This window comes from Schistocerca nitens, chromosome 7, assembly GCF_023898315.1.
Source record: "Schistocerca nitens isolate TAMUIC-IGC-003100 chromosome 7, iqSchNite1.1, whole genome shotgun sequence".
Taxonomy (NCBI): domain Eukaryota; kingdom Metazoa; phylum Arthropoda; class Insecta; order Orthoptera; family Acrididae; genus Schistocerca; species Schistocerca nitens.
Window position 1 is genome coordinate 80,639,527 of NC_064620.1, and position 72,089 is coordinate 80,711,615.

The following is a 72,089-nucleotide window of genomic DNA, read 5'->3' on the forward strand; positions in this document are numbered from 1 at the left end:
GTGATGTAGGAAATTTAATGGCCAGTAGTGTATATTGAGCCGTGCTGTCTCTTCAGCCGTCCATAATTACAAAAGTGTTGCCGGTGCCTAATTTTACGCACGAACTAGCGTCTCGATTATGTCCCGCATATGTTCGTTGGGATTCATGTAGGGCAATCTCGGTGGTCAAAGGATTCACTTTAACTGTACAGAATGTTCTTCACACCAGTCGCGAACAAATGTGGCCCGACGCATCGTCATCCATAAAAATTCCATCGTCGTTAGGGAACCTCCCACACTCTGCACAGTGCCTTGTCCATGGCTTCGTTGAGTCTAAACCACACTCTAACCTACAATCAGGTCTTGCCAACTGACGTCACGACTAGTCTGACCAGGCCACGGTTTTCCAGTCGTCTAGGATCCAAACGTTATGATCACGAGCCAAGGAGCGGCGGTGCGGGCGACGTCGTCCTGTTTACAAAGGCACTCGCGTCGGTCGTCTGCAACCACAGCCCATTAGCGCCAAACACTGTCCTAACGGGTACGTTCGTCGAACTTTCGACATTGATTTCTGTGGTTATTTCACGCAGAGCTGTTTGTCTGATGGCAGTGACAACTCTACGCAAACGGCGCTGCTCCCAGTCGCTAAATGAAGACCGTCGGCTGTTACTTTGTCCCTGAGGTAATGCCTGAAATTTGTTATTCTCAGCACACTCTTGATATAGTGAGCGTCGGATTATTGAATTCCTTATCAGTTTCCGAAATTGAATGTTCCATGTGTCTAGGCTCCAACCACCCTGCTGCTTTCATAGTTTGTTAATTTCCGCCGTGTGTGCACGTTGACGTCGGAAATCTTTACACACTAGTGTACAAATGACAGCTTTGCCACGCCAGTGCACTGTCGTCTTATATCTTGTGTACGCGAACTATCGCCATCTGCATATGTATATGTTTCTACCCCATGATTTTTGTCGCTTCAGGGTGAAGCGAAATTCGCACATTCGGGATTCGCATCACGATTCCTCACATGCCAGCGATAAAAAAAATAAAAAATGTGTCTCAAAATTTCGTCTGGAAAGTACATAAGGCAGGAAAAACACATTAATGAGTGGCAATCTGGCAACACTGTAAACACATACGCAGTAAGTGTATCTGCCAGGGCAGGTTAGTCATGCTGTACAAATGGTGCTGTAGATACAGTTCTGGTTAGCACAGAGGAGATCGAAGTTTCGATGCTGTGTTGGGACGCATTTATTTACTTTGCTTGTTTCATTCTGACATTTCATACTGTAATATACACCGTTTCTTAGGTCATATGTATCCTAAATTTACAATGTTTTGTAACGCAGAACATAACGAATTCGTGGTTAGACAAATAATAAATAGACATCAAATATTACGACTCTAAGTCTGTGAAGACATTGGATTAGACCTGATGTGATAATGTGTGTCTCAAAATTTTGTTTGGAAAGTACATAAGGCAGGAAAAAGACATTAATGAGTGGCAATCTGGCAACACTGTAAACACATACGAAGTAAGTGTATCTGCCAGGGCAGGTAAGTCGTGCTGTACAAATGGTGCAGTAGATACAGTTATGGTTAGCATAGAGGAGGTCGAGGTTTCGATCCTGTGTTGGGACACATTTATTTACTTTGCTTGTTTCATTCTGACATTTCATACTGTAATATACACTGCTCCTTAGGTCATATGTATCCTAAATTTACAATATTTTGTAACGCTGAACATAACGAATTCGTGGTTAGACGAATAATAAATACACTCCTGGAAATGGAAAAAAGAACACATTGACACCGGTGTGTCAGACCCACCATACTTGCTCCGGACACTGCGAGAGGGCTGTACAAGCAATGATCACACGCACGGCACAGCGGACACACCAGGAACCGCGGTGTTGGCCGTCGAATGGCGCTAGCTGCGCAGCATTTGTGCACCGCCGCCGTCAGTGTCAGCCAGTTTGCCGTGGCATACGGAGCTCCATCGCAGTCTTTAACACTGGTAGCATGCCGCGACAGCGTGGACGTGAACCGTATGTGCAGTTGACGGACTTTGAGCGAGGGCGTATAGTGGGCATGCGGGAGGCCGGGTGGACGTACCGCCGAATTGCTCAACACGTGGGGCGTGAGGTCTCCACAGTACATCGATGTTGTTGCCAGTGGTCGGCGGAAGGTGCACGTGCCCGTCGACCTGGGACCGGACCGCAGCGACGCACGGATGCACGCCAAGACCGTAGGATCCTACGCAGTGCCGTAGGGGACCGCACCGCCACTTCCCAGCAAATTAGGGACACTGTTGCTCCTGGGGTATCGGCGAGGACCATTCGCAACCGTCTCCATGAAGCTGGGCTACGGTCCCGCACACCGTTAGGCCGTCTTCCGCTCACGCCCCAACATCGTGCAGCCCGCCTCCAGTGGTGTCGCGACAGGCGTGAATGGAGGGACGAATGGAGACGTGTCGTCTTCAGCGATGAGAGTCGCTTCTGCCTTGGTGCCAATGATGGTCGTATGCGTGTTCGGCGCCGTGCAGGTGAGCGCCACAATCAGGACAGCATAAGACCGAGGCACACAGGGCCAACACCCGGCATCATGGTGTGGGGAGCGATCTCCTACACTGGCCGTACACCACTGGTGATCGTCGAGGGGACACTGAATAGTGCACGGTACATCCAAACCGTCATCGAACCCGTCGTTCTACCATTCCTAGACCGGCAAGGGAACTTGCTGTTCCAACAGGACAATGCACGTCCGCATGTATCCCGTGCCACCCAACGTGCTCTAGAAGGTGTAAGTCAACTACCCTGGCCAGCAAGATCTCCGGATCTGTCCCCCATTGAGCATGTTTGCGACTGGATGAAGCGTCGTCTCACGCGGTCTGCACGTCCAGCACGAACGCTGGTCCAACTGAGGCGCCAGGTGGAAATGGCATGGCAAGCCGTTCCACAGGACTACATCCAGCATCTCTACGATCGTCTCCATGGGAGAATAGCAGCCTGCATTGCTGCGAAAGGTGGATATACACTGTACTAGTGCCGACATTGTGCATGCTCTGTTGCCTGTGTCTATGTGCCTGTGGTTCTGGCAGTGTGACCATGTGATGTATCTGACCCCAGGAATGTGTCAATAAAGTTTCCCCTTCCTGGGACAATGAATTCACGGTGTTCTTATTTCAATTTCCAGGAGTGTAGATATCAAATATTACGACTCTAAATCTGTGAAGACATTGGATTATACCTGATGTGATAAATGCAAGATGTGTATTTTACAGTATGAAATGTCAGAATGAAATTAGCAAATTAAAAAATGCGCCCCAACCGAGGATCTCGACCGCCTGGATACTTACCCAAACCTCTATCTTCTGCACCAACTGTACAGCGCGACTAACCTGTGCTGTCAGATATACTTACAGTGTTGCCAGATTGCCACTCTTTAATATCCTTTTTCTGCCCGATGTACTCGCCGGACAAAATTTTGAAACACACACTTTTTTTTATCGCTGGCGTGTGAGGAGTCGCGCTGTGAAGCCCGAGTGCGCGAATTTCGCTTCACCCTGAATATATTACTCTTACGGTAACACACACACACACACACACACACACACACACACACACACACACACGCACGCATGCACACATACACACACATAAATTCATACATGCGTGTGTATTCAAGTATAAGTGAAACTTTTTTTATATATACGGCACCTTAATACGTACGCAAATCAGTATGTTGTGTGTTTTTTACATGTGTCCCATAAACATGGAACAAACTTCACGACCTGATGTTTTCTGCATGGTCGTAATTGTATCACTAAGTGAACTACAACTGTACATATAGACTAACAGTTTCACACCCGTGCGTCCACACTTCAACACCTGACCTGCTACCCAGAGGAAAATAGACAGTAATGGCTTTCTGTTTCCACTTGTACTTGAAGATAAAATTGGTACAAATGGCTCTGAGCACTATGGGACTTAACTTCTGAGGTCATCAGTCCCCTAGAACACACACATCCACGCCCGAGGCAGGATTCGAACCTGCGACCGTAGCGGTCGTGCGGTTCCAGACTGTAGCGCCTAGAACCGCTCGGCCACTGTGGCCGGCGTGAGGTGAAGGTCACAGGACAAAACGTTAGTCATCCCCCTAAAGCAACACACTGTTTGGAGGGATGTGGATGGTATGGAACTGGCACTATGCGATCATGTGACGCACCCTCGCTGACACTAGTCTCTGCGGTTGGTTAGGGTGTTCGTGTCAGTCTGTTGTATAGAATCAGAGTAGTGAGACGGGTAGACGCTGAGACGTGCCAGAACGGCAGAAAGTTAATATCGTGTTTGGACGTGCCTGCGACCACAGTTTGTTTCCTTGTTTTTTCCTGGCAATTGTCCTGTCTAATGCGGGGCCCCGTTTTCTCAGAATTTGGCACTATTATTTAACTGCGTAGAAGCCCTTCCTAACGCCTTAATCATCAGGGTAACCTACAAGAGAAAAGTTCTCTCCGCCATGTGCCTGTGAATCATTTGGATCGTCTGTGACTCGTTTAAACCATCAAAAGTTAGCGAACCCGTCATCAGGGAGGGTTTGTGATCGTTGCTTCAACTGTGCAAATTCAGTCTCCATATCGTTTTTCTTTATTTCCATACGATCTGTTTCCTGCCACTTACCCATTTTTGAGGTCTATTACAAGAAATTTAAATTACACATGGTTCGAATCATAAGTGGTTCGATATTACCGTTTAGAAAGCTTCAAAATTCTTAAGAAATTAGTTACAATAGGCCTAAAGCATAGACTGACTGTTCCGTCTGTTCTTGGTAGAACATTTTATACATTATGAATGGAAACGCACCCAACGCTGGTTTAAAATTTTACAGCAATTATTATTTATTTTAAAAACTGGTTTTCGGCCGCTACGCCATCGTCAGGTAGGAAGATAAGGTACGATGATGGCGTAGCAGCCGAAAACCGGTTCGTGAAATAAATAATAAATATTGTAGAACAGTAGAGTAGTTGAGGAACATATCACTTGTTAGAGAACCCGTCGAATACGGAATTCGAGACGGGAGAGGACAATTCAGCACGGCGCAATGTTAGGCGTGTCGCAGAAGAAACTTCCTCTACGATCGTCAAAGAAGGCGAAGAGATGATATTTTTGGAATTTTCCAAAGTTCCTTTTAAAATTTTCGACAATACTAAACCCCTGATTTACGTTTTACTTGTTATAGATGGGAATACTCTCATGTAAGAATTACTGTAGTCCATAGAGCGCTACTGGCTCTACGATCGAAAAGTGGAAAGAAGAGAAGATATTTTACAATATTTTAAAGCTCTTTAAAAGTTTTTAATAATAGTATCCTCATCTATGTTTCATATGTTGAGCTTAGGAGCATCTTTTATGTATTCTGTCAATTCACCGAGGACACTTTTGACAGTTACAAACTTCACACCAGTTAGCAGACTTATAAAAAAAGATAAAAGTTTCTTGAAAAGGTTTGTAAAGTTTTTTTAAAATACCTTACTACTGTTAAATACTACCTCATAGTTTTATGCTATACTTAGGATCATTTTTTATGAATTACATCAGTGCACTCTGTAAAGATAGAGGACGTTTCCCAGCGCTGTTGGTGTTGCACCAATTAAGTATACCGAAAAATTTTTTAAAGCCCTAATGAATAGTTATGACGGTGAATTTTCAGTTCCATATTCGACAGGTACAATGTAGCTGTAACAAATGGTATGTTGCCTACCTGTTGTATTGTAACTAATTCCTTAAGGATTTCGAACTTTTCTCAACAAAAATCTTAAAGCGTATGTAATTTGAAACAATTTTAATTCCAGTTTTTTGTAATAGTTTTGAAGATGGCCATCTGGCCTGAAAATGGTCATGTGGAACTAAAGAAAAGCGACCTGCAGTCGGAATTTGGACAGTTTTGTAACCGTTTAAGCATTTATTCTGCGTCTTATTGTATTTTAACTGTCTGTTCGTCATATTTTATGAGGTTTCATTTGGGGACCAGCCCAGCATTTGAGTAAAAGAGCGTGGGAAACCACCTAAGAGCGCACCGTGATATCTAGAGTGTATATCACATATTATGCATACTTCACGTGACTGTGCAAGTAACGCTTTCTTCCTCATTGAAGAGTTGCGCCAGAATATCGTTGGATAAGATATTAGTGAATGAAATAAAAATAGAGAGTGAAATTTTTGACGTTTGCTGACCAGAATATGCTGTCAGCATAATCCAAAACTTGCAAAGCGTAACGTCTAAAAACAATCATCGATTTAAACAGGGAAAAAATTACAGAATTTTTATCATGTAGTATTTTCCCTATGTGTTGTTTATAGCGGTGTGGCCACATCTTGGACATTATGGAACTGCGAGCCCTCGCTTATTAATCCGCCACGCGAAATCGGTTCGTGTCTCTCCCAGCACCCTGACTCGAAAGCTAGCCCGCGGCGCTTTACGCTATACGTGCGGGTCTCGTGCCCAACACTACACTGTCAGCTGAAGTTGCCCGAGTATTTTGGTGTACCAACGCGGACATTCCAAAGTCTCTAAAAGGAATGGTATACTATTCGCAGTCACGTGAACTCCGCGTCATAACGATGAATGTCGAAAGATCCCAATCGACAGTCCCGCCTAGGCAATAACAATCGGTGTGAATCCCGGTAGCAGTTGCTTCTGTTACTGACTACAGGTTCATCTCAACCAGTTTCCGAGCAAACACTGCGAACGGACTGCCGTCAAATGGACAAAAAAAAAAATGGTTCAAATGGCTCTGAGGACTATGGGACTCAACTGCTGAGGTCATTAGTCCCCTAGAACTTAGAACTAGTTAAACCTAACTAACCTAAGGACATCACACACATCCATGCCCGAGGCAGGATTCGAACCTGCGACCGTAGCGGTCTCGCGGTTCCAGACTGCAGCGCCAGAACCGCGCGGCCACTTCGGCCGGCTCAAATGGACATTTCGAGTAGAGTATCTCGCCAGTAGCTGTAGCCTAAGGCAGCTCCAAAAGCCGCACGTCTTCAGTGAACCAAGCAATACCGAAACTTTACAGAAATTAACTAGAGGTATCTAGTGTGAGCCAACGAGTCACCATTTCGCCTCTTTTCAAATTATAAACGGCGTCGAATGCATTGACTGCCAACTTTGGCATCTGACCTGCATTCAGTGGCAGGTATAACTAACACTCTCAATAGCGGGCCAATAATTCTCCATTCCACAGAACCAAGGCAATTTTAGGAGTGTTCAAAATGTTGTATCTTGGAAAATATCTTACAAATATAGATTAACACTATTTTGAGCCGATTTTGCCTTCTTTAATATGCTACTGAAGAAACTCTTGTCTGCTATAACATGGGCAAATTTCATTATCATACAAAGTCATACATTCGTATAGGTAAATTATATAAGTACGTAAATGCATAACTAGCAGTGCTGAATACCGAATTTAAACATAACACTTTCTACATGGATTTATATTGGATTTTCGTATGAAATATTTCAAAACAGTGTTTCATAGACAACGCCACACAACACAATTCGCAGTGATAACGTCTGTTCTTGCGAGATGCTTTTCCACTTTCTTCCTTTGATTTCGAAGAACAAACCTTACATACACGGGACGCATATTTTTTTCTAAAGGTTGATAAATGTTGCAGGAAATGTCTCTGTGTCAGTCGGTCTACAGGTCCGTTTTGTTTATTTGCAGCTGTTGGCAAGATCGATGATGAAATCATTTATTGTCATTTCCTTGGTCTGAAGTGAACTGCGTAACCTAAATATATTCGATACTCCTAGTAAGAGAAAATGAAGAAACAATTTCCGCCACTATTTTACAGTTCTGTACCTCAACATATTTTACTGTTGTCGCCTTCGTCCATATAATCGTCACTATCTAGAGAACTGACAATGTCTGCGAAATTCAGTAACTCGTCAATTTCTTCATCAGATAAACCATGGCGCGCCATTTCTCTTATACAGAATATCAATAATGCGCTCTATCCGCAGGCGAAAACAAGGACTCGTAAGTGACCGCCTGGTTGGCCATGCGGTCTAACGCACGGCTTTGCGGGCGGGAAGGAGCGCCTAGTCCCCGGCACGAATCCGCCCGGCGGATTTGTGTCGAGGTCCGGTGAACCGGCAAGTCTGTGGATAGAATTTAGGCGGTTTTCCATCTGCCTCAGCGAATGCAGGCTGGTTCCCCTTATTCTGCCTCAGTTACACTATGTCAGCGATAGCTGCGCAAACAAGTTATCCGCGTACGCCATTACTCTACCACCCAAACATAGGGGTTACACTCGTCTGGTGTGAGACGTTCCCTTGGGGGAGGGGGGGGGGGGCACCGGGGGCCGAACAGCACAATAACCCTTGGTTCGTTGTGGGGCGGCGGAGGGGAGAAGTGGACTGCCGTAGACGTCGTGGGGTTGTGGACCACTGCGGCTGTGGTGGGGACGGTGCCTCTTCGTCGTTTCTAGGCCCCCGGTTAATATAGAATACAATACAATACAATATAATGACTCATAACGAACGAAATACCGCTAAAACAAGACACTCATTCATGCCATAAATCCGTGCATCTAATAAATAACGGTATAAGCACCGTATATCGATAGTCATAGGTGCGAAAACAACGAGCAGCGCTTTTTGATCAGCAAAATACGCTGACCCGTAGAACCTAAGGACTCGGAAATAAGCGCAACCTGTAGAATCTACGGGTTCGGCGTTGAGAGAGTTAAGGTTAGAGGTGGTTACGTGATGTTTTGGTGGTACTTTTCGTATCATGACATGTCCACTCATTAAGATTACCGTGAAGTAGAACGAGAAAGTTTAGTTCAATATTTGCGTGACCAAGTATTGCACTTTCTTCTATATCTTCAAGATAAGGATGCTGTATACACTTCCGTCTGCCAAGGTGACAACTCTCTTGTTTACAAATCTGCACGCATATGTTACAGGTCTGACTCATACACCATTTCGCACTCCGAATGGTCCGATAGATCACGCGATCTTAGATATATGCAAAATCAAATGAAAGTACATGCTACCAGAAGTCTTTTCAAGTCTTAAACATCTATGACACATATATGGAAACTGAAGTGACGAATGAAAATCTGCACCAACGTGAGGAGTCGAGCCCACGTCTCTTGTTCACTAGGTAGATGCATAACCACTACTCCACCCTGGCTTTACACAGCCACCTCCCTCATGAATCAGAAATCGTTCGATGCTGAGGTGCTGTTTCAGTGGGGTTGGAGAGCTCTACAGTAGTTTTCGATTTTAGTGGGCACACCAAATGGGCTGAGGCATGAATGGGAATTTAGACTGAGGGGGAAGGCTTGCTCTATGAAGTTGCACACACCACTGTGCCAGGGTGGTGAAGTGGTTAGTGTACCTTCTTAGTGAACAGGGGATCTGGTTTCGAATCCCGGCCGTCATGAAAATTTTTATTTCTCGCTTCAGTCTCCATATATACATCGTAGAAGTCAGAGACTTGAAAAGGTCTCCGAAACCAAATAGTTCAATTTGATTGAAGTACCTACGCCCGAGTTTCTGGCAGGATCCCCCTTTCGTTTGATACCTAGGCGTTATTCCAGTAGAGCTGGAGAGCGTCTGCAATGGTGTTCAAGTGTAGGAGAAATACCAAGTGGGCTGAGATGTAAACGGGAATTTTGATTGAGGAGGGAGACGTGTTGGGGTACACCATGCAGTTGTGCAAAGCCACTGTACCAGAGTGGCGTAGAGGTTAGCCCAAGTGCCGAGCATGCAAGAGCCCTGGTTTCAAAGCCCGGGTGTGTGTGTTTATCCTTAGGATAATTTAGTTCAAGTAGTGTGTAAGCTTAGGGATTGATGACCTTAGCAGTTAAGTCCCATAAAATTTCACACACATTTGAACATTCTTTTTTCAAAGCCCGGCCGTAGTTCATATTTCCATTCTTCACTTCAGTCTGCATAAATATATTCAATACGAAATGTTCTAAATAGTCTCAATCTGTGAGTGAAACGTAGAAATCTACTTAGCCGCAGTTCTGTCACTACCAGTAAGTCGCCGCCTCAGATGGATATTCTTATTATTAATATTAATCGGATTAATTATGAAGTCAGTGGAGGCGTGGACTTACGTTATATTGCTTTCTTTACGCCGTTCAGATTTACGGAATTTGGTTATATGCTTCTTCTTCCGCCATAAATACTTCTCATTTTTGACCGTGAATACAACACTGATTTTTATCAAATTTCCTCTTCAGATACAGGTAGCTACAGTGACATGACATTAGCATAATGCGCGGAAGAAAAGAAAACCTTCGTGGTTTCGCACCAAAAAGAACTCTCACACTTCATACTTTCATAAAAATTATTATTTAGGTAACACAATATCCACTACACACTTCTCACAAGAATACGTCTTCTCCCCACGAGAACTAGAGACAAAGACTTCTAAGAAATTGACAAAAATGGAATGGAGTTTCCATCTATTTGTTATTTGCCTTCCGGCGTAGCAAAATGCATCTTTTCCGATGCTTACAGCGGTCACGCTAGTGATTATTATCATTGGTTTTAAATTTTTGAAGTAGCTTGTTGGGGCTTTTTCTTATGTACCGATACATGTGCCCAAAGAAACTTCTGGTCTTACTTCCTCCCCGAACTGAGCCAGAAGCATTGGTACTTGGTATGACTCGTGCAGATAAATTATTGACAGGTGCGCTCACAGTCTTCGGTAAGAGAATCATTTTCTTTAAATCATGCATTATAACATATAGTACTTGTTTTATCGTTTTTAATGTCTTTTTAAACATGACGTTAACAAAACTGACATTATGGTAAACACAACCACTATTTCTACGTAATCGGTTTACGTCACGGATACTTTTCTTTGTAGCGTAGCTGCCTAAACAACACGTATCAACAAACCAAAGACAACAGATATAAACGTACGGAGGATATACATGTAGACCGTTGCATATTAGTGTTCATATACACCTGTCAGTTTCAGAGATGAAATGAATGCACCCTTGCTCTTATTCCAGAATTGCTTAATATATCGCAGGAGTGCATTTACTAAGTAACAGAAAAATCCTGGCTGTAAAACTTTTTCTTCTCATTCAGCAAGTTCTTTGATTGGTTAAATTCGTGGAAATACGGGGGCGTACCAAGAAATCAGCCCCCGAATGTTTTATGTGAAAACCTAACTTTTGAAATGAAACAAACTTCATTAACATTCTTCGTCATTATTCTTCATGTCTCCATATTTTATCCTCATCATAGTCCCCCGCGTGACGAACACATTTTTCCTAAAGAAGGGCCAGTTTGTCGACACCGTCACCGTATCGTGACTTTATTGACGGAGCCTGTGATGTTACAAAATAAAAGTGATGTTGTTATTCAATGGAAAGTTGGAAATTGAGATTTAGCTTACTGTTTTATCAATCACAATTGGCGTAAGAATCATGGATTGACCATTGTCATAAAATATTGCATTATGAGATGTGAATAGTTTTTACTTGCAGTTTCGCGTGGCTTGAGGCAGTCATAACTAGCGTGCTATTGATTAAGAAATCGCATTATCGTCTTTCTAATTACTTCATGATTGTAGATACGATCATACACGGTTGTGAAGTTATTGCTATGACAAAACAATTTCCTAAGGGACCAGAAAGTTCTTAAGGGCGCAAAAACAACTGTAACATCACACAGAAGGGAAATTCAATATTAAAGCTGATGCAAGAAGACGATAAAACAGTTTTCTTTTTATCAATGTAACACGCACATTCGACTGCTGATCTTGGTGTCTGTAATATTAGCAAAATGCATAATTAAAATGAAAATAATACTGAGAAGATAATAGGAATGAGCACTGCTAAATGATTCAGTATTCCCAGAACAAATATTTATTATAACTGAAACATATATCGTACCTTAAGCTTAGTACTACAATGACGGTAGATTTTTATGTTCGTATCATGTCCATTGAGCGCTCTTTTATATAGCCATTGTCTTCTTTGAGTCGCTCGTGCGTCGTCACGGTAAGTTATAACAGTTCTTTACACTTCACTCAAACTTAGACATAACACGTTTATATACATTTAGCAAAAAATTAGATCAGACTGCTACAAATCTGCGTCCGTCTTACTCAAGAAAAACAGTAGAAGTCTCTTTAGCGCTCTAGGCTTCATTTGTTCTCCAGCGAACAAAATAGTGAAGGATCGCATATCTATCCGTATTTTTCTGTTTATATTGCCGCCCAAAGACGACAAATTACATTATTTAGAAAATTCCACCGTCGCCTTGCGACGCCTCATTATACATTAATCATTATTTACAAACAAGTATTTGCCTTCTGGCTGAAAGTATTAACTACTCGTATTTGCTGTTTTAATTAAGTCAAAAATAGCGAATATCACAAGCCACAACCTCATATCCGCTTGTGCAGCTTCATCACTATCAAAGTGAAAACCTCGAAGGTGTTTTTCAAGTTCTGGAAACAAATGACAGTCGTATGGGACCAAGGTGCGACCCTATGGAGAATGATCGACGACTGTGAACCAAAGGCGTCACATCGTTGCAGATGTCGCAGCGCTCGTGTGTGGTCTGGCGTTGTCATGTTGAAGGAGGGGGTGCTCCACGTCTGGACGAAGTTTCCTGTTGTTAGATACTCGATCACGTTGCTTTTCACGCACCGCCGTACTTACGTTACACCATGTTAGACGCTGTAATTGTGTGCTCTCTACACGCAGAGGGTTGCAACTTGTGTGAGCGAAGCGATAAAGTCGACAAAGTAATATGCATGACATGTACTACCCCAACCGATATTCAGCACAGAATGAAAAGTTCGGAGCCATTAGTCTTCAGCACCTTTTCGTAATTTTCCATCACTTTAAACAAATCGAATTTTTTGCTCTTAGACATGGTATAGAGGGTCTCAGCGGTTTGTTTATGCTCTTGATAAGTCACTAACACTGAGAATATTGGTTCAAAAATGGTTCAAATGGCTCTGAGCTCTATGGGAATTAACTTCTTTGGTCATCAGTCCCCTAGAACTTAGAACTACTTAAACCTAACTAACCTAAGGATATCACACACATCCATGCCCGAGGCAGGATTCGAACCTGCGAATGTAGCGGTCGCGCGGCTTCAGACTGTAGCGCCTAGAACCGCTCGGCCACTTTGGCCGGCGAGAATATTGGTGACATTACGTTACACTAGATACCAGTCGACTACTTCAGGTTATTTATTTTACAAAACTGAATGGTACCAAGTAAATAGGCACAACATTAATAAGTGCTACCAAAATAGCTACATTACTGTGGACGTAGAATACCGTTTAACCGAACTTTAGAAAATATCGTAGAGGACAAGGTGTTATTTTTGGGAAATATGGTGCGAAATTGTGATTTAGTGTGTTTAAGTGTGGCGATGCGCCAGCCACACGGCAAATGGCGGACGAAGGCCGGCCAGCGCGTGATGGAGGTGACACAGTTTTGCGACGAGCGTTGGTATGTGTGTACGTGCACGGCAGCCATCAGAACGCAGCATTAGCAGAATTACGCAGGCGAGGGCCGCGTGTGGCGCGGTTGCGTTAGCCAACTCATCGAGAACCTTCTAATAAACACGCCGCCGTGTAACTGGCGGATTCAGCAGCGGCCTGCACTATTTAAGGGCATCAGAGGTGGGCGTCGGCATTCGGTTCCACCGATTGGACGTTCGGTCGCTGTCACGTCGTCGTCATCAGCGACGCTCTGTCTCCGAGGACCGGCCGGCGGGGGGTGTCGCCCGCTGCTGCACGGGCGACTCCCGGCGTCATCACGAGCCGCCGCATCTGCGAGCTGGGCGGGGCCTCGTGCCGCTAACCTCCTACCGCTTGCCTACCTGCTGACCGAGCGCGGCGTACATCAGCATGTCTCCACCACGACATGAGCTACCGGAAAATGTATTGGAAGAACCAAAATAAAGAGGAAGATTGCTAAAAGCAGCCACCTTCTTCTACCCAGCCACACCCTACAATCCCGACCAGGTCACCCGCTGTGGTATCTTATTACAGTATAAATAAAGAAACTTAGACCGATTCTTGACTGTCTTTTGATAATCAGTCTCTATAGTCCCATAGACATTGTGTCTAAAATTGATTACTTAGTTTTAGCACCAACAGGCTACACATTAGCGTTTCAGCTTTCATACTTCCTTCTGTAAGTCGTTCCAGGCTAATGCCAGAGTGTTTTTCTTTACACATCTGTAACGAATTCTTTTCACAGTTCTTTTACCATATCCTGCCGTAGACTGATTCTTAATCAAATATAGAAGTATTGTAATGAAGACTAACGAACAAACGTCTGCACTTAAAAATGTGAGGAAAAAGAAGAATGTAAAAGAAAGAAGAAATCTTGAAAATGTTTTACTGGATTTTAGAAGATGTCCAGTTGGTGAAATTAGAAAAACGCAATGCATGCCGCATGCCAAACCACTAGAAATAATTGAAAGAGGACAACGGATACTCTTAATCATTCAGTGATTAAATTAATACATGTTTTATATATCCAGGCTCTGAAACTTTAGGTTAAGAGCAGTCTTTCCAGACGAAATGTCGATAACTTGACTTACTTTTCTGATTTCACTCAGTGCTGCCTTCAGTGAAGAAGAAAGTGTTATTTTCACAATGGCGTGCAGCAGGGTTGGTATCTGATGTCCTTTCTAGATACTCTAGTTAACTGCTCTTTAATGAGTTGGACTAACTGACGAAGTCTCATAGTAAATTTGACCTTTAGTACAGTTTGGTGAAAAAAAAATCCATGTTTTATAACGACAGTAACTGATAATTATAATACTATAAGCGAAAATGACTTAATTTATCACGCAGAAGTATAAAGGATGTTTCAGAAGTGATGGTCAATAGTTCACATATGGAAATTAGAGACCTAAAGTAGCTAAAAGCTCCAATAAACATGGGCCCGCAAATCAACCGCTGCCGAGGTATCACATTAATTCTACTTGGAACCAACCCTAAATGCTCCTGGATACCGCTTTGTTTGCGCTGGCACCTCAAGGGTTGGAATCGACTGTCCGTTTGTTTGCGCGCGCACAACTGCTTTCCTTTCCCCAACCGTACTTTGTGCCGTACCGGCCTCACAATCAGTTACGAACGTGAAGACACTATGGGCAGAGGTTACACCAATGAGGAGTACGCTGACATGCCCTTCACGTATGGCAAACCGAATGGCAGTGCCCTTGAGGTTGCAACATTGTATGATGAAGTTCTTTCACTCCGCAGGCAGCCCGACAGGCTTACGTCAAGCCGGTTACATCAGCGCCTTAGAGAAATGAGGAGTTTTATACGCATGTACGGGAAGTTCGGCCCATATCCATAATACTCATTATTGAGGGAAAGGGCGTTACGCATTGTACACAAACATCCGAGTGATTCAACAAGGAGGATTGCTACGCAAGATCGTGTCCTGAACCACTGCAGTGTGTTAGGGATTTTACATCGGAAAGAACTCTATCCACATCATCTCCAGCGAGTGCAAGACCTCAATGTTTTGTTCAGAAACATGGTATAGAGGAGCTTCAGCAGTTTGTTTATGCTCTTGATAAGTTGACAACACTGAGAATATTGGTGACATTACGTTACACTGGACACCAGTCGACAACATCAGGTTATTTATTTTACAAAACTGAATGGTACCAAGTAAATAGGCACAACATATCAAGTGCTGCCGCAACAGTTACATTACTATGGACGTAGAATATCGTTTAACCGATCTTTAGAAAGCATAAATAAAGAAACTTGGGCGGATTCTTGACTAGAGATAATTCCTACTAGAGAGGGTTTCTGACAATGGGTACAACAACAATGTATCCTGAATCCCATGTTTATAAGCAGTATCCTTAACGGTATTTGTCACTGTTATAAATTTCACTACTAATGTAACACCTGTATCACGACATCAGCAGCGTAATTCGTTGAAAGTTTGAACACGACGGCTCGGAGACCGCATACTTGGACCACACTTCCTACCACAGATACTAACCGCACAGCAGTACCTGCGGCTTCTGCGGACAGTACTTAAAGCTGTTCATGATGATGTCCCACTGAACCAACGCCTTAACATATGGCTCACGCGTGACGATGCTTCAGCACATTCTCATTTACTAGTAGGCCGTCTTGTAACGCGGACGTATGGTCTACAGTGGTTAGGTAAAGGAGGGCCTACGCCATGGCGTCCAACGACTCGGGGTTTAAACCCACGGATTTCTGTGTGTGGGGCCATGTCAAACGCCTGGTCTAAGCTACCGAGGTCCGGCCAAGCTGATTGAAGCAGCCTTCCTGCACTTACAGAATCCCACAGGACTGCCTGACAGGATTCGCAACTCATTTCAGAGACAGGTTCAATGTTGCACTCGGATGTACACCTACTTTAACGTTAGAGATGCCATGTGCTTCTAGACAATGATGAACCGCAACACAAAATGTGTTGCACCTCGACAACGATTGATTTGTGGGTCCATGTTTATTGGAGCTTTTTATCTACTTTTGGCGTATACTTTCCATGAGTGAATTATTGATAACCAGTTCTAAAACACCATCTCACTGAGTTTGAACGAGATCGTCTTATAGGGCTGAGAGAAGCTGGATGTTCATTCTGAGATATTGCGGAATGTAACCACTGTACCTGATCACTGGCAACGGTAGCCACGTAAATATACGGTCACAAGAAGACCCTATGTGGACACGTTGAAAGATTCCGTTCATTACATAATGGTCCATTTATGATATCTCTCGAACTTATGGCCGAATTTGATCCTTTTCCCGCAGAGCACACTGAACGATGTGGAAATCCATGTGTGTGTGTGTGTGTGTGTGTGTGTGTGTGTGTGTGTGTGTGTGTGTGTGTGAAGCATGCAAGTAACTGACTATAGAAGTAACACACGTACATTCCTTCGTTCTTGATTTCATTGTAACCGACGACGTTTGCTCGTTTCGACAGAAATTTGATGTGACCAGCTCTGTACTGTCGAATATAAGGTAACAAATGTGTAAGAAAGGTGCGTGAGTAAAGCTCCCTCCGCTGCAGAGAATATAGTGCTGATAAAAATTGGGCTAGAACGAAATTAAAATTATGTACAGCGGCGCACGTTAAATACGTTACTCTTCGGATGGGAGTTGTGGAGGGTTACCTTAACGGGATTTCATAGATCATGAACCATAACGCCACATAAGAAACCACATATGTTATAAAGATGTAAGTATTTATGTTCCGCGTCTCCTCCTAAACCAAATTTGATACACATATAAAAATCGCTGTGGAGGAAAGAATCATCTACCAACAAAGGGACGGTGCTGGGGGTGAAAAAGAAGTGTAGCCCACGACGAGCGAATACCCACAGTTTATCCAACCAGTATCTGAGAATCACAGCACGTAATGACTTGCATCATACTTTACATAGAATTTCAAACCTTAACTAAACGATTTATCGCAGGCGACTCCCACAAAATGAGTATTTTTTTTTTTTTTGAGCACTATGGGACTTAACATCTGAGGTCATCAGTCCCCTAGAAATTAGAACTACTTAAACCTAACTAACCTAAGGACATCACACACATCCATGCCCGAGGCAGGATTCGAACCTGCGACCGTATCGGCCGCGCGGTTCCAGACTGCAGCGCCTAGAACCGCTCGGCCACTCCGGCCGGCAAAATGAGTAAAGGAAAAGAAAAAAAAAGTGTACCGCTTATTACATTTTCGCTGTTGACGCAATAAAACTACTTTATAAAGAACGACGTTTCAATTCCTTACGTCTTCACTACTATCTCTATTCGTGAAAAATTTTGTAGACAGTATTCACATACATCACTGAATGCACAAGCAAATTTACGTTATATTACGACATACAGTTCATGAGATGTGACGTCACGGACACTGAGACAAACGAAAAACTGTCACATACTCCGTGACGTTTAACTTTGCTACTTACTGTATTCACCACACATTTCGTAAGGAGCACCACATATGCCGCTTATTGTACCTACAAAAATATATCATATACGGCACATAGTTCAAGAGATTTGACGCCATAATTATTGATCCTTACAGACACAGGTGAAATACGTGTGAAAATACATGTGAAATATGTTACATATAAGTGGCATGTACCTATGAGGGCAAAGCTATAGGCAAAAATCTCCTAAACTTTTTGACTGATTTCAACCAAATTTGGTACACATTTTACTTTATGTCTGCAAATAATTTCTGTGGGGGTAAGAACCAGCAACATGCTTCTGGGGTGGAGATGATAACGTAGGGACTGAAGGAGGAGAGAAGGAGTAGGACAGACTGAAAGTTGGAAGTAGGATGGGGAAAGACGTAGAGGGAGAGGAGGAGGTGGACGGAGAGAAGGTAAGGGGGAAATAGACAGAAAAAAGGAAGAGCAGGACATGGACAGAGAGGAAGAGAGAGAGAGAGAGAGAGAGAGAGAGAGAGAGAGGAAGGGAAGGAGGGAACGGACAGACAGAGGGGGGTGGAGGAGATTGGAATAAACATATACTCGGTCAACGACGATTATTCCGCTAGAATGATAATAAAGTAAGGAAATGAAATCGAAAGCGATAAGGTTCTAGAAGAGAAGCTTTATGTAATATTTTCATCAGCCTGACAGATGTGTGTGACAGAAGAGCTTCATTTGTTATGGAATAATTGGAAAATACGGAATACCGTGAAACCTCATCCGTCGAGTGCTGCTCTAAATAGGAGTTTCATAAGCTACTGCAGTGTTCTCGTGATGCTCCGTGTAGCGATTACAGTTCGTGTTCAGACATGGTTTGAGTTACGGATCAGAAAAAATGTTCCCGTACTGTGTCAAAATTTTTGGGCCTAAGTTACCAAAAACATGCAAGAAGTATTGAAAATTTAAACTAACGATTAAAAGCGTGCAATTTATTAAGCAAAAGAGTGGTAGATCGTTATGTATTGCTCGATATTTGGCTGGGATGCAGTTGGTTGTGTTATTATGTTTTAAACCCAAGAATGACCCGCCAAGCCATAAGGTATTGGTACTCCGAAAAACACACGTTGATTGCGCATTGCTGAAAACGAATGTTGAGTTTGTGTCTTATGCAAATAGAGGAATGTATAACGAATCACCTCTGTTACAAAACAAATAATGGTTCCAGGAATCTGTTTTGAACTTAATAAAAATAACAGTTTTATTACTAAGTCAAGTTATTTTCCCTGTTTCTGATAGTTAATTCTTTGAGAGTTTAATTTAAGAGAAATCTCAGAATTGAATTTTGTATGCAGAGCATGTGTTTCTTCCCAGATTTATTTGGTTATTTGCATTTGTACAACCGTACTCCACATTTCCTGGCTGTTCCATATTAGCCTCCAAGTGCATTTTTTAAAATCCTTTTTTTATGATATACTTCTCTTTCTAATTGTATTAACAGAAATAGAAATACTTATTGCCACATAGTTGCAGTTTGTGATAAATTGTGTCTGAGACCGAAAAATGAGTTAAAGTTGATGATACAACTACAAAAGTAAATGGTATTCCGTGATGCTCTAACTTCATACCTCGGAGCTGGAGGAACTAAGTTTGAAAAGATAGAAAGTAGAAATTGTGTGGTGAGTGGAAGTTAAGATGTTCAAGATAATATATTTGTTGCAGTAAAGAAAGAAGTGCATGATGGTGGCGTAATAGTTGTAAGAACGTTGGGTTCAGAGGGAGACTAGGCCACAGATTTACTCGGGCTGTTCACCTTGTAGGAGCGTCTTTGATCTTGTATTGGAAAGAAAGCTGCGCTGTACCGGACAACCCACTAAAACATGCACTAATGACGGAACACGCAGAGGCGAAGACAGGCTCTTTGCCTGGCCGCGAGGGACTAGCGGGTGTATAGCAAGCGGCAGAGCGACACTGCCGTGTCTATGCAGAGAGGCTTTCAGTAACGAGCCGACTTGTGCGCCGCCGGTTTGGGTTCCCCAGAGCTCTGCGGCCGTAATCAGGCCGTTGAGACCCCGCGACACGTGTTCCCCGAAGCGGGGGCGGGCAGGAAGTCCTGGCTGACTCTGCCCCCGCGCCTCTTCAGGCACTGTTGAACACGCGCCACGCTATTCGTAGGGTGGCTCCAGGGGCTGGGGGGAGGCGGTGGTCGGCCTTATTATTTCCGACTCACGGATGAAATATGACGCTCCATTAGTTTCTAATGGGCCCCTGTACTACTTCACGTACAATTTAGACAGATCTGCATGACTAGTACATTCTTTCTCATTTACTTCAGTCTCTTGCAACGTGTTTGAAATTGTCCATTTCTGTCCTCTACGATTCACTACGACATGCATTTCTTCTCTTTCTGCATCTCCACCTATACATATATTCTGCAATGCGCTGTATACTGAATGGCGAAGGGTATTTAGTACCATTATAAATTATTTTTGTTCTAATTCTGTCACGCTTTGAGCGGGGGAAATATTACTGTTTACATGCATTTATGCTCTAATCTCTCTTATCATGATGTGACAATCCAAATGACAGATGGCGGTGTATGCCCTGGGGACAGTTTTTCTTTCGTGCTTTAAGCTTGTCGTATTTAAGTGACATACAGGGTGTAAATTTTAGGTTGACAAACCAGAATAATTCGAAAAATTAGCTTCACACCAAAAAATGCGTAGACTCCAAAGTTGATTATTTTCGAGGGGGACATCTGCTGGTGCTAAAATTGGCCAGCCACCCCAGCCCCCTTGGGGTAGGGCGGGAGGCAACTTGAAAATTTCAAATGGGGACCTCCAATTTTAATTGTGGAATCAGATTCTGCATAAAAGGCTACGTACATTTTGTCTTCAACATTTGTTTTGATTCTTGTTAGTTGACGCTGTAATTCAAGAAAATCCATGTTCTCATTTTTGCCTGGAAAATGGTTACGGATAAATAAAAAATGAGTTTACTCGTTAATATGTACGATGCTTGGTTAGTTATTTAGCTAGTCACATGATTTGTTTGATAATTAAAGGTTGTGTGGCCTCATGACAACGAACGAACAAAACTTATCTGAATCTGCGGAAAAAATTAATATTTCAGTCAACATTTGTAAAGCTCTAATTCCCCTCTCTCAAACCCCACCCTATAGGGAGAGAAGGAGAGTTTTAGTGTTAGCAAATCGAAATTTACGAAGTAAATAAGTATTTTTTATCTATCCGTAACCATTTTCCACGCAAAAATGAGAACAAGGATTTTCTTGAATTACAGCGCCAACTACCAACAATCAAAACAAATGATTAAGACAAAAAGTACGTAATTCCTGGCAGATTAAAACTGTGTGCCCGACCGAGACTCGAACTCGGGACCTTTGCCTTTCGCGGGCAAGTGCTCTACCAACTGAGCTACCGAAGCACGACTCACGCCCGGTACTCACAGCTTTACTTCTGCCAGTACCTCGTCTCCTACCTTCCAAACTTTCAGGAGTGCTAGTTCTGCAAGGTTCGCAGGAGAGCTTCTGTAAAGTTTGGAAGGTAGGAGACGAGGTACTGGCAGAAGTAAAGCTGTGAGTACCGGGCGTGAGTCGTGCTTCGGTAGCTCAGTTGGTAGAGCACTTGCCCGCGAAAGGCAAAGGTCCCGAGTTCAAGTCTCGGTCGGGCACACAGTTTTAATCTGCCAGGAAGTTTCATATCAGCGCACACTCCGCTGCAGAGTGAAAATCTCATTCTGAAAAGTACGTAGCTTTTTATGTGGAATCTGATTCTGCAATAAAAATGGGGGTTCCCATTTGGGTTGGGGTGGCTGGCTAATTTTAGCACCAGCAGATGTCTCCCCCCAAAATAATTAACTTTGGATTCTACATATAATTTTGTGTGAAGCTTATTTTTCGAGTGGTTCTGGTTTGTCAACTTAAAATTTGCACCCTGTATATTGCCTTTCGCTGGTTCCTTGAAACAACCTCACCTGATAACCTTCTGTTTCCTGAACAGAGGGTAAACCATCTACAGCGGAGGATTCTATGGCCTGGATAAACCACTTAATTAGTGATGATGACAGAAGTAAAACAACAAATCAGAAACAGACAATGAACTCAAATTAAATCAAAAAAATTCACGATAAAAACGCATAAATCAGAGGAAATCTTGACACAATAAACGGAATTTATAAACCCACAATTCTGAGCTATATGGTTCAAATGGCTCTGAGCACTATGGGACTCAACATCTTAGGTCATCAGCCCCTAGAACTTAGAACTACTTAAACCTAACTAACCTAAGGACATCACACACACCCATGCCCGAGGCAGGATTCGAACCTGCGACCGTAGCAGTCCCGCGGTTCCGGACTGCAGCGCCAGAACCGCTAGACCACCGCGGCCGGCTCTGAGCTATATGTCAAGCTGCAAACTTGCCGTAGAAAGAGAGATAAATATGCATGAAACTAATAAATAACGATAAAGAACATTCCCCAGAGAGAGTGATAATCGGAAATGTTGAGGTGAGTTTGAGGAAATCAGAACTACGATACAAAGTAGTTAGTCATGAGGAGACATTTAATACGAACACGCAACTGAATATGCCTCGCATTTACTGTGTTCATCCTCAGCTAGTAGCGTCACTTTAATGTGCTTTAGACGGGAGGGAGGTCAACATAACGCTGTCCCAGTCGTTGGATTTGAAGACATCGTGTCGCTACTTCTCATTCAAATAGCTCCTCAGTCGGCAACACGAGGCTGAGTGGACCCCAGTCCAGTCCTCACGTGAAGGAAAATTCCCTGGCAGTACCGCGGATCGAACACGGGTCGTATGCTTGGTACTCAGCAACACTATGCACTCAGCTCGTAGGTGGCCATATTTATGTACGGAAATATTTTTTTTTAATTTCTCTGCGAACAAAAGCCCTCGGGATGTTGATGTAGTCTTCAGTCCTGAGACTGGTTTGATGCCGCTCTCCATGCTACTCTATCCTGTGCAAGCTTCTTCATCTCCCTGTACCTACTGCAACCTACATCCTTCTGAATCTGCTTAGTGTATTCATCTCTTGGTCTCCCTCTACGATTTTTACCCTCCACGCTGCCTCCGAATACTAAATTGGTGATCCCTTGATGCCTCAGAACATGTCCTACCAACCGATCCCTTCTTCTGGTCAAGCTGTGCCACAAACTTCTCTTCTCCCCAATCCTATTCAATACTTCCTCATTAGTTATGTGAACTACCCATCTAATCTTGCCGGCCGAAATGGCCGAGCGGTTAAAGGCGCTACAGTCTGGAACCGCACGACCGCTACGGTCGCAGGTTCGAATCCTGCCTCGGGCATGGATGTGTGTGCTGTCCTTAGGTTAGTTAGGTTTAAGTTGTTCTAAGCTCTAGGGGACTTATGACCACAGCAGTTGAGTCCCATAGTGCTCAGAGCCATTTGAACCATCTAATCTTCAGCATTCGTCTGTAGCACCACATTTCGAAGGCTTCTATTCTCTTCTTGTCCAAACTATTTATCGTTCATGTTTCACTTCCATACATGGCTACACTCCATACAAATACTTTCAGAAACGACTTCCTGACACTTAAATCTATACTCGATGTTAACAAATTTCTCTTCTTCAGAAACGATTTCCTTGCCATTGCCAGTCTACATTTTATATCCTCTCTACTTCGACCATCATCAGTTATTTTGCTCCCCAAATAGCAAAACTCCTTTACTACTTTTAAGTGTCTCATTTCCTAATCTAATTCCTTCAGCATCACCTGACTTAATTCGACTACATTCCATTATCCTCGTTTTGCTTTTGTTGATGTTCATCTTAAATCCTCCTTTCAAGAGACTGTCTATTACGTTCAACTGCTCTTCCAAGTCATTTGCTGTCTCTGATAGAATTACAATGTCATCAGGAACCTCAAACTTTTTATTTCTTCTCCATGGATTTTAATGCCTATTCTGAATTTTTCTTTTGTTTCCTTTACTGCTTCCTCAATATACAGATTGAATAACATCGGGGAGAGGCTACAACCCTGTCTCACTCCCTTCCCAACCTCTGCTTCCCTTTCAAGCCCCTCGAATATTATAACTGCCATCTGGTTTCTGTACAAATTGTAAATAGCCTTTCGCTCCCTTTAGAATTTGAAAGAGAGTATTCCAGTCAACATTGTCAAAAGCTTTCTCTATGTCTACAAATGCTAGAAATGTAGGTTTGCCTTTCCTTAATCTTTCTTCTAAGATAAGTGGAAAGGTCAGTATTGCCTCACGTGTTCCAGTATTTCTATGGAATCCAAACTGATCTTCCCCGAGGTCGGCTTCTACCAGTTTTTCCATTCGTCTGTAAAGTATTCGCGTTAGTATTTTGCAGCTGTGGCTTATTAAAGTGATTGTTTGGTAATTTTCACATCTGTCAACGCCTGCTTTCTTTGGGATTGGAATTATTATATTCTTATTGAAGTCTGAGGGTATTTCGCCTATTTCATACATCTTGCTCAACAGATGGTAGAGTTTTGTCAGGATTGGCTCTCCCAAGGCCGTCAATAGTTCCAATGGAATGTTGTCCACTCCGGGGGCCTTGTTTCGACTCAGGTCTTTCAGTGCTCTGTCAAACTCTTCACGCAGTATCGTATCTCTCAATTCATCTTCATCCTCCTCCATTTCCATAATATATTCCTCAAGTACATCGCCGTTGTATAGACCCTCTATATACTCCTTCCACCTTTGTGCTTTCCCTTCTTTGCTTAGAACTGGGTTTTCATCTGAGCTCTTGATGTTCGTAAAAGTGGTTCTCTTATCTCCAAAGGTCTCTTTAATTTTCCTGTAGGAAGTATCTATCTTACCCCTAGTGAGATAAGTCTCTACATCTTTACATTTGTCCTCTAGCCATCCCTGCTTAGCCATTTTGCACTTCCTGGCGATCTCATTTTTGAGATACACAGTATAACCAAGCACCACATAATCTCGCTCCAGCAGAGTGGAGAAGTATTAATGAAAAACAACCTAGCACTCCCAAGAAGGACGAGTATACGCTTTCAGTGATCTAACCTCCTCACGTTCAACATTGCTAATGGTAGGCTTCAGCGAATAGATTACGGTTACTGTGGCTATTGGGATGATAACAAAACTGAGCACTTACTAGAGGATCTGCTGCAAGTTTTACTACATCTCTGCCTGCTTTTCCGCGACTTAAAACATCGTCTGGTTAGAAGTGACTGTCGTAACCGTAAAAACATTCAACGAACGGGTGATTAGTGTTTAACATCCTGTTGATGACGGAGGGCTCATAGAGTTGGGTACTTCCCCAGTTAGTGCCACGACCTACTTACTAGCCTGCTTAGACCGACTGTTGATGTTTGTGTTTGTTGCATTTTCATGTGACACATGCACCACCTGATTGAAAGTAAACGGACACATGTTAGTGCACAGTAGTGTAGGGTGTGCCCACGCTTCACCTTTACGACAGCTTGGGACACTTCCACCTGAGATTTCTGAATGTCTGTCAAGAGTGGTGTCCCACTCTTCCTCATGAGCTAAAACAGAGAGGGCATTGATGTTGGATGCTGCGATCTGGAGCGAAGTCGCCGTTCAGACTCATCCCAAACGTGTTTCGTTGAGTTGAGACCAGGGTTTCGCTCAGGCCAGTCCATTTCACGGATGTTATTGTCCACAAACCAGTGATTCATATTTGCTGCTTTTTGACCTGGTGCATTTTCACAGTGATACAAACAAGAATTGATACAAACAAGAATCTCCGAGCTGTTTCTGCATTGTACGAAGTACACAAGGGCGTAAAACATACTTCAGCAATTAGCGGTTTCTTAGCTGCAAAAAGGACAACCTCCCAACCAAGAAAATCACATCAACACCGTAATACCACCTCCTCCGTACTTCATTGCTGGCGGTACACATGATGGCAGGTAATTATCTCCAGGAATTCACCAAATTTAAACCATTCCAGCCATCTGGCGCGGTGATTCATTACTCTAAATTAGTTTCCAGTCATCCACTGTTCAGTGGCGTCACCCTTTACACCAACACAAACCCGGTTTAGCATTCATACACTACTGGCCATTGAAATTGCTACACCAAGAAGAAATGCAGATGATAAACGGGTATTCATTGGACAACTACATTATACTAGAACTGACATGTGATTACATTTTCACGCAATTTGGGTGCATAGATCCTGAGAAATCAGTATCCATAACAACCACCTCTGGCCGTTATAACGGCCTTGATACGCCTGGGCATTGCGTCAGACAGAGCTTGGACGGCGTGCACAGGTACAGCTGCCCATGCAGCTTCAGCACGATACCACAGTTCATCGAGAGTAGTGACTGACGTATTGTGACGAGCCAGTTGCTCGACCACCATTGACCAGACGTATTCAATTGGTGAGAGATCTGGAGAATGTGCTGGCCAAGGCAGCTGTCGAACATTTACTGTATCCAGAAACGCCTGTACAGGACCTGCAATATGCGGTCGTCCATTATCCTGCTGAAATGTACGGTTTCGTAGGGATCGAATGAATGGTAGAGCCACGGGTCGTAACACACCTGAAATGTAACGTCCACTGCTCAAAGTGCCGTCAATGCGAACAAGAGATGACCGAGACGTGTAACCAATGGCACCCCATACCATCACGCCGGGTGATACGCCAGTATGCCGATGACGAATACACGCTTCAAATGTGCGTTCACCGCGATGTCGCCAAACACGGAGGCGACCGTCATGATGCTGTAAACAGAACCTGGATTCATCCAAAAAAGTGACGTTTTGCCATTTGTGCACCTAGGTTCGTCGTTGAGTATACCATCGCAGGCGCTCCTGTCTGTGATGCAGCGTCAGGGTAACCGCAGCCGCGGTCTCCGAGCTGATAGTCCATGCTGCTGCAAACGTCGTCGAACTAAAATCCGACCTTTAGCAAAGTCGGAAACGTGATGGTACGCATTTCTCCGCCTTACACGAGTCATTACAACAACGTTTCTCCAGGCAACGCGGGTCAACTGCTGTTTGTGTATGAGAAATGGGGTTAGAAACTTCCCTCTTGTCAGCACGTTGTAGGTGTCGCCACCGGCGCCAACCTTTTGTGAATGCTCTGAAAAGCTAATCATTTGCATGTCACAGCAGCTTCTTCCCGTCGGGTAAATTTAGCGTCTGTGGCACGTCATCTTCGTGGTTTAGCAATTTTAATGGCCAGTAGTGAAGTAACGTGTGGCCTATGAGAAGCTGGACGTGCATTGTACCCCATTCTTTTTTACTTCTAGATCAGTATCATTCTGCTAGCTGGTAACATAATTTACGCGAGATTCCTTCTATTGACCTCATCCAATTTTTACAACCCCCTCTGCAATAGTCGGTGGTTCCTGTCCGTCAGTACATGATGTCTACCTGGTCTTGGTTTAGCTGTGATTACTCCTTCTCGTTTCCATTTCACAATCACATCAAACCACCCACAGTCAACTTAGGCTGCTTAAGCAGAGTTTAAATGTAAATGATGAATACGTTATTTGTGAGACATCCAACGACTAGTCTAAGTTTGAGGTCACTGAGTTCTCTTGTCTCACCAACTCTACAGTTACTGCTTCTCGGAGGACAACGCAGTAATTCCTGCCTACTCTTACACTAGCTGGTACACGTATCGCATCATCTGTTCGTCATATGAGTATCACATAGAACTCTCCCAAACTTTTTAATTGGATAATGTATCTCACTGCTCAGTTTAATTGAAGTGGCTCGCTCCTCCCTTTTTTCCTTGCGGTCAGCCAGCCACTTACATCTGCTATATTGTTTCGGCTCCCTCTACCACTTTCTTCCTGTGTTGTCCATGTTTTACTGCTGACGGCATGCTTCGTCCCACGCTTCGGTGTGGATAGGCACATATTTTTCCAAGCTTGTTACCTCTGTTTTACGTTCTGTTCTCAGTATTTTCTTGACACCCGTCTCAATCTGTTACTGAGAGGGCGCTGAAGACCATACCGTCACGCCGGCCGGAGTGGCTGTGCGGTTCTAGGCACTACAGTCTGGAACCGAGAGACCACTACGGTCGCAGGTTCGCATCCTGCCTCGGGCATCGATGTGTGTGATGTCCTTTGGTTAGTTAGGTTTAATTAGTTCTAAGTTATAGGTGGCTGATGACCTCAGAACTTCAGTCACGTAGTGCTCAGAACCATTTCTGAACCTTGCCGTCGTACGCCGTTCGTTGTACGTCCATCCACATCCGTCAGACACATCGGAATACAAGCAGTTACATTCGTCTTCCACTAAATTCTATTTCCTGGTATCTGCCGACAGTCAGCCTTCACTGACTAACAGTTATTCCTCATGGATTCCGTATCTGCTCCCTGTCTTTGGTTTACCTAGTAGTCTTCTTCCAAGAGCAGTAAAATTCTTTAATTTGGAAGGCCATCGATGTTTACCCATACGAGCAAACATGATCTGGCCATACAAGAATCTGGCGTCCATCAGATTTTCTGTATTTGGTCTGCTGTAGATTCCATCCAACAACGGCCTTGTCACAATGGTAATACAGGTTCACGTTAGATAACCGAAGTTAAGTGCTGTCGGACTTGGATGGGTGACCTTCCGGGTCTTCCGCTGTTGGCAAGCGGGATGCACTCAGCCTTTTTGAGGCCAGTTCAGGCGTTACTTGATGGAGTATTAGCGGCTTCGGTCACAAAAACTGGCAACGGACGAGAGAGCAGTGTACTGGCCATGTGCCCTTCCATATCCTCATCTGGTGACGTCTATCAGCCAAAAATGATACAGTGGTCGGTGGGTACAACTGGCCCTTCTGAGACCTGTTCAGATAGAATTTAGTTTAGATTCCATCCAGCTCACAATTATTTCGGATCCTCCATTCTACAGTAAACTCCTGTACTTGGCTTTAGAACTTCTTTAAAACTCTCTTCTCAAAATCAAGAAAAATATCTGTCTTCTTACGAAAACTCCAACATTCGTGGCCGTACAGGCCTACCGGTTGGATCAGTGTTTCAATTCCTGGGCGGATATCGCTATTTAGAAACCCGATTGAGGCTGAGGTACCACTGATTTGAGATCTGGATCCTTGCTCTGATTTCTCCCTCCCATGATGTATCCCTTGTAAAGATCATCTGGAGACAAAATTTTGAACACTTTCGTAGGATCGGGTTCCGACTGTCGGCGATTGGGTTGGGTCCCTTGAATAGGCCTGAGTTCCGCTCATCACCAGATATTCGGTCTTCGATTAATTCACAGGGAAATTAATCTCGCTCGCTGCCGCCTCCGTGTCGTCGCTCATCCACATCAGCCCTTCCTTTGATCCGGACAACATGGCCACGTCGTTGGCAAATGAGAGTCAGCGGAATTCTGTGTGTCACAGCAGTTACGGTTTTTGTATTAGTGACAAAGAATTTGTCTGAGATGGGCTCAAAATTCTTATACTAAAGAGGTTTAGGACTGACTGTGTTGTGTATGTTGACATTCGCAAGTTGTCAGTGTTAAAACAGTTTACTGTGCTGTATTTCACAGCACCATCTTGCATGTTATTCTTAACAGATTGGACCACTCGCAACGGTAGCCGAAATCTTGATCAGTGCCGCCACATGACGATGTTGTCACATGGCACAAGATTTTTATTGACAACGAGAATGTAATTTTAGACCCAATATCCTACAGAAATGTTAATTACAAATGCTGAGATTTTTAACCAGAAGCAGCTGGTTCACTGATTAGTACATGTTAACCATGTATACTTTCGTAGACGCTTACCTATTAGTTCGCAGATATTAATCATGGATCTCTGAGCACTACATACCTGGAAATCTGTTGCTGGTAATTGAGAGACCACATACTAAATTAAATTCCCTTTTATTTCTCGAAATATATCACTGTTAAATAATTCACTTTCAAACTTATCTTTATGACTGTTGGTGAAATGAAACTGGGTTTTACGAATCTATTTACCACAAAATACAGGGTATTCTTTCTTTCGTTGGAATCTATGGGCTATTTTCCACGGCTATTAATTTATTTCTGAAAATCCAGGTAGACACTACAGATGCGCAGTGGTTAGACACTGGACTCGCATTCGGGAGGACGACGGTTCAATCCCGCGTCCGGCCATCCTGATTTAGGTTTTCCGTGATTTCCCTAAATCGCTCCAGGCAAATGCCGGGATGATTCCTCTGAAAGGGCACGGCCGACTTCCTTCCCCATCCTTCCCTAATCCGATGAGACCGATGACCTAGCTGTCTGGTCTCCTTCCCCAAACAACCCCAACCCCACTACAGATGCACTTTATGACTTTCTGAAAAGCTTGTAACTCCTGTTCAAGCAATGACTTATTCATCATTTATGTGCGGCAAAGGTCTTAGAGCAATATCTAAAGAACGCGTATTTCATCAATTATTTGAAGCTGTTTCTTAGACCGTTAAACGTCACACTCTAAACCAGTATTTCTGTAACATGCGTTTCTGTGAGCAACACTAACAAAAATATATCCATCTGTTTAAAGGTAATAAACGCCTGAAAATAATGAGGGTCATCCAAACATACACTGTGCAACACAAGATAAAAGTTTGTAACGAAAAGGGAACAAGTAGTGGCGGAAACTTCGACTCTGGAAAAGGGCAGTGCAGAAAATGAAGACTAATCACGACTCTCAGCACAAACGCTCGCACCCAGCAAACTTTGTATATTTTACACGGAAAAAAGATGCTGAAAACGTTTATTTGCTTGTGGCACGAAATAATTTTTCTTTATTACACGTATCGTAACAGTATATCATCCCTCTGACGAATATATTACACGCAGTTTACTGTGGAATCTCGTTTTAAAAGCAGTACAAGGAACGGAGAAGTTTATCCTTAGAAAAACAGGCGTAATGTGCACGTCCTAATGTGAGAGAGCATGGTGTAACAGCAGGTGCTAGTAGTTACAAATTTTCGAGTAGAGTATGAAACGACAAGTATTGTGTAAGTATGGTAAAGGTTGGAGTAAAACCGTTGGCAGTAGATGCATTTCAGCCACGACTGACTTTTTTTTTCCGAGTAGTCCTGGAAACACGTCAGTACGACATGGTAGACGGACTATACAGAAGGCTACTAATTTCACATAAGCCGGGCGATTACATATAGCTCGTGTCCTGCAATGAAATATTATGTTCTTGTACTACTTTTACGCATTTGTAGCCATGACAGATATTCTGTAGCAGCAGGGGGGAAGTTTCTTGTGGAGGTAGCCACTTTTGAATGTGTGAAAAATAGGTGATTTTCGTGATTTTTTTAAGTAAAGGAAAAGTAATCTTAGATATCATGATATAGTTTTCTTCCCTCCAATTTTGTCTTTACTAAATCATTGTTGTGCCCACATCGGATGCCGCCTGTAACTGCTGCACCAGGTGGCAGGACCTCTTGCAGCTGGAACATTGGACATCGGCCGGAATTCCCGAAATCCTCCAATTGAACTTGTAACAAAGTAATTTTGTGTAAGTGATTTACATTGTGCTTTCTATCAGCGTAGATAAGGTAACTGAAAAATATTACGTTCAAATAAAATGATGACGTGTTGAAACAAATTTCATTTTCTTCGTCCACAAAGTCGACGCAAAAGCCTGCATCGAAAGTAGAAGGAATACCGGCATCAAATTCCGACCAAAATTGTGTGTACCGATCTTACGTTTACCAACTATTTGAAAAATGCGGGTTCAAGAAAAGCGAGTTTAAAGTCGGGTTACATTTGTTTTAGTTAAGTTAAACATACGAACCCAGCGATTCCTGGACCAGACAGCATTCGAAAAGGAGGTCTTCCTCCATTTTCCCTTTTTGGTCCAGCTTGGCAGCTCTTTGGCAGCTTCTGTCATCCGCTGCTCTGCCCTCTCGATACTCTTTTCCTCCGCTTTTTTCGGAGAATCTGTAACAGACTTGTGCCATCTCGAATTCGAGCATGTTAAAATTTCCATAGAGCCTGTTTCGCCAAAGTTGCGCAAGCATTTTTTCACAGATGGCCTTGTAACTGGATAAGGAAGTTTCTGGCGAGTTTGGGATTTTACGCCATAGAAAAAAATCTATTACTGGGGAATGTATTGAAAGAGGAAGAGCAGTTGCGAGCAGTGACAGAAAAAACTTATTTGTTAAACCTTACACACAGTGAGCATCTAGTTGTGCAACTCGTACTCTTTTACTTTTTGTGAACTAAGTATGAATATCGACGGTAGCTACAAATTCCAGATACTAACCCTAGATCCTCACATGGCCTTGGACTGCAACTGTGTGGGCTGCCTCAGTGAAATGTGTCGCTTTCGTAATTGGACTCCTCCTCCTACTCACCCCGCTTCCCTTCCGCCAATAGACCATTATCGTGAACGATTTTTAAACCGTTCCTGGTATGACTATTGCTCTGTTTCCGCATCTTCCAAAAGAAGTAGAAATTAAGTGGCAGAATAGACGACTAGCCTGCAGTCTCTTACTCTACACGAGAAACAAGAGGCTACCTTAACACAAACGTCTTTAGGTCATGATTAGATATTCTTTGAGAGAATTGTCTAGAGCTAGATTTCAATACCTGTGTTCCGTAGTCCACTGGAGTTCCGTGGGAAGTGAATAACGTCTCCGCAAGAAACAAATAATAGCGTCTACACCCACAACTACATGATTACTCTGCAATCCTACTTTAGTACTTAGACGAGGGTTCATAGAATCATCTTGAAGCTTAAACTTCCTGGCGGATTAAAACTGTGTGCCGGTAAAGAACTCGAACTCGGGACCTTTGCCTTTCGCGGGCAAGTGCTCTACCATCTGAGCTACCAAAACACGACTCAGGCCCCGTCCTCACAGCTTTACTTCCGCCAGTACGTCGTCCCATACTTTCCTAACTTCACAGAAGCTCTCCTGCGAACCTTTCAGAATTAGCGCTCCTGGAAGAAAGGATATTTCGGATACGTGGCTTAGCCACGGCCTGGGGGATGTTACCAGAATGAGATTGTTACTCTGCAGCGGAGTGTGCGCTGATATGAAACTTCCTGGCGAATTAAAACCGTGTGCCGGACCGAGACTCTAACTCGGGACTTTTGCCTTACGCAGGAAAGTGCTAGAGCACTTACTTATCGATTTCGTACGAGCTGTAAATAATATTTGCCATTATTAAAGTTCCAACCCTCGTATAAATCTGAAGGTATCACCATAAACCCTCTGCCAAGCACTTAAATGTGAACTGCAGACTAGTCACATAGATGTAAGCTATAGAGTGGTCTTTCACCCCTCTCCTGATCCTTCTCATAGCCGTTGGCATGAAGAAAGAGTATCTCTCTTTGTCGTTCGTGGATGCCGCTTTTCCCTTGTCCTCCACCAAACTGCCCTGCGGTCATACTGATGCAAACAAATTTCAAAAAATGGATCCCGTCTTCTTTTTCTTTCATTTGCTACAGTATTGACCATATTCTTTGAATAGTGGATTTTGATAGGAGCGATGGGTATGACTATGATCTTTTAAGGTTGTTGCACCTGATGATGCCGCTTTAAGCATCGAAACCGGTCGTGTGTTAATAACAACAATTTTACCATCTGTAAGCGGAGTTCTTCCTAACATCATTCCTTTCTACAGCTGTGGTTGCCCGGAATACGAAATAGTTTGTCCTAAAATATTATTGTCTCCATAACCATTTTTGCATGTTATTGGCCAAGAAAATTACACTCTCAAGAAGCTGTTAACGTTCGTTGTGGTTTTTGGTCCTGTCGCATGCGATATGATTGCGATTTGACTGCTCTACAGCAATAACGTTAAGATTCCATAACAAACGTCTCTAATCCATGTTTAGACAGACTAAGACAAAGCTGTCTAACGGTAGTGTCTCTGAAGCCATGTGTTCGATTTCCGTGATTACTCTCACTCTGAACAAAATCATTAACAGTTGTGGCCGAATACTCCCTATACAAGGAGCCAACCTTATTCTTCCAACGGCCTTGTCGAAAAAGGAGGCCGGCCGAAGTGGCCGCGCGGTTCTGGCGCTGCAGTCTGGAACCGCGAGACCGCTACGGTCGCAGGTTCGAATCCGGCCTCGGGCATGGATGTGTGTGATGTCCTTAGGTTAGTTAGGTGTAACTAGTTCTAAGTTCTAGGGGACTAATGACCTAAGCAGTTGAGTCCCATAGTGCTCAGAGCCATTTGAAAAAGGAGGAAGGGCGACTGGAGGACAGCCTCTTGCACATCGGGTGGAAAACTGCCCTTAAAGGCGGAGGCCTTCAGGAGGAATTTTATGTATTTAAGCTGTAACATTTCCGGAGGCACAAAAAAACATCGAGAAAAATATTTTACCCAATAGGTTGTGTGCGAAGAGTTCTGAATTGTTGTACATTTGTACATTTTCGCAGGAATTTTTTATTTGCTGAAGCACTGAAGGAATTGCATTTTTTAAGGAGGCTACTCACTTTTCTTGACAGACTTTCGAGAGCCTTTGGACAGACGAGAATCCTGTTGTGCATGTTACGGTTCGCAGTCAAACATTTCCCAAAGGGTTGCGGAGAATGGGAGGAATAAAACTCTCGCGACAGATCGGGTTACTCATCGTTGCTTGCAGCTTGCGTGTTCTTTGCCGGCAATATTCGCTTTCACGTTTAACACAGATCACGCATCTTTCCACAAAAACTTTTACAGCAGACCATACCAAGTCTCTTATCCCTATTTTCTTCATTTCGACGACTGTCGAATGCTATTTTGTTCTCAGATTGCTACAGTATATGAGTAGGACGCAAGCTACGAACACCAAAATGCAGACAGAAGCATGTTTGTATACTGTTCCTTGACGGAAACCTCGCTATCATACCTTACCACTTACAGCCTCCGTTCTCAATTACCTAGTGGATTTATTCCAGTCTGTGTTTGCGTCTACAGTTTTTACCCTGGAAGTACTTCCTTTCCTCTACGTAGTAACACATGTCAAATCACCTTGTCCGATTATTTTGTTTCCAATATAGCAGAATTCCTTTAACTTCGGCTACTTCCTGGTCTCCAGTTTTGATGTTCAGTTTATCGTTAATCTCATATCTGTTACCCCTCATTTCTTTTGTCATCCTCCTTCTTAACTCTCAATCCAAATTCTTTATTCATTACGCCACTCTATTTTCTTCACTTTCACTGAGGATAGTTATGTCACTAGAGAAACGTATCATTGATAATCTTTTCCCTGAATTTAAATTCCATTCTTGAACCTTTCTTTTATTTCCGTCAGCATCTTCACAATATATAGATTGACTGAATCCACGTCTTACACCAAATTTCAATCGGGGAACTTCCTTCTTGTTCTTCCAGTCTTACTGTTCTCCTACTCTTCTGAAATTTCAGGGGTTACGGATGAAATTTCTTTCTTTGGTGTTGATGTCAGTATGAATATGTGCTACTTTTGAACACATAGTTACAGTCGCGTAGTCCACCATATCCTTCTGCCAGTAATAGTGTCTATGAACTCTTTTTTTTAGAAGTTCCTTCCTGCCTCATCAGCATCGCTGCCTTTGATACCGGAAGCATTCCACTACCACATTGCCAAGTTATCGGTACTTGCCAGTGCGCTGACGCCTAAACTGCAACCTGCGTAGATAAGAAGAATAACAGGCGTGACTCTAAAAGAGTAACATTACATTTAATTCCATGTCATTACGGCCCGGCCGGTGTTGTGGGACTCCGTCGAAGAACAGAATGCAGCTCTCTAGTGACAACCTTGTGTTAATGCTCTGCAAAGCTAATAATTTGCATATCACAGCATCTTCTTCCTGTCGGTTAAATTTCGCGTCTGTAGCACGTCATCTTCGTGGTGTAGCAATTTTAATGGCCAGTAGTGTATTAGTCTGTTTCAAGGGTCTTATGTCGCAATAAATGACTGTTAGTGGAACCACTCACACCTGACCCACTGAGCCAAGGAAAGAGCCCACTCCACCGTCCACAAAGTGACACTTCCTTGAAACTTCCTGGCAGATTAAAACTGTGTGCTTGACCGAGACTCGAACTTGGGACATTTTCTTTTCGGGGGCAAGTCCTCTACCATCTGAGCTATCCAAGCACAACTCATGCCCCGTCCTCACAGCTTTACTTCTGCCAGTACCTCGTCTCCTACCTTCCAAACTTTACACAAGCTCTCCTGCGAACCTTGCAGAACTAGCACTCCTGAAAGAAAGGATATTGCGGAAACATGGCTTAGCCACAGCCTAGGGGATGTTTCCAGAATGAGATTTTCACTCTGCTGGTATGAAACTTCCTGGCAGATTAAAACTGTGTGCCGGATCGAGACTCAAACTCGGGACCTTTGCCTTTCGCGGGCAAGTGCTCTTCCAACTGAGCTACCCAAGCATGACTCATCCCCCACGCTGTGGTTCAGCCATGTCTCCGAAATATCCTTTCTTTCAGGAGTGCTAGTTCTTCAAGGTTCGCAGGAGAGCTTCTGTAAAGTTTGGAAGGTAGGAGACGAGGCACTGGCAGAAGTAGAGCTGTGAGGACGGGGCGTGAGTCGTGCTTGGATACCTTAGATGGTACTTTCTATATACTCAGAGAACTTCCACAATGTATAACCGCAAAGATCTTTGAGGCTGTGACACGCCATAGCCTGTAAGCACCGATTGATGTGCAAGGATTAATGCCCGTCTGCAGTATGTGAGGAATTTTCTCCTCGAAGCAAGTTATCTTAGTGCCGAATTCAGAAGCAACTCATGTATCACAGCGCGCGACTTCATACTTGAAAGGAAGTTAAATCAGGGCAGAAACAAAATTGAAAAGAAATTCCCAAATTGTGACTGGCAAGCTGTATGGCGGAACATCAACTATGACGGGCTATCAACAGACGCTATTTCCGCATGTATAAAACAGTTAACAATGTCATCATCACCAACAAGAGACTATATGGGATCGGATTAAACCACACACACCTGGTGGATACACTCATCCACAGATTCATCTGTGACGGCAATGTGAATAACTGGAATTGGATCAGGCAAGAAATCGCCTTTCTCACCGGATCCTCGACGGAATACATAACGCCATCGGTCCTCCTGAGACCAGACATGACGTACTTTCCGAAATTAAAAACCAACGCCATTAGCTAGTTACTGGGAAAATATGTTAGTTATGTCATCAACAAACTTGGGTCGGATGACGAGATAGGATTCCGCGTTTACATGAAGTGTGAATACGCAAAAATCAGCACGTATCGCAACCACAAGAAGCACTACGGCAACATGCTGAAGATCATTTTTGAAAGAATGGGTGTCGGTTAAATATGTGGAACCACTACACCACCTTGAACGAGAACGAACAGAAGAAAATTAAAAGTCACTTGTGTTCTTATTATTATTTCCTATTACCTTGCTTCCGAAACTTCTATGTTACACGAAGGGTTTTTTCAAAACATTTTGTTCAGAATTACTCGTGTTCGAAATCCATAGTATTTGTGTGTTTCAACAAGAATTGTTAAGTTTTATCAGTGTTCAGTTTCTACTCAGAGAAGAAGTTTATTTGTCTTTCTTACATCGGATAATGGGAGTTTTGTGTTACGATTTCTGCAAACTCAGTGCTATTATCAGTGACACAACAGGGGACATGAAATTTATTTATTTAGAGTATGGCTCATAACATCACAGTAATAATTACAGAAACAAGACGATTTAAAAAAATCACACATGTATAAATAGAACAATAAATAACAGTTTGTATATAAGGACACCACCAATTGTAAATTTACACTCACAGAAGAGCAATCACAAACAAACGTCCAGCTTAGATAATGTATAGTCGATTGCCTCTTGTGTCGCCATTAGGAAATCCTGTGGGTCACCCTCATACGCCCTCAGCGGGCATTCCTGCTCGATGTGTTTGACGGTCTGTCTCTCAGCTCCACAGTCGCAAGCGGCCGAAGGAAGTTTACCCCATCTGTGTAAGGAGTCGGCGCATCTCCCACGGTTGGTTCTGATGCGATTAAGAGTTGACCAAACTCTGCGAGGGCAATCAGATCCTTTCGGTTTACTAAAGATGCATGGCATACTGTGGCAGTTTACTGCTGTTCTGCTCTCCCATTCTTCTTTCCATCGGTCATTCATTTTAAAGTTGGTTTAGTGCAGCGCCTGTGCCGTCTTTAGTGGAGGATGCCTACACCGGAGTCGGTTTCCTTGGATGTCGTATCTCCACGGATTTGTAATTGAGGGTTGGTCATGATTTTTTGAAATTCTCTAACCAGAACGTGTTCTCGGCGCAGGTTAGGTGGGGCTGTATTACTGAGAACGGGCAGCCACACTGTAGGAGTTAGCATGATTGTGCCTGATATAATACGAATTGTTGCATTAAGTTGGCTATGTACCATGTGTGTGTGTTTGCTGTTGAGCCATACTGGGGCACAGTATTCTGCCACTGGATACACCAAGTGCGGATGTTCTTAAGGTAGATGCTGTGGAGCCCCAAGTGGTGCCACAGAGATTCTGCAATATGTTGTTGCGTGTTTTAAGTTTCGCTGCAGTTTTCTTCAGGTGTTCTTTGAATGTTAGTGTCCTGTCTAGGGTAATCCCAAGGTACTTTGGGTGTTTGTTGTGATTTAGTAATTTCCCGTGTAGATATACATGTAGTTCTCTGTTGGCGATTTTGTTGTTCTAATGGTAGGCAGATACTTCCCTCTGTGTAGCACTAGGTTGTAGCCTCCATTTCATAGACCTAACAGCAGCCTACGACACAGTTTGGAAACATGGACTCATGTAGAAATTGATCTGTGCTGTCCCCTGCAAGAAGATAACCAACCTCATTGACGATGTATTGTCAAATAGAACCTTCCAAGTAATAATGGGGAATGAGAGAAGTAAACAGATGAAACTCAATAATGGACTCCCACAAGGCTCTGTCCTTGCGCCCCTTCGTTTCAGCCTTTACATCTCTGACATGCCTGCAACCAGATCGCGCAAATTTGGTTATGCTGACGACTGGGCTCTGGCAACAGCCCACAGAAAAAGAGAAACTGCTGAAGACATCCTTAAGAGTCACCTAGAGATTCTCGGGGGACATGAAAAAAGGGGTAGGAGGGGAACAAAAAAAAAGTGGCTAGAGCTTTGCGTTGGCCTGCAGGCGGTCGCTGGTTCGATACTGGGTTGAGGCATGTGTTTTTGTATCTGGTAAAATCTAGTCCAGGTGGTACGGCATCTGGGAAAAATAGTGGTTATGATACTATGGATGTCTGCTTTGCAAATGCCAAGGTGCTTCACTGTAAAATAGTTTCTGAAAAGATTCAAACCGATTGTCAACGATTCCAATTTGAGCTTTTCGTCATATAGGTCTAACATGTCAGGAGGCTGTTTATGATGTGAACATGTTGATGATATAGTTCTTCTCTTCTCAGTTTTTGCAATAGCATTTAACTGTAAGCCTAGACGTTTTCTGACACCGGCGTTAGCAATTCCTTTCCATTCTCTGAAACTTCAAAAAAGGCAACTGTTTCTGGTTCAAATCTGATGAACTTAACTATCACTTCTGATGAACGTTAAATACTTCATGAATCCATACATGGAGCTCCAAATGTGCTGTGTTCCTGCGCTGCTACAGAGCATGCATTGCAAGGTATTCACACAGTTTATCGTATAGACTTACCATAAGGATTGAAACAAAAACTGTAATACACTTTACACCAGAGACGCTCACTCAGGCTTGACGAAAGCATCCGAATATTGGCCAAAAGTTGCACAAATAATTGACTTTGAAAGGAAAAGAAACGTGGTATATAGCATTTATACATTCATCGAATATAGTGAGGTGCATTAATTTCGTCCCAGACTATAAAATTAATTTCGCGCCATGCGCAGCTCTTGAAAAAAATATATATATCTGCCAGGAAGTTTCATATCAGCGCACACTCCGCTGCAGAGTGAAAATCTCATTCTGTCACTTGCTTCCCGCCACCCCTAACCAAATAATGACCTTTGTTACCCTCTGCCACTGACGCTCAATATCTAGAATCACTAAACCCTGATCCGCTACAATAGATATGGACAGCTATGTCCGTGCAAGAAGGAAACATTGGAATCAGAAATAAAATGTACTGTTTTATAAGCACGCGAATTTAGAGACCTTCGCAACAGTTTCTAAAACTTTAGTACAGTAACATATGAATGCTGAAGTCAAAACCATCGAAGAGTGTTTTCATTTGATCTTAGCAACAGTGTTATGCACACTCGCAGCACATACATTCTGCAGAGACGTTTATTGTAAAAAATTTGGCTCATAATGTAAACAATACTATACCAACAAGTAACAGTATGTAGTAGGCTTAGCACAGTTGTCAAATAAAGTACCGAGAGTTCACGGTTTTTAATGTTGTTAGTTCGTTTCAGACGTCGGTAAATTTCTTTCCTAAACACCTGCAAAAGTTCTTAAAACACCCTCAATACTTTGAAACTAATTACAACATGGAAATCAGCAGACAAGAACAGCTTAGTTTAATGTGCCGCACTTATTGATTATGTTGTTACTGAACAGTTCGCTCCCATAAATACTGTATATAATAATTTCGTAAATTTAGAATTAAGAATTTTAAACGGTGTGGTTGGCATACCATATTGAGCAGTGTGTGTCCAACGGAACTATTACCTTCGTTCTAGATTAACTCTGTGTAGTAATGGGTCATGTAATGACTTGCAGTGAGATGGGTCCATTAGCGGGTGAAGTGATGGGGAAAAATTCAAACGGCCTATGAGGAAGCAATATAGCGAGATGGTGGGAGGTACGGATCGAATGAAACTGCTTTTTGTGATACTCTTAGGATAGAAGCTGCTACCACCCGTTGGCGTTGAATTTATGTAAAAAACGTTGAAACTTAGTGTTTTGACAATGAACAATTTATAAACTTTTTGTGACAGAACTAAGAGGAATATTAGTTCTTTGTGGCTTACGCTAAACATTGCGTTCATATTGATATATTCCACTCCATTTAACGCTACAAACTAAAATAAATGCGTTAAAATATATAAGGTTTTTTTCGGTGAAGGTAATATACAGAATATCACTTGCTTGAAAGAACTTTATTAATTTCAGACAGTAAATTTTTTAAATACTAACACTTCTAATTCAGCGATGAGATGTTACGCGCGGGTGTGGTCTACCCAAGACAGAACAGTCCACTCTTTGTCGTTGCTAAGAACACTTTGCACTTAACGCCCGTTGCACCAAACTGTGTATTAATAAGAGACAATAGCGTCGCAATTCGACATTTAGTTGTAGTGTGACATATTTTCAAAAGTTGGTCGACATTGCCAAAATTCCTGGAACGTCTGGATCTACAACATTAAATTTCATCTTTAACTGACGAATGTAATGAGTTAGTCCGTCAGACACTCTGTGGTGTAGCGAGTCATGCAACACATTACGGCCACGCGGGGTAGCCGTCACGGTCCGCGGTCCGCGCGGATCCCCCCGTCCGAGGTTCGAGTCCCCTCCCTCGGGCTAGGGTGTGTGTGTCGTCCTTAGCGTAAGTTAGTTTAAGTTAGATTAAAATGTGTGTAAGCTTAGGGACCAATGACCTCAGCAGTTTGGTCCCATAAGACCTTACCACAAATTAAAATTTTAACATATTACGTAATATGTCCGACATAATCTTGATAATACTAATTATTTCGATGAATGTGACTGCATCTTCTGGTGGTGTATGGGACTACGGCTGTTCAGTGTTCAATAAAACAATACTAATCGCCGTTTTATAGGTTTATTTCTAGGCAAGTAGTTTCGACGTTACACTACGTCACCTTCAGGCCAAAACTGCTCGAATCCAGTAACCTACGTGTTACTTATTGAGTTGCTGACTGTTGTCCAGGGAGCACGTATGCGCGTAATAGCTATTACGAGACCAGATAAAGGCACTGATATATCTGTAACACGAAGATTAATGGATTGGAGCAGTTCTGGCCTCAAGATGATGTAGTTTCAACGGAAACTAGTTGCCTAGAAATGAACCTATATAATGGCGTTTCGTATTGTTTATGTTGAATTACTTCAATATTCGCCCTGAAAAATTACATTCCACTGTGATCCACTCCGGTGTTTTAAATTTTCTTCAGTGCTCCATTGTACCATTTCTATGAAAATGAGGTTGTTGTTGAAATGCCGGACTTCAATGACGTGGGCGTCAGACAAAAATATACAAATACCAAAGACACAGTACATTACCATGCTTAATACGGTGTAGAAAACCCACTGGTATTCAAAGCAGCGTCCTTTCGTCTAGTAGTAGGTAAATTCAGTTCATTTGTGCTTTAGAAGGTAATATTACACTATTCTCTCTGCAAAATAGTGGAATGATAAAGTAACAATGATGGAGGTCAATAGCGAACACCCGCGGTTCTCTCCGAAGTAGGTCAAAAAGGTTCAATAGTATTTATTAGTTCTGGTCGATGCTAGCTCTGTGAACGGAGGCGATATCGCCTTGGAATGCAGCCATTGTGGAATAAATGTTGTACCATGGGATGCATCTGACCGCCCGCCACCTTGCGGAGTAACCATGGAGCCCACGACATGACAAGAAACGACTATCCAAATCATCACTGAACCCCCTCCATATTTCACTCCTCGGACGTAAGCTGTGTCAGAAGTAGAAAACAGTGTGTAACATGACTCATTCAGTCAAATTAATTTCTTCCATGCTCCACAGTCCAGGATTTGTGGCTTCGGTAGCACGTGTCCCAGTCACGGAAAATTTGCATCAGTGATGTTTCGTTCTGCAATTCTAGGTCGCCCTGCAATTTCCAGCGTATGGAGCTTCGTTGGTGTTGTTTAGCTGTTGACAGGGTTCGCGAGTGCGACATTCAGCTCTGGAGTGCCTTTGCAGTTGTCACCACAGTATTTTTCGCCATAATCCTCTTCAATAATCGTCCGTCAGGATCGCTCAACACACTCTTCCATCTGCGCCGTGACTCAGAGTATGATGGTTTGCCGTTTTTCCTGCTTGCGACATAAATCTTGGGTACCATGTCTCTTGAAACACCAAACACTCTTACCAAAAATTTTCCTACGTTTGAATTCACTTCGCTCCGCTATAATGCGAGTACACACACAGAACAATGGATGAGGTGAATATCAGCTACTTAGGAACATATTTGTCGAATGAAACTGCGTTTCAGTTCATAGCATTTTTTTTCAATTTATTCCAGGACCGTTTTCGAAGCTTTAAGCTTCATCTTCAGGTGCTACCAACACAAAAATAGGAAGGGACAGTAACGTGCAAGTACTACGAGGTTAACAGTCTAAAATGAGAGCTACATTCATGGACAGTGGTGTATTCACATGATTACGGGAACATATAATAATTTACTGCTATTTATTTCGGTTCCCCAACTCACTGGATGCTACGTCAGCCACTTTCGCAGCCAGCTGGCATCTGGGCCTTCAGCGCTAGTCGCTTCCGTGTCGTGCTGTCCTAGCGGGTGCTGTGTTTGCTGATCCCACGTCCCACGTGTGAGTTTAGTAACTTATTTATTTACATTACCGTCCGGAACCCTCCCCAAAATTATCATATTTGTTGCAGTCCCATACGTTTGTTTGACGTGTGTATGATCCCGAGCGACTCACTGTCCCGACCGCCAAACATTTATGATTTCATAATTATGTCATGCTCATATAGTAGACTCATGCACGAAAAAAAAGAACAGAGCACCTTGAACGACTAGAGATAGGAAGTTCATATTGTCATGTAGAAGAAGGTGCAATTAGATGAATTACGAACACTAACTTCACTTAACGAATGTTTATTCAGCACTTGCACATACAAGAGCGTGGAGTGAACTGCCTCCGGTCAGAACAGATACGGTATGTGTACAGTTACAGAACATTCCAGTACAATGATTCTTGAAATTTGTGGATACTTCTAGAATGAACTAGAACCGAATATAAAAATTTACATTTTACAGTGGAGGTGAGTGTTGAGCTCACGGCCCTCCATGCAACTGTCTAGTATCATGACACTATACCACAGTGGCTCTGCTGCTCGACTTCTTCTGCGATAGTATTTACAGGACTTGTAAATTAGTATGTACTGCAGAAATGATTAACATTTGAACCATATAGGTCCACGGTTTCAAGATCGACGTCTAAATCGTGGCGGCCGGCCGGTGTGGCCGAGTGCTTCTAGGCGCTTCAGTCTGGAACCGCGCTACCTCTACGGTCGCAGGTTCGAATCCTGCCTCGGGAATGGATGTGTGTGATGTCCTTAGGTTAGTTAGGTTTAAGTAGCTCTAAGTTCTAGGGGACCGATGACCTCAGATGTTAATTCCGAAAGTCCTCAGAGCCATTTTTCTAATTCGTGGCGCAACACCAATTACCGGTAAAATGTGTCTGCGACTCTTGTTGCAACTATAAACAGAAAGTAATGGATCAGTGTAACTTGAACAGACGTGCAGAATGCCTCGCAGACGTAGGCGCGACCCATACCATCAAATCAGTGAGTTTGATAGAGGACGCATTATTGGCATGGAACAATGTGATGCAGCCATCTGGGAAACTGCTGCTAGTGTGGGACAAAGTGTTTCGGCAGTGCAACCGGTGTTTGTCGAATGGTTCACTGAAGGCCGTAGGACACGACGAGATGGGTCAGGTCGCACCATCCAAATCATGCCCCGAGAAGTTGGACACCTCGTCCGAATAGCATTCCAGAACAGATCTGCGTCCTCCTCGGATGTGGTCCTCCTGGGCTCTTGCGCAACCGTGGGACAGTGAAACACAACGTACACTATAATGGGTGACAGTAAAAAAATTCAAATGGCTCTGAGCACTATGTGACTTAACTGCTGAGGTCATCAGTCCCCTAGAACTTAGAACTACTTAAACCTAACTAACCTAAGGACATCACACACATCCATGCCCGAGGCATGATTCGAACCTGCGACCGTAGCGGTCGCGCTGTTCCAGACTGTAGCGTTTAGAACCGCTCGGCCACTCCGGCCGGCTGGGTGACAGTCAGTCGCCGTTTATTACGTCATGGGTTACGTGCGCTTCATCCACTTCTCCGCCTACCTTTGACGAATGTACAGAAACATGCCAGACGGCAACGGAGTGTCACTGAGGGAATGGCATTAGATAATGTTTTACGATGAAACCAGTTTCTGTTTAAATGATAATTAATTGAAACCCTCAGCTGCCGACAGGTGTTGTTTATATACCTCGATGGGGACAGCTGAAAATGTGTGTCCCGACCGGGACTCGAACCCGGGATTTCCTGCTTACATGGCAGTCGCTCTATCTATCTGAGCCACCGAGGACACAGATGAATAGAGCGACTGCAGGGACTTATCCCTTGCACGCTTCCCGTGAGACCCACATTCCCAACTGTCCACAATCTACATACTTAGGTTCTGATTGTTTGAGAAAAGTTGGCGGCATTTTGGTTAGTCGCAGACAGGGGAAGCGGCATCACAGTGACTTCATTCGCACAAGATATACAGCTCCAACTCAAGGGCTTATGGCGTGGGGTGTTACTGTGTACAGCCACAGATCGCAGATGGTGCGTTTCCTGGGCACTGTAATCAGTGTGACGTACGTGAATGACGTCTTGCGACCGCGACCCGTAGCAATATCCTTTCAGCAAGACATCCCAGACGCCATTTTCCAGCAAGACAATGCACGACCACATGTTGCTGCACGAACATGTGCCTTCTTGGTGTAACAGGATGTCAGCCTTTTGTCCTGGTCCCCAAACGAAAATGTGCGGAACCTGGTGAAACGAAGGGTGCGGCACTGTGACCCAATGCCGACCACGACAGACGAAGTCTGGAACCAGGTGAATGCAGCATGAATGGCTACACCACAGGACGCCTTTCTCACCTTAAACGCGTTGATGCCATCACACACGGAACAAGTTACCAGGGGTCAACGGCGGGCCCTGCATCAGGTCACATGCTGAACCGAGGTGACTGAAATGCTAATCATTTCTGCAGAACATACTAATGTACATATCCCGTGAATATGAACGTCCTATCTGTAGGCGTTCAAGGAGATGTATATTTTTTATTAACATGAGTGTACATGTCCTGTGATGATGAACGTCCAGTCTCTAGTCTTTCAAGGTTTCTTTTTTCTGAACATGAGGGTACTTGTAAGTTGTTAGCTGTGGCACATGAAGTGAAGACTTAAATTTAGAAACCGGTCGTGGAATAAACCACGGAAGTTATTAGCAACTGAAGCCGGCTTTTCTTCCATATATACACAGCATGCTGTTTAGAACTCGACTGTCATAACAATGTACTGACGACATGGCACAGGGACCGTTTACGGTCAAATACAACAGAGCAAACCGCAAGCTGCCTTTCATCTGCATTTATGGTAAAGCATACATTTTTGCTTTGTTTCCATAGCTTTTTTCCAACCCCTTTGTGTAGATACATGTTCCCCTCGGCCACCTACAATCGCAACCCCCGCCGCACAGCCACGTAGGACAGTGAGACAAAGTCACCCGAGGCAGAGAGGACACCGAGCGAGAATTTATGGCGCCAAAGTTCTGCACAAAGCGGACGCAGCTGCAGCTGGAGCGCAGCGTGGGGGTGGTGGCCGTCCGCCCCTGGTCACGTTTCAGTGACAATGGAGCGTCCAGCGCGCTATTAGGCGGCGCCTCGGGCGTCGCGGCGCGCTCAGTGGCCGTGCCAGGCGTTGCCAAGAGACGCCGCCTCCCACTCGGCGCCGCTTTGCAGGCCAGCAGCAAGTCTCTCTCCTGGTCTGTACCGGCGACCGCCCGAGAGGCGGCGCGGCAATCGGGGATTTGCTTTGTCTACATTTCGTAAACACATTATGCACAGAAATACAGCTAATATAAGCGAAAATCATTACATCCAAGGAAACTACCATAGGTGAAGGCAAGGTCCGTCGTTTCGGCGCTCGGCGTGTGTGACCGAGCGGTTCTAGGCGCTTCAGTCTAGAATCGCGCGACTGCTACGGTCGCAGGTTCGAATCCTGCCTCAGGCATGGATGTGAGTGATGTCCTTAGGTTAGTTACGTTTAAGTAGTTCTGCGTTCTAGGGGACTAATGACCTCAGAAGTTAAGTCCCATAGTGCTCAGAGCCAAACATTTTACAGTGCAATACAAAGAGATTTATTTACGACAGGATCTGTAGAAAATACAATGGAAAACGTAAAAGACAAACTTGTCTCTTTCCAGGAACGTTTCAATTGTATTTCTATCGAGCCGGTTGGTGTGGCCGAGCGGTTCTAAGTGCTTCAGTCTGGGACCACGCGGCTGCTACGGTCGCAGGTTCGAATCCTGCCTCGTGCATGGATGTGTGTGATGTCCTTAAGTTAGTTAGGTTTAAGTAGTTCTAAGTTCTAGGCGACTGATGACCTCAGTCCCATAATGCTCAGGGCCATTTGAACGTGCATAGAGGCTTAATTTGAAATGCAATAATTTTAGTAGCTGTCTGTCCGGTTACGAAGTCTCGTAACCGGTTGGCCCTGACCTGTATTAGTACGCAATCTGACTGCATAAAATAACAATAAACAATGAAAGGAAATTTCCGTTAACACAATTGATTAATTAACTCCTCTGCAACTATAAAAGCTACGAAACAACAAAGCACAAGTGTAACTGTTCTGTGTGTGGTAATGTGATTCAACGTACATGTATCTGGCACGGTGCTTTACAATGAACTGATTGAAAAACCAGAAATACTATAATTGCACATAGAAACCAGAATTAAAAGTCTAATACATGAACACGCGGCAGAAGCTTTGTTGACTGAACCTGTGACCAAAAGGCATTGTCATTAAGGAAATATCAAATAAAATTTTTTTGTTACCTCCATATATATTGACGAAAAATACACTGTGATCATTGCAACATCTTCCATCTATACATTACACCAACCGAACAGCATCTACTGTCTCGCCCAACAGAACAATAACTGCACACGACATGGTCTCAACTAGTACTGCTCTCGACATCCTCTCAACAAGCACTGCCCACGCAAACCTCTGAACTACTACTGCCCAGTGGAGGCGGCGGAATAATAATCTTTGGCGCAACCTCTGGCGCTGTGACTCAGTGTAGCCACCTTTCAAACGTTTCGAGGCTTCCCTCCCGCCTATTGTACAGGTCAAGGGAAACAGTACGGTGCTCACATACATACAACATAACAGCACACATACAATATGTAGAACTACAACTAGATATAACAACACAAATAGTGCAACATATGTGTCCAGTATAAGAACTTAAAATGTAACAAGTAATACTGATTCTTAGACGGTAGAGAAATACACACAGAGTCACATCTAAATCTACATCTACATCTACATCGATACTCCGCAAGCACCATACGGTGCGTGGCGGAGTGTACCGTGTAACACTACTTGTCATTTCCTTTCCTGTTCCAATAGGAAACAGAGCGAGGGAAAAACGACTGTATATGCCTTCGAATGAACCCTAATTTCTCGTATCTTAGCTTCGTGGTCCTTACACTCAATGTGTGTTGGCGGCAGTAGAGTCGTTCGGCAGTCAGCTTGAAATGTCAAAAATGGTTCAAATGGCTCTGAGCACTATGGGACTTAACTTCTGTGGTCATCAGTCCCCTAGAACTTAGAACTACTTAAACCTAACTAACCTAAGGACATCACACACATCCATGCCCGAGGCAGGATTCGAACCTGCGACCGTAGCAGTCGCGCGGTTCCGGACTGAGCGCCTTAACCGCGAGGCCACCGCGGCCGGCGCTTCAAATGTCTGTTCTCTAAATATCCTTAATAGTGTTTCCCTAAAAGAATGTCGCCTTCCCTCCAGGTATTCCCATTTAAGTTACCGAAGGATCTCCGTGACACTTACGTGTTGTTCGAATCTACTGACAACAAATGGAGCAGTTCGCCTCTGAATTGCTTCGATGACTACCTTTAATCCTACCTGGTACGTACCCAAACACTCGAGCAGCACTCACGAATACGTCACATCAGCGTCCTATATGCGGTCTCCTTTACTCTTTCGTAAAATTCTCCCAATAGACCGAAGTCGACCATTGGCTTTCCCCTCCACAGTTCTCACATGCTCTCTCGTTTCATATCGCTTTGCAACGTTTTGATCAGATATTTAAATGACCTGACACTGTCAATCAGGACACTAATAATACCTTATCCGAACGTTACAGCTTTGATCTTCATAGTCATCCGCATTAACTTACATGTTTCCACATTTAGGGTTAGCTGCCATTCATCACACCAACTGGGGACTTTGTGTAAGTCGTCTAGTGTCTTCCTACAGTCACTCGACTTCGACACCTTAGCTTGCACCACAGTATCATCAGCAGTTACCTGCAAACTGCTTCCCACCCTGTCCGCAAAATCATTTATGTATACGGAGAACAACAGCGGGCCTACCATACTTCCCTGGGGCACTCCTGAAGGAAGCCATGTCACTGATGAACAATCGCCGTCGAGCACAACGTACTGGGTTCTATCACTCAAGAAGTCTTCCAGCCTTTCACATATCTCTGAACTTATTCCGTATTCTCGTACATTCGTTGCCGCCCGGAGTGGTCACGCGGTTAGAGGCACCATGTCACTAATCGTGCGGCCCCTCCCGCCGGAGGTTCGAGTCCTCCCTTGGGCGTAGGTGTGAGTGTTGTCCTTAGCGTTAAGTTAGTTTAAGTAGTGTGTAAGTCTAGGGACCGATGACCTCAGCTATTTGGTCCCTTCGGAATTCACACACATTTGAACATTTTTGTACCTTCAGTAACAGCCTGCAGTGGGGCACCGCATCAAATGCTTTCCGGAAATCTAGAAATATGGAACCTACCTGTTGCCATTCATTCATAGCTCGGACTGTATCATGTGAGAAAAGTGGACGTAAGCCTCTAAGTCTCAAGAAACTTTGTTGTATTAGAACTGAGAATGAGTTCAAGGATTCTGCAGATAACCGAGATTATGGATATTGGTCTGTGATTTTACGGTTCCATTCTTTTACCCTTATTATACAGACTTGCCTGCTCTTTTCTTCAGTCCTTTAGGACTTTGTGGAATTCACGCATGCTGTATTTCATTTAATAATGTAAGAAGAAATAATTTTTACGCTACCTCAGATGGGACAGGCGTAGAATTTCTGACGTGACCCTCCCACCTGAAGAGTAACAACACGAACCATAATTTATACTTTAGAATAAAATTTTCACTCTGCAGTGGGAGTGCGCTGATATGAAACTTCCTGACAGATTAAAAGTGTGTACTTAGCCGAGACTTGAACTCGGGACCTTCACCTTTCGCGGGCAAGTGCTCTACCAGACTTCGAGTCTCGGTCAGGCACACAGTATTAATCTGTCAGGAAGTTTCAAGTCATACTTTGTTTTATCGGTAAAATAAATTTGCAGATCATCACTTTCCTATCTTTCTATTATTTCGTTCTGCATTACCAACACTTACTACTTCCAAACTCCGTTGCCGGCAACTAATTTAATTTTCTTTGCATATCATTGTTATTGCCCTAGTGTTATTGTTCAAAACAAATTTTGCTATTAATGTGGAACAATGTACAGGCAAAATCTCATAATGTACGACCTGCTTTTCAAAGTGTCAGATAGCAGGTCTTTAAATATGCTACAAATGAAACGAAATGCAATTTTGTTGTGGTCTTCAGTACGTAGACTGTTTTCTTGAAGTTCTCTGCACTACTATAATTTGTGCAGACCTCTTCATCTCAGAGTAACTACTGTAACCTACATCCATTTTACCTTTTTTACTGTCTTCATAACCTCTAAAATTTTTAATTCACATGCTGCCCTCCATCATCAAACTAACGATTCTTTCACGTCTCAGAAAGTGTTCTATCAGTCGATTGCTTCCTTTAGAAAATTTTTGACGTAAATTTCTTTTTCCCTAATTCGAGTCAGTACCTCCTCATTACTTACCATTTTAGTCGTTAACTTTCAGCTGTAGCACCACAATTATAAATATTTCGTTGTCTTCTTGCCCGAACTTCATATCGTCTACGTTTCACGTCCATACAAGGCTACACTCCATACTTTCAGAAAACACTTCCTAACACTTAAATTTATATTCGATGTTAACAAATTCTATTTTCAGAAATGGATTTCGTTCTATAGGCTGTCTGCATTTTTTATCCTCTCTACTTCGAATATCGTTAGTTATTTCTATGCCCAAAGTAAATAACTCATCTATTGTTTTTACTGTCTCATATTCTAATCTAATTACTTCGACAGCATTTGACTTAATTCAACAACATTACATTACCCTAGTTTTACTTTTGATTATGTTTATCTTACAGTCTGTTTTCAAGGCAGTAACCGTTAGGTCAACTGCTCTTCCAACCCCTGCTTCCCTCTCTGACATAGAGGCAAAGGTGGAAAAATGGGCCCCTGCTGGTATTATGGGCCCCCTACATATTTTGAAGTACAGGCCACGAATTCTAGCGGAGAGCACATGAACTACTTGAACTAGTTGCCAAACTTCACTGTACAGTGCGCAGACATAGTAGGTGTCATGGTTTGTGAGTAGTTGTGCTGTGAATTTTTTCGCTGTCATCAAAAGTTTGAAAGGTTAGTGTTTACTTGAATAAAACTCAAATTTCTAACATGTTATTAGTATAACTAAGGTAAGGTACGTATTTGGCTTGCTGTTGGGATACAGTTTTACGTTAATTAACGTCGGTTGCGAACTAAACTAACCGTAGGCAAGATCGTTTTTCCCAAGATGACGAGGGTGGATATATGGGCCCCTTTTGCTGCTGGTATTATGGGCCCCGTAAAATCAATCAGCTATTGCTACTCCTTATGTTTCAGATGCCTCGAACACATCTTGTACCCCCAAAAAAATCGAAACGGCAATCGTGGGACAAAGCAAATATGGCAAATGCTATTGTAGCAATTAAAAAGAAAAAAATGGGGTTGAAAACAGCGGTTAAAGTGTACTCTGTCCCTCGTTCTACGCTCCACCGGTTTTACCACAGGGACTTGAGGACGAACTGGTTAAATATCTTCTCATTATGGAATCCAAATTCTACGGCCATACCAGAAATGACGTCAGGCGCATGGCCTACCAGCTTTGCACAAGAAATAAAAAGTTGGTGTTTCTGTCCCTGATGTTGACGACGCTGTATGTCTATTTTGTGAAGGGATTTTTTCAAAGGACACAAAAGGTGAACTTTGGGCCCAGTGTATAGCCTGCGAGATGTGGGCTCAAAACGAATGCGCTGGATGCGAAAAAGATGCTTATGTGTGTGACTATTGTAAATAGGCTAGGCGTAGGATGTGAAAACCATCCCAGTAGTAGACTAATTAACAATTCTCAGAGTGAATCTTTCTTTCATTGTACAGAAAAATTAAATAAAATTATATTTTTCAAATTTTTGTTTCTTTTTATTTCAAACTACCTTGGGGCCCATATTACCAGCACAAATTCTTGACGCAACAAAATGCAGAGTATCAGGAAAAAAATAAAATTTTGTTCTAAATATTAAAAAGTTGGACCAAAACATGTCGTAACTATTGCAGGACATACTAGAGAAATGTTTTATGTTAATTTCAGGTGATTATACAAAAAATAAAAGGTGTTATATAAAAAAAAAACAGAGTGGGGGCCCATTTATCCACCTTTACCTCTAATTCAGTGTCATCAGCAAACCTAGGAGTTTTATTGCTTCTCCCAGAACTTAAATTCCCTGTCCATATTTCTTGTTAGTTTCATTTACTCCTTACTCAATATGCAAATTGAATGACATTGGGGATGGTCTACAACACTGTCTCACTCCCTTCTCAATCAGTGATTTCCTGTCCGCGCCCGGTAGCTGAATGGTCAGCATGACGAATTGTCAATCCTTTGGGCCCGGGTTCGATTCCTGGCTGGATCTGGGAATTTTCCCCGCCCAGAGACTGGGTGTTGGTCTGTCCTCATCATCATCCTATCATCCTCATCGACTGCAGGTCGCCGAAGTGGCGTCAAATTGAAAGACCGGCACCCGGCGAACGGTCTGCCCGACGGGGGCCCGAGCCATACGAATAAATAAAAAAAGTGCTTTCCTTTCACGTCAGTTTTTTTCTGTTACTACAGTTTATTTTATGTACAACTTGTAAATAACTTTTTCTGTCTTGTATTGTGTCCCTCCTAACATCATAATTTCAATGAGTGTTTTACAGTCAACATTCTCAAAGCTTTCCCTAAATCTACAAATGCAAGAAATGTAGGTTTGCCTTTAATGAACCTATGTTAAAACATAGATACGTCGTACGGTTAGGAATGTCTCGTGTGTCCTTGCGTTTCTCTGGAAGACAAACTGATCACTCCGAGGTCGCTCTACCAGTTTTTCCATTCTTCTGTACATGGTTCGCAACAGTATTTAGCATGAATGAATTATTAAACTAATTTTTCCGTAATATTTCACTTTTCAACTCAGGAAATCTTAAGAATTTGGATTATTATTCCGCTTTAAAAGGACTTAAGTTCATGTCTTTTACAAATTATTGAATAAAGATTCACAAAAGGGTGGCATTTTGTTGAAGGAGAAATACGAAATAACTCAGATCACGTCTTACGTACTTGTTATGATTGGTTAGAGCCGAATTAGTCTACCTTCAGAATTTACACTGTAACAAAGAGAAATATAATGTTAGTTTATCCCCATCATTTGAACTATATGAAAGGTACAAGTACGTAAATGTACCAGATTACGTAAAATAGGGGAATGTTGGTACTATCGGCTTCAGCTGGTGACCAACGTTACAATTGAGAAGACACGAGAAGCTCCAACATTGCAAGACACAGACAGTATGTCAGTTACTTCGGATTACTGCTATGATATAATGGTGCAGCAGAATCATTTTCAGATTTGGTTTTCGTTTGTGCACCTGCTTTTTTCTTAATGCAGTCCTCAGCTCTTTGACCACATACCTATGATTATTAACTGTATCTTCCATCGGTTCTTGGTAGAACAACATTATAATAAATGAAAAGCGCTGGTATGCTTTGTACTACAGTATTAATGGAAACAAATCTATAAACTTCCTAGACCCTACCACAGACACATTGTTTCAAAATTTAAATAAAAACTGCAACTACAGACGCAGTAATACGTCCTTGCTCACAACACCCCAGTGTTCACAGTAATGTAGCTTTCCACTCAATGGTACACCGTCTCATATCTGCCATACGTCCCCAGACGATTTTAAAACAAAGTGAGATACAATAAAATTTATTGCCTCAGCCAGTGGCTAAAATCTAGTCTAGGCGGACCAAATCTTGCAGAGGAAACAAAAACTGAAAATTAAACCCCTCTTCTATATCCCATCTGCTGCCATTTTTGCTGACAATACATTACCATATCTAGGAGAGGTATCACAGATTGTAGCAGAAACACTGCAGTCCCGCAAATATAGGATTTCCCACTATGTTAAAAACGCCACAGACCAATGTATTTTCTATAGCAAAGATTAGACCCAGTTATTATCTAACAGTGGGGTATACAAAATTACCTGTTCTGATTTTGATAAGTTTTACATATGTCAGTCAGGTAAAGATATAGCAACTAGGCTGGCTGAACATGAACATAACTGGAGAATGTAGAATTCTGACTCCACACTTGCTGAGCATATACTGAGTGAGGGCCACAACTACCAGCCAGAATCACATGTCCTTCACTTAGCAAACAAAGTCTAAAAACTCAGTCTGCTGTAAGACCTGGAAATTAACAAACATTTTGTTCGCATTCCAGATTTAAGTTTAAATGACAAGACACACCTTAATACTTCCCCTCTTCTAAACTTCACATAATCCTCTCATTTCTTCATTACTTCCCACACTACCTGTTCTTTCATGTTTCCCCATTATCCTGTATGCACTGAGTTCTTTTATTTTTATAGAAATTGCATATGTTATCCATATGGTCTGTGGTTACAGTTGTTAAGTCTTTCTTGTAATTGGTACTTGTATTACTTTCCCTGTTAAATTCCTCTTCAAGTGGTGTCATTAAAGACTGTTTTTATTTTGCTTGGTTCATTTATTTGATGCAAACTGTTACACAGGACAGTATTTGAGTATAGTGTTAATGTTTTATCTGTTTGTTCCGTTTATATTGTTAATCGTTCTTCTTTTTACTTTTAAAATGCAGTACCATCACACAATCAGACATATCATTTACTGTATGTTCCCTCACATTCCTCCAGTTACCTGCATTTATTCATTTCTGTTTATCTTATTAATATTGCTTAAGTTCTTCATATATTCTGTAATTACAATACGTAATTCTTTCTTTTAATTGGTTTGTGTATCACTCTCCAGGTTTTATAACTCTTTAAGTAAGCTTGTCATGCACTAATTTTATTTTATTGGTTTTCTTTATTAATGTAAGCCTTTATTCAGGCATGCTTTTTCCGGTTTTGTGTTAAAGTTTCTTCCTGTTTAACCCCTTTATATTTTTCATTGTTCAACTTTTTATTTTTTACATTGCATTATATGGCGGAACCGGTTTATAATATTTCGTGACATTAATTACATGTCTCCTATAAAAATATTTCACGTAATTCGTCGGAAATAATTAGGCTTCATACATCAGCAAATAAGAAATTGATGATACGTAACGTGCTGTGAGCACTGTTTTTAAAGATTCAATCTGAGTTGAATTCTGTCTTTCAAAGTAGATTCTGGACCACTGGTGCACATTTATTTCCATTCATTTATATCTGACAACATTTAATTTTGTTAAAATTCTCAATTCAGAAGTGCTAAGCAGATATTTTTGCTAAGGTGGCGGCAGACAGACGATAGTCAATTTGTCTATTGTTATTCTCGATTTATTTTATATCAAGTTAATTTATTTATATAAAACTCTTTAAGCCTTTAGTCTCTATTCTTTATCATTTTCAATGATAAATGACGTCATATTTCTTATACCAGCTACTAGTAAACTCCGCTGTAAGTTATTAGCGCTAATGGCTACGCTCCCAATTACAGAGCTGAAAATTAACACTAAAAACATTAATTAGATTGGATTACAACTGAAATAAATACAAATCCACGTCTAGACAATAGCGACTCTATTTTTTTCTTTACAGCCCTCACAAATCTCATGTCTGAACAGTTCATCGGTTAGCACAGGAAGAACAACTGAATTACAGTTATCACAGATAACAAAAAAAGATTATAATTGTCTTTCTCTATGAATGTAGTGCTCTGATAATAATTTTAATTCACAAAGAAATTAAATTATTACAGAAATAATGAAATAATTATCGTCATTTTTACACGATACAGTCTTTTTATACGAAGTATCGATAATATTGGTTGAAGTTTGTACACTTAGTTCATTTTAACATCTCGAGGCTAGAACATATTATCGTGGATATTACAATTACCACCACACTGTGAAAGATGTGAGTTACTGTGTGAGTGTGTGTGCGCGTGTGTGCGACGCGCGCGCGCGCGCTTCGATCTTTTCCCATGTCGTTAACAAACTTGGTATGTTCGTTGGCGACAGTAGCAGATACCATCTTCATATAGTTAAGGCTAACCGGCCATTAACCTTCTTCCTGTGTGTAGGATGCACACGCATTGCCCGAACTCTTACGGGACTCAGTAAGATTGTCTGCCGCGAGTAATGAGTGTAATGGGCAGGGGCACTACGAATGTAGAGTGAGGACATTAAGTTAGGAATGTTTGTCTGACGGGGAGCGTACAAGGAATAAATCCCTGCAGTCGCACTATCCTCTGAGCCCTCGCTGGCTCAGATGCGTAGAGCGTCTGCCGTGTAAACAGGAGATCCCGGGTTCGAGTCCCAGTCAGGGCACACCTTTTCAACTGTCCCCGTTGATGTATATCAACGCCTCTCGACAGCTTAGGGTCTTGATTTAATTATCACTTCATTGTAAGCAGTAAATCTCTAATAATGGCCTTGTTGGCCGAATACCTGTTAACACAATAAATTAATACTGTCCAACAAAGGCAAACTAGCGCTTTTCATTTATTACCTATGAGTATGTTTATTCAGTCTCTGGAGCCAATGATTAGGTTCTTTTGATGTTTGTCACCCTCTCTTGGGCACTGGAGAGGTAAAAGTTTATTAATATCCCTTTTTCAATGGAAAAGCGATCTCTGCCGTGGCGTCCGACTTTCTCTACATTTCGGGCTTGCCATACATATTCGTTTCTTTCAATCATGAATGTATATGTTGTTACGTATATGGTGCATAGGTGTCAGAACAACGCCAGAAGCACGTCAGCCTTGGAAATCCATGTATTCCCCGCCCTTTAAAGTCTGTAGTTCAGGCTTTTATATCACGAATAACAATATTAGGTGGCTGACACCTGCTATCTCATACGCTGAGATCTCCGTCAGTATTACCAGAACTTTTTCCGTATGAAGATGGAAAAGCATCAGCAGTGACCTAACGTAATGACATGTCGCTTATAGGGAAGGCGAATTCCCGTCTTCGGTTTCTTGGGAGAATTCTAGGACAATGTAATTCGCTTATAAGATTGAAAACGTGCAGTGATTACTTGTGCGACACATTCTCGAGTACTGCTAGAATGTTTGGGATGCCCAGCAAGTCTGATGAAAGGAGGGCAGTGAAGCAGTTCAGTGATGTGCTACTAGATTTGTTATCGGTACTTTCGATCAACACTCGAGTATGCCGGAAATGTTCCACGTGCTGGAATGGAAATCTGTGGAGAGAGGACGATGTTTTATTTAGGATTTGCGACAGAATGCAATACGATCCTACTGCCACCAAAGTACATCCACGTAAGAACCACGAAGACAAAATAAGAGAAATCAGGGCTCGTAAAGAACAATACAGTCATTTTTCCCTCGTACCATTTTGTACTCTCCATACACCGCATAGTGGCCTGAAAAGTACATATGTAGTTGTAGAGGTCACCATATGATGCTTGTAGGTGTAGACGGATGGCATCTGTGCATTATTATCAGGGGTAGTTATTTTACATTGAAACTCTTCCATTCGTTCGTGACCAACGAACGTGAGTACATGATAAAGTACGTAACAACCTGCTGCACACCAAAACTGGAGCCAGAGTACTACGGCAATACCAATAGTATAACGCTGAAGTATACAAGTTCTCTTTCCCATGTTTGTTTACTAACAGCTACTAAAACGTTGCTGTATGCCTAAGAAACGGCAACAAAAACACTGAAAATGTGGCGGAAATAAGGGCAACAAACATAAAAATACAACTTGGGTTGTCGGGTGTTCTGCCGGATATCAGCGTCGTACTTGCACGATATTTTATGAACCGTGACACAGGGTACCAACTAAGCAGAGCATGGGATCCGGCTCTGGAATTGTTAAAGGAGCAACGGGGCCAGCTGCAACACTACTCAAACAGAAGAACCAGAGACATGGAAACAGAAGACGAGCCCCTGACGGACTGCCAGGCGCACCAGACCGAAGATAGAACACCCAGAAATGGGACTGGTGGGCGCGGACCGCAGAGGGAACATCCAGAGCCGCAGCGGACGAAAAACGGAGCGGCAACGCTCCAACAGGTCGTGGTGAGCGGGCGCGGACCGCAGGGGGAACGCTTGGTACCCCAGACCGTAGATGAAACCCACACGAGCGGTTTGGTGGGCGCGGACCTCAGAGGAAACACCTAGAACCGCAGCGGACCGAAAACGGAGCAGCAGCGCTCCAGCAGGTCGCAGGGAATGGGCGCGGACCACAGAGGAAGCGCCTGCAGCCGTTGGTGGAGGGGGAAGGCCATAGGCATAAATACTGGACCAGGTCCACTCGAGGAGCAGTCTCAGGTCGCACCTGATGAAGGTTACGAGCTACGTGACCGAAATATCGTGCAAGTACGACGCTGATATCCGGCAGAACACCCGACAACCCAAGATGTCATTAGATCGCCGGGAAAGCCTGAAGAGTTACATAAAAAAACAAGCTGTGACTTGAAGTAAATAAGGTGCTGAGGAACCTTTCGCAGAACACAATACCTGTAACCAAACCATACACATGTAATAACGTTTTATAAAGCTTATACAATGAAGAGCAAAAAGAACTGGTACTCATGCCTAATAAGGTGTAGGGCCCCCCGGAAGAGCGCGGAAGTGCCGCAACACGACGTGGCATAGACTCGACTAATGTGTGAAATAGCGCTGGAACGAACTGACACCAAGTATCCTGTAGGGTTTTCCATAAATCCGTGAGAATACTAGGAGATGGAGATCTCTTCTGAAGAGCACGTTGCAAGGCATCCCAGATATGCTCAATAACGTTCATGTGGTGGCAAATGGAAGTGTTTAAACTCAGAAGAGTGTTCTGGGAGCCACTCTGTAGCCATTCTGGAATTTTGGGGTGTCGCATTGCCCTGCTGGAATTACCCAAGTCCGTCGGAATGCACAATGGGCATGAACGGATGCAGGTGACCAGACAGGATGCTTACTTACGTGTCACCTGCCAGAGTCATATCTAGACGTATGAGGGGTCCTATATCACTCCAACTGCACGCACCCCACACCCTTACAGGGTCTCCACCATGTTCAACGTGCAACAAATGCACGTGCAGGGTCCGCGGATTCATGAGGTTGTCTCCATACCTGTACATGTCTATCCGTTCGATACAATTTGAAACGAGACTCGTCCGACCAGGCAACATGTTTTCAGTCATCAACAGTTCAATGTCGGTGCTGACGGGCCCAGGCGAGGCGGAAGCTATGTGTCGTGCAGTCATCAAAGATACACGAGTGGCCCTTCGGCTCCGAAAGCCCACATCGATAATGTTTAATTGAAATGATTCGCACGCTGACACTTGTTGATTGTCCAGCATTAACACCTGCACCAATTTGTGGAAGGGTTGCATTTCGGTCGTGTTGAACGATTCTCTTCAATCGTTGTTGGTCCTATTCTTGCAGGATCTTTTTCCGGCCACAGCGAAGTCGGAGATTTGATGTTTTACCGGATTCCTCATATTCACACTACAGTTGTGACATCCCCACTTCATCGCTACCTCGCAGTTGCCGTGTCAAATCGCTCTTGCGCGGACTATAAAACCGCGTTCTAACTCATTTAAATCTTTATAACCTAGCAGCAGTAGCCGATCTAACGACTGCACCAGACACTTGTCTTATATAGACATTGCAGACCGCAGCGTCGTGTGCTGTCTCTCTACATATCTCTATAATTGAATACACATGCCTATACCAGTTTCTGAGACGCTTCATTCTAACTATACAATAATTTGCGTGTTTCGGTATTAAAGAACCTACTGGTGTTGGCGATATTGTCGGTAAAACTAGTTTTGGAATACATAAATAAAAAAACAGTGTTTTGTATCAAGGCGGAACCATAATCCAATATTATTATCTGGGATGCTGGGCTGAACCTTTGGGTACTAGGGTCGTTTCGAGTACTAGGAAGAGTGCAAAATACGATTTCCTTATTCGATAGTGAAAATTTAATAAAGATATTAAAAGCTTTATACGGAAATAATATGCTGTATTTGGCTAGAAGCATTTGCGTACCGTGCTGTGCTTCTATACACGAAAGATAGAAGTAAAATACTGGTAGAACTTGACTTTTGCTTTATTTCTTTCACTCCGTCGCTGTGTGTGCAAACGTCTGTGGGAAATAAAGGATTTCCGCGCCAATCTGTCGAGACCTCCGGCTACGGAACCAATACGTCAGGGGTGGCCGACTCCGGCAGCGTCATATCTGCAGCTGACGCCAGCAGACATCAGACAGACGGCGCCTGCGCAGTCAGGGTGCGCGGTGACAAATGCCGCCCCTGATGTCGGCTTGCCGCAGGTAGAGGCGGGTGCGACGCGCAGCTGCGTAGCCCGTTCCTTCCGCTCCGCGAAAAGAGTTCGTCACATCCTCAGCGTCTCATCATTCAATAGCCGTTTCTGTTCCGTGGCGGTACGTATAAAACGAAGGAAATTTTCAATATCTCCACAGAACCAGGCCCAATATGTGCATTCCCATCCAGATACACTTCTAAATGGATTCTTAGGTGTGACGAAAGGATGTCTTTGTTTCGATCAGTTTTCTCTCTGATCAGATTAGACTGCCACAGTTTCCTCCCCAGTGTTGATCTCTTCTTACCAGAGTGGCACCTGCAGCAAACACAATCGATTATTTGATGGATGTATCGCAAACGTTGCCCTACACTCGTGTCTTACCACTTTTACTGTCGTTCTGTAACTTCAGGTTTGTGCTACCTACTCGGTGCTTTCGCTGACAGTTCATCAGACAACCTCCTCAATCGTTATTTTCTCACTCCACTAAACAATGCCTTCTTTCGCTTTGCACTGTCAGTAGCACAGTCTTTTAGTTCACACTATCAGCTGATTTCGGTAATGTACCATTTTTAAGTCTCTCGAAGTTTGCAGTTTTATTGTATCACCTTTTGGGGGTGTATGCAATGAACGTCTTTCATATACACTGCTGGAGCCGCTTTCAAAGAGGTGACTGAATGTCTGTGGAGGACATCCGAAACCAGGGAAGGTACTCATTTTGGACTCTGGAGTGTGGATCGGTGTTCAAACTTATCCCAGAGGTGTTCCATAAGGTTCAATTCGGCAGTTGAGGCAGGTCAGGCCATTTAAGGTGTGTTACTGTCCACACAAAACTGTCTCACAGATGCTGCCTTATAGAAGTGTGGATTTCCGTGCCCATACCAACATTCATGGACTCCAAACTGTTACTCTGACGTACACAGCACATAATGTCCTAGAAGTATTCACATCCTCCTACATTCAGCGTCTGCTTAAGTTGGGTAGGACGTCAGACGGGCCGACTTTGAGGAGGAGGGGCACCACACGACATTTTCATTTCCAATGTCTATACTTTTACAAATAAAGTAATAAAACATCGTCAGCATGACCACGAAGGATTCAGTATTCACACTCATAGTAGTGGAAGTTCAAAAACAGAAAAAGATAATTTTTTACATGTGAAATTTCATAATTTTTTCACTTACTATCGGCTGCATTTGTTGCTATAGGTACATTTTTCTTCATAAGCAAGAGAGATTCTTCAATGAATTTTGCACAGCACACAAACCATCCTTACAGATGTATAAAACTCTAGAATTTATGTAACTTATGACAAACTGAATGATCTGCTATATTTTAAACTTCGTGTTTAGAAAAAAAACTCAAATTTTGTAGTCAATTACCTCAATTTTTACTACAGTTGTTAAGAGATTTAGAAAAATCTAGAGTTTCATACACCTGTAAGTATGATTTGTATGCTGTGGAAAATTCATCAAAGAATCTCTTTCACTTATAAAAAAAGTGTGCCTGTAGCAAGAAATGCAGGTAATAGTCATTCGCTGTCCAGTGCCGTCGCTCTTTACATAACCTCAAGCTTCGCTTAGCACTCGTTACAGAAATATGGGGCATATGCGGAGTTGCTCGTCCATTTTACCACATTCCTTTTATCTCTCTACCTGGACTACTGGTAGAACTTTAGAGCTCACGAGTGATTGTTTTTGATTTTTTAGAAAAGCCCTCCGCATTGCTCGACGGTCTTTTCTGTCAGTGCATAAGATCTGCCTACTCTTGGTTTGGCTGTTGTCTTTCCTTCATATTTCCACTGCATAATAACATCACCAACAGTCGACTTGAGCAGCTTCAGATGGTTTAAAGCGTCCCTGACGAATCTGTTACTCAGGCGACAAGCAATAACTGATTCACAATCCCTCCTCTTTGTGTACTGGTGGGTCTACGTCTCATGACAACTAGTTGTCAAACCCGCGATGCATAGAGGTGCCCGGATTGATTCGGTCGGATAGTGTCGCACTCACACAATGTGACTGTGTAAAATTACGAGGAGCAACCATTTCACAGCGGCACAGCACCGAAATCAGCTGATCGTGTGAAATAAGTGTCTGTGATCGTAATACAAGAGATGTGGAAAATAGGTCTTTTGATATATAGCTGCGGCACCCGATTTGAAAATATTCGACTTTTCTCGTGCACTTTTCTGGATTTCTCGACCCACGGTTCAGTTTTGTACATTTTCTGTACACCAAATCTAGATTCTCAGAAGTTTCTTTCTCATATTAAAGCCTGAGTTTGCTTCTTATATCCTTATCGCTTCGTCCGTCAGGTTGCTTCCAAAATAGCAGAATTCTTTCTCCTCGTCTACTCGCTGTCTAGAATTTTTAAACGTTTATCGTTATTCTCATTTTTGATACTTGTCCTTACTTTCGCCATACCTTTGATTTACTCTCAGTCCATTTTCTGTGCTTTTTAAGCTATTCATTCCATTCGGTAAGTCCGATAATTTCGTCGTTGTCAGTGACGAGAGCAATGTCGTCAGCGAACTTTGTGATGGTTAGTCTTCCACCCCTAATTTTAATACCATTCTGGAACCTTTCTTTTATTTCTGGCTGTACTTCTACGATGTACGGGCCGATCAGTACGGGTGACTTCATCCCTTAGTTATCTCTATTGGTCTTGCATTCTTTTCGCCTATGTTTAGTTCTTGTACATAATGATTCCGTTTACTATTTTTTTTTAAATTGCAGCATTTTACATTTTGTGATGTTTACAGTCTCGTACTAAATTACATTGCATATTCCATCGTACAGAGTGACACTTATTGAACTACGTGAAGAAAACGTAAATTAGTTACAAACTACGGCGTGCACACACTTTATTCAACATGTAAACGTCACTATACATATTCAGATTTAGGTTATGACATGTTCGATATTCCTGCCATCCCCGGGTTCCCGGGTTCGATTCCCGGCGGGGTCAGGGATTTTCTCTGCCTCGTGATGGCTGGGTGTTGTGTGCTGACCTTAGGTTAGTTAGGTTTAACTAGTTCTAAGTTCTAGGGGACTGATGACCATAGATATTAAGTCCCATAGTGCTCAGAGCCATTTGAACCATTTTTATTCCTGCCATCATTGGCGGTGATGTGCTGCAGACGAATAGTGAAATTCTCCATGACCCGCTGAAGTGTTGGAACTTCGATGCCGTCGATCACTTCCTGAATGGCTGTTTTCAGTTCAGTAATAGTGTTGGAGCTATTACTATACTACTTCTCTTTACTATAGACCCACAAAAAGGAGTCGCATGTGTTCAGATCCGGAGAATATGACGACCAATCGAGGCCCCTGCCAGTAACCCCTCGGTACTCCAGAGCCAGAATGCGGTCCCCAAAATGCTCCTCAAGGATGTCAAACACTGTCTTTCTTCGATGGACCACATCTTGTCGAAATCAGGGTGACTTTGGATAATGGGAATGAAATCATCCTCCAAAACCTCCACGTACGTTTCGGTAGTGATCGTGCCATCAAGGAATATCGCACTGATTATTTCTGACTGGACGCTGCTTGCCACGTAGTCACCCGTTGAGTGAGAAGAGACGTCCCGATCACGAAATTTTGCTTTTTGACGAACCTGTCCGAATGAAAGTAGGCTTAGTGGCTAAACCAAACAACAATGCGCACAATAATGGCCATCATGCCCTGCAGCCAACCGTGCAGTTTGGACTTCCTAACGCAAGCCGTTCAGAAATTATGACGATTTTTTTCATGTAGTTCAACAATTATCACCTCGTGTGTTCCGAAAATAGAGTAGTTATTTTGTTGACTGAGAAAAGTGACTGAGAAAAGATGTGTGTTAGTGAACCTTTTTGTCTTATCATCCTCCCAAAGGTCTTCAGCAATTCACTGTACTCTTCATCCATTCAGGTTACCACATATCTTTTATCTCTTCTTCGTAAATCTGATATCCGTTCCTTACGCTCAAAATGCCACACGATTTTTCAAGTTGTCTTTTCTGACATTCACCTCGAGAAAATCTGTTTTTCTTGTATGGTTCCTTTCTATGTTATACATTCAGCAAGTTTATCTACTGATTTTCAGGTGCCTTTTCTATTATCATCGATTTTTCCAGAAAATATGTCTACCTGTATATACTATATGCTTTTTATCGTACGCTACTGTATGTAATTACAAAAAATAATCCGATTTTGCTGGTAATACCGGCGGTTCTAAATTTTCCGCCTCCCATTACAGTGCACAAATTCTGCCTTTAAACACAAGTTTATGGGAAAGAAAATGTTTGACTGCACATTACTTACTATATATAACATATATGCGTTCTTCCAGTAATATAATTACATTCGAAGTAGATTTGTGACCTGACGTAGATTACATAGGGCTCCATCACTTGTGAGCGTTTGCGTAGGTAGAATTGTACGAGAATGTAAGTGAAAGCTTTCTCTGGACCGTACAACGATAAGTTTCAATATACAGCTGCTACTTTTTAGTTACCTTAACGAGGAGGAAGAAATGATTGAGGTGAAGACAGATCAACAGTCAATAACACATGAAGAATTTGGGGCAGAAAACTATCTGAGTAGAATAAAACAGGGAAATAGAATTGGCCATGACTTCAAAGAAGAAACTTTCCCAGCATTCGGCAGAAATTAAATTACAGAATTGACTATGAAATTAACTGTTGAGCGACGGGAACTTCAAATGGGTCCTCACAAATGGAAGTTTATTATTCAGCAGGAAAGTTAATTTTTATATTATTATTTTATTTGTAATGTGTCGTATTAATTATTCCGTTCTCTATTTGCGATCGATTAAGGTCCATCTTCGCGGACTTTAGCTTCGATGTTGTATACTTCTGCAAATATGCCCGTTTATCGGTATCCGACTTCCTCCGGTGTACTTAGCGGCTATTCCTCGTAATATATCGACTATTTTGAGAATACGAAGACAATTTAATACAAGGAGCCTGGAAAAGAGTCAGTAACACAATCGATATTTAAATGACCACGTGCATTAAAACAGTATGTTAAATAGTGAATGCTTTTTCGTATGTAGAAACATGCAAGAACCACCACATTACGAGGAACAAGAGGGTTTCCGTAATTAAAGTTCCAATTTCTAAAAGCTGTAGAAAGAAAATGACTGCTCAGAATGACAAATTTGAACATAGGGGGAAACGTCTCGGGGGAAAAAAAACACGAGCATTTAACCAACAGATGGTGCTGTAAGCGTCTGAGCTTAAACGGGGTCGGCTACAAGTGACAGGTGAATCGCAGTACGACGGCTATGTTTTCAGTTGCTTGTTACACCAACCGTTACGGTCAATGTGCATGACCGCACAAGTTCGGCAGTCAACAGTTGCGGCACTGTTAGCTACGTAAGCCCATCCAACAAAGCACGATCGTACACATTGGATGGGAAAACCGATTTTTAACTGAGGCCAATATCAGCGTGAAAAGCAAAATGACATCGGTTTGTAACTGTCGAGAGACTCGCGCAAGGCATGTGCAGTATGCTGTCTACCGTTTTCTACCACAAGTTGAAATCGAGAAACAGCATGTTCCACAACAGATATGAGTGTCTCGGGGGTGACATTCGGAATGCGTTGCGCAACACGTGCATTCAGTTCAGATGCCGAAGACAGCGTCTTTCAAATAACCATCAGACAGAAGTCACATGGATTAAGATCAGGTGATGTGGAAGGCCTGGAAGGCCTCAGGAGCATCCGCTTCATTGGCTCTGCGATGTGCAGAAGAGCACCATCTTGGGTAAAAATGACGCTACCCACATATCCACACTGTTGAAGGGGTGGAATGATGTTGGTACGCGAAGACCCTCATAGCGTTTGCGAGTGACAGTACAGGTAACAGGACCTGCAGGAATCGTCTCATTGAAAGAATATGGTCCCACGATAAACGTTGCCGCCAACCTGCAACTTGCAGTAACCTTTGCGGAATGAAGTGTTACCAGTAGACGTGATCGCGTATTTTCCGTTGCCCATTTCCTGTAATCTTGGGAGATGCAACGGGTTTCGACTCTCCACAGAATGTTCCATCATCATTCATTATCCTCTTCCATACGAGCAAGAAATTCCAGAGCGAACGTTTGTCTCGTTGGCAGGTCACCAGGAAGGTGCTCCTGATCATGGATGATTTTGCAGGAGTATCAATTCAGGTCGTTCCGTGGATTTTATGCAACGTTCTCGCAGGCATGTCCAACATTCGACCAATTCCACGTTCATTGCATATTTGCTCACCACCGCTCTACCCCTACTGCAATGCTGTAGCCACATCTTTGATGGACGTCGGATCCAATGCTTTCCTGTCTCTGTCACACTGAAATTCAAAAAAACTCTTTTTTTTCGAATCTTGTAATGATTTTCTCCACAACCTTAGCAGATGTCGGGAAAATACATTTTTTCATACCCTTGAGTGTCTATAATTTCGGCGGGGCTACTGGCCCACAGTCACAGTTCTGGTAAAGGTGCTTAACCAGCGATCCTTCGTGGAAACAGTAATGTTGGGCGCATCGGACGCACAGTGAGGGACAGGTGTGTGACGTGCGTTCGTCATCGTGTATATTGATACTTACAGCGCCACCTATCAGTAAAATTTTCGTTAAATATTTGTTTTTGTCAATGACGTTTCCCCTGCATAAATACTATGTTGTTTCCTATTTGACGTCATACTGAGCAGTGGTTCTCTTTCTATACCTTTTAAAACAGAAACTTTAACAATGGACACGTCATATAACATGATGAAATTTGCCGCAGTACAATGATGGACAGCTTCATCGTTGAATCTGCTTACGAATTTTAAAACTGTCACGAAGAAGAACTCCAGCAACCATCTAGAAACCTTTTTAAGCCTGGTTCTGGCGTTTTCAACATAAACAGGAAACGGTAGATTATGAGATACGATGTGGTACCAGAGAAAATGTACATTACGGAGGTAACAATGAACGTCTTCATTATCTTGAAATCGGACGAACTGTTCCAAATCTGTGTGCAGAAACTTGAAGGGAAGTAAAGTTTATCACAAATGGTAACCGTTGGAGATTCCTTGATTCGTTTGTGACCGAGATCTATTGTAAAAACCCTTATTAAAAGGGAGGAAAGAAGGTGCTTCGAACTGTCTGGAGGCTGGGAAAGAACTGGAATGCTCGCAGTATTGCACGTTTCGATGGAAGACTAAGTTTGTTTCCAAACATCGATCGATTTCAGAAGACGCTGCAACAGACGTAATTCATTCGAACGGGGATATAAAAAGAGTGTTGTAGTCATCATTTAATTGAAGACTAGTACGTTAAATCAGTCTCGTAAATGGGTTTCGTTAACGGCTAGTTCACACCAATCCAATTACTTCTAGTCATTAAATCGTGAGTAACGTAGAACCACTACTGATCCGAAGAACAGCGAGTCAGCAAGCGTGCGTTCAGATACGGTTTAGTTTGTGATTGACGGCCGACTACCGTGGAGTGTGTTCTGCTAGTTTATTCTTAATGCGAGACATGCAAATAATTAAAGCTGGAGCAATGTTTTACCTATTAAAATTAGGAAGAAGAGAACAAGTTTAAAAGAAGAGAACAAAACTGAACAGCATAGAAATTAGGAGATAAAGGTATTGTTAAAAGAAATTTCCATGTAGACACATTCTTCTTAGAACTCTCGTAGCTGTATAGTTGCAATAATGCTTTTTCTCTCTAACAACGTTCACAAGTTGCTTAAGTCTTGCATTTGAAAAAAGCGTGATATGTAGTCCAACGTACTGTTACTCATTTACAGGAAATCATTCTTACGCCAAAGCGAAGGGCGTCTTACAGTTTTGGAACTGGAGGCGTTTTATTGTTACTGATACCTGTCTTTCGACTGTGTGATGGACATTTCACATTCAACAAGCACTCATGTCCCACGTACATGGTAAAATCTTTGTCCGTGTTCATTACTCCATTCAAAGACATCAAAATCCACCTTATCCGTAGACCAAACGTAACGTACAGCGGAAGAAACCATCACTAATAGGCTCTAACAGGTGGATGTATGTAGTCACGCGTCACTGTTCAATGAGTTGAGATCAGGAAAGCTTCTTTACCATGTTATTTACTAGACAGAGATGACGAAAACAATTTAATAAGGCATTCAAACAATAAATTTTGTCTGACACATTGTCAAAAATGATATTAATGGCAGAAAAATCTCACTCCTTCGCTATAAAGGGAGGTATACCCCAAGTTTGTGGCATACCTGCAATTCTTTTTAGTCGTGTTCTGGAAGAAACAGTAAGAATTTGAAATGAAAAAGTGAATGAATATAAGACTTTACCAATAAGGAGACAAAAGACTGGAATAAACTGTCATGTATTTGCAGATGACTTTCTCACACTTTCTGAAAATATGTGATCTGCTGTGATATTAATTAATCTCTTAGAGAACATAAAAAGGTGAACTCGCTTAAGAATTTCTGAAGGAAAAAACCATTTTTTTTACACAGATAAGTTTCTAAGAACAGATATTGGTCAAATTGAAAAGTTTAAGAAGTTAAATATATTGGGAATGTAATCCTTGAAAATGGTTTGGTAAAGACCGCTGTAGAGAAAAAGATACACAAAATGGCACCTGTACATAGAACCATCTCCTCGTCCAGACCGTGAAGGCGCAAGAGACGTCAGCCGGCATGCTTGTCATCCATTGACATTCCCCGTCATGTGCATGCGGTTTGCAGGAGCATGTAGTCAGCACACCGCACTCCCGACTGTTTTTCCTACTTATCAGACCTTGGAGCCGGTACTCCTTATTCAGGTAGATCCTCAGTTGTCATCACTAGATTGAATGCATCCCGTACCAGTCCTCCCACCAATATCTTGGTAGTACCAGGAGCCGAGCTCGGATACCTCGCATGATAGCCATCTACTGTAACTACTAAGATATGAAGACTGCCAAATGGCATATGGAATAACTAAAGATTTTTGCAACAAAAAATCCTATTTACAAATGCACAAATGGTGCATTATAAATACTAGAAATGGGAAATTTTAGCAAAATATTAGGCATTCGATATCCTATGGAAGGTTGGAAATTACGATGTAATGAAGAAATTGATCGAAACATAGAAAACATATGAAAAGTAATGAGAATAGGAAGGCTGGTTGTTTTTTTGGGCATGTACATCGAATGGAACACAGTAGAGGCACCTAAAAGAGCTTTAAATATCAGTGGAATAAGAAGTGAACAACTAGTTGGATTTTTGAACTTAAAAAAGTTTTGGAGATAAGTAATAAAACAGTTGAAGGAATAACTGACAGAGAAGTGTTTACAGAAAAGTTATTGAATTTGGAAGGCTTGCAAAGTAGATCAATGAAAAATCCTGATCAGAGTTGGTCATAAGATAGGAGGAAAAGACGTAGTGAACAGATGAAGGAGGGCTGGAAGAAAATAAGAGAACAGTGGATCAGGAATCGAAACTGGAACGTGACTCTTAGATTGCTCATCTGAGAAGAAAAGAAATGTCTGATTACCTACTATATTACTGGTCAAATCTGAAGAGGTTCTAATGGTTCCTTGTTTAAATTGTTTACTGTACACTAAAGTCTTTCTCTCATCGCGTTCTCGAGCCTGACGTCGATACCACCTGCAAAGATGGAGGCGTCACATGTTTACCGTGGCGTTGCAGCGCCTTCCCTGCGACATAAAATCTGAGACGCGCTTCATGGAGGCCATCAGAGACCGGCGCTTCGGAGCGGCCGTAAACCTGCGTGACGTCTCCAGACGCCCCTCGTAACGCCGGCAAGAGTGAAGAGTGCTTGCTGTCTCTGGGTGCGGCGCTGGCACAGCCAAACACAGCGATCAATGCATTCCAACAGTCACCTAGCTCAAATGGTTAACACTACATTTTATTTTATGGGAGCAACTTGAAACAGAAAGACAGATTTGACAACAGCTTCCTCAGCTTGGACCATTTCATTCATGAGATCAATCGTTTCGCTATCATCATCATCTTCATCATCGTCGTCGTCGTCGTCGTCGTCGTCATCATCAAAATTTGATTTGCGTTGCTGAGTAAATGACTTCTCTAAAATGTTACATGAGCGTCGACGCTCGGCTGTACTACATCATATTGCTACGGTATGTTTACTAATGCCATCTGCCCACTAGGCAATAGATTGTGATCTCCGTCTTTTGTTATCTTTTGGAATCCAGTAAAGAACAACCTTAACAATCAAAGTACAGAAGAAAATACACACACTGATTAATGTCCGTGCCCCAACAAATGACAAACTACCCGAAAGATAAGGAAGGAACGGAAATATTTTCGGAAGAGCTGGACCAAATGATATCAAACATCTCTGACACCTGTACTAAAATCTTGCTTGGAAATTTCAAAGGAAAAATTGGGAAAGAAAGAAAATCTCGCACTGTTCTTGGTAAATGGCCGGCTCATGAACTGACAAACAGAATGGTCAAAGACCAATTGCACTTTGCATTATTCTCGAAACTACAAGATTGAAGAGAAGACCGCACAAGGTAATGACCTGGAAATTCCGGAATGTTAAAATGGAGAAGTGTCAAATAGGCCATGTCGCAATGGATAAAAAGTACCACAAGGAAATCTGTAATTTCAAAGTACTTCGTGGGGTGGACATCGATTCAGATCATTACATTTGAAAGATAAAAATTAAATTGACCCCAAGAAATTAAAATAAACCATCAAAATGCACTAGGAGGAGAAAATATGACCCTATCCCTTTAGTACATAATGTGTTGTATTCAGAGAGATCGAAAACACTTCCAAGCGACGAACTGCGACCGATTATTGATAACTGAAACACATTGCCGAAGAGATTGCCCCTCTCGGAACAAGAAAGAAACATGCCTGATGGAGTGAAGAATGTGATAAAGCAATACAGAAAAGGCACAAAGCTTGGCTGAATGACCAGCAAAAGAAAACTGAAAAATCTCGAGAAGAGCTAACCATTGCCAGGAGACAAAGGCCAGGGAATCAGAAGAATCAAACGAGACCATCAAAAAGAAAACCTAAACTACATAGAGGAATCATACAAACAACATCAAACAATGGACTATTATAGGATATTCAGAAAATATCAATCAAAGTATAGACCATCCACAGTCACGATGAAAAATATAAATGGGAAACCAGTGCACAATAATCAAGACAATGCCAACATTCCAGCTGATAACTTCAAAGAATTACTAAATGTCGAGGAACCAAAAGAATACGTAATTTAGGAACCACATCCAAAAAACAAAACACACCCAGTGAAGTGATCTAAGCAACTAGGTGACTCAAAAACTACGAAGCAGGAGGGGAGAATCAACTGGTCGCAGAGCTGTGGAGGAAAGCAAATAAACAGACACTCCAGAACCTCCATAAGCACATGGTAGACATCTGGAATTCCGAAAAAATGCAGGAAGAGTGGAATACAGCTATAATCCACCCAA